Source organism: Biomphalaria glabrata, chromosome 18, assembly GCF_947242115.1.
Source record: "Biomphalaria glabrata chromosome 18, xgBioGlab47.1, whole genome shotgun sequence".
In the NCBI taxonomy this organism is placed as follows: Eukaryota; Metazoa; Mollusca; class Gastropoda; family Planorbidae; genus Biomphalaria; species Biomphalaria glabrata.
In genome coordinates this window covers 11,223,905-11,295,993 of record NC_074728.1, presented here as the reverse complement: position 1 = coordinate 11,295,993, position 72,089 = coordinate 11,223,905, and the positions used below count along the sequence as shown (strand labels likewise).

The window sequence follows — 72,089 nt, the reverse complement described above, 5'->3', positions numbered from 1 at the left end:
TAATGCATATGTGTGTCCGTCCGTCTGTCTCTCTGTAGTCTATCTATCTATCTATCTATCTATCTATCTATCTATCTATCTATCTATCTATCTATCTATCTATCTATTTGTCAGTGTGCCTGTCTGTCCGTCCGCCTGTCTGTCCGTCTGTGGATCCGTCTGTCTGTCTATTCTATTTGTATTATTACATTGCTAATATTCATATGTATATATTAAATGTGTATAAACATCTACGATCATATTTGAAAACCTGTGTGTCTGACATAGAATTGTTTTGTAAGGCAAACACTCTTTTTGTCAGTAACTTCGCTCTTGTAGTCTGTGTTCCATTAAATTGTGTCATTATGTATCCTACCCTTGTCACTATCATTGTAAGCTGGCATTTTCATTTATTGACTTTCAAATGGTTAGACGCTGTACAGAGCTACGAACAATTTTTTTTTTTTTAGATAAAGAGAAACAGATTTATCTACTAGGAAAGAGTCACATTAAAAAAACTACTTATCATTACAGTTATGTATAACAGAGGCAGTGAAAACCCCAGAGATGTGTTTCATCTTTATCTTGTCTTTGTTAAAATCATTCCGTCTTAGTAAGACTATGATGTAAAAGGTCATGGGAAAATTCCTTGGTATCTACGCGATTTTCCAGCATGACTAACGGCTACGAACTTAGAGTTTTGGTGTCTCTTTTATCTTTCTTACAAACAGATTGTTGGTTTCTCGAGTCTTCTTCGTTTGCTGTACTTGGGATTAGAAGGAAGAGAACGCTGTGCTTTTTATGATCTCTTAATTTAACTGACCCTGACATTGACATGCTGTGGTGTATGTGTGTGTACAGACTAAAGACTAATCTATTAGACTAGTCGACCCTCGGCGTAGCATATGCAACCTTACAGTGGGACCCGCACTTTCATAAGACCCGCGCTAATAGGTGTAGATTATTAAATTAAACCATTTTATAACTTATAACGGATTTTCCGCGACCTCCTGATTTACCAGGAGCTCCTGAAAATCTCCTGAAATTGTCAAAATATACGAAAAAGTCCTGGAAATCTCCGGATATTATTTAAATCTTTTGAAAACTCATACAAATCTCCTGAAATATATAGACAAAAATTGTCATTTTCAGGCTGTCATTCAATATGGAAAACACCAATCCTACGCGCGATAAAAAGGAATTATGCAATACCCGTAATTGTGTAATCTGGTGAAAGAAGATTCTCGCACCTCAAACTAATGAAGAATTACTTGAGGTCAACAATTCTCGAAGAGAGATTGAAAAATTTGGTAATTCTTGCTATTGAGCGTGATCTATGTACGAAACAGAATTTTTACGATATACTGTATGACTTCGCTACACGCAAGGCTCGGAAAGTAATTCTTTACGTAGTATAGAATGAATAAAATTACTAAGACAAATTTATTTTCAAATACCAACTCTTTATTTTCACTTATTATCCGTATCCCTACCCAAACTTGGCCCCGCGAAATCCGTTTCACATAGGGCCTCATAATGGTTAAGTCCGGCCCTGCTATCTAGTGACGGCTCCCCTCCTTCTTTTTTTTAGCCGCTAAAGTTACGTGGGGTAACTCTAGTCAACATTGCAGAAATAAAAGAGTGATATTTCCTTTACTTCTTCTTGTCCAATCCGTTGAGCCATGAAGAGAATTATATATATAGATATGTACGCAATACCACTGACATACTCATTGATCACGAGATCTCTTAAACTACCGTAAGTATCCGCATCAAATTTCGTATACCTAGCCAAGCTTGTAGATATAAGAATCTTGGACATCCTTAGTTGTTTTATTGGCACAATGCAGTATCTCTTAACAAACAAAATAAAATAAAAATTACCAAGATCTTTTTCTTCGAGCCAGCTATATCTCTTAGCAAAAAAAAAATAATTAAACAATATAAAAAGGGGCCAAGACTTTTAGGTTCGAACCAGCTTAGTGTCGCACACTTTGGCCTTAGAGTTTCAAGCTTTGCTTATGTCCTCTTTCATAGACTTAACCCAAGCTTCTACAGTACAGCAGGTGGTGGCGGAGCGTGGGGTTCGAACCGGAAACTATCGAGAAGATGAACATGAGCGCATACCAAAAAGACCAGGCAACAGTCTCTCTCTCTCTCTCTCTCTCTCTCTCTATCTCCCTCTCTCTCTCTCTCTCTCTCTCTCTCTCTCTCTCATACACACACACACAGAATGAAAATGCTCACTCTGCATATGATCTAGCCCATGTTTATCAATCTCACCCCCTCCTCTCTCCAAATATCTTGAAAGTCTTTAAAAATGTAAACGTCCAAAACTTCTATCATTTTTGCTTTCAACATCGAACAAAAAATGTGAGACCAGGGTAAAATGTAAACAAAACAAAAAATTGCCATTCTAAAATTAAATAAGTTATTCTACCAACCAATCAACCAACAAACATAGATTAGATTGTAATTTAAAATAAAACTACAACGGGATCCAAATATTGTATGGGACATATCCCATTGTTTGGGAAACACTGAGTAATACATTGGTAAATAATGGAAGATTCTGGTAGCGAATGCATTGACTTTCTTCCACTTGCGCTTACCAAAAAGCTCGCTCTCTTTCTTTCTCTCTCTAATACTCAAACATTCACACACTCACGCGCGCACACGACACATAGACTGGTAAATGTAGGCGCAGAAACATATCTCTCATTAGCCAGAAATTATGGGATCGATTGTGAAGCTCAGCATTTTGGTGAAGCTCTTGTCGTTGGGTTGAAGTCGTCCGCGTTCGATACGAAATTGTTCTGTTTGGCTTCGCAGTTTTAAATGTCACAAAGAACTCCAGGGGATGAGCGAGTATTTGAAGAAAGAGCCTACCAGGGGGGTGGGTGTCAAGGTGGAGATAATTGTTGTCGTTCTTTGTTTTCCGTTAAGTACAAAAAAAAAAAAAAAAAAGGAAAGAGATAAAATGAAGGGACGCTGTTAGATAGACCTGACAATAAGTACGACTCCTATGGTATCGATGCCAATGAAGGGAGAGGGACGCTGTTAGATAGACCTGACAATAAGTACGACTCCTATGGTATCGATGCCAATGAAGGGAGAGGGACGCTGTTAGATAGACCTGACAATAAGTACGACTCCTATGGTATCGATACCAATGAAGCCACGCCGTTGTCAGAGGTGACGCAGCTCACAGAATTGGGTGCCTCAGATACTTGTGTAGGTCTGTGCTGAGATCTTGTTGCAGACAGCCAATCCACACACACCTTGTAGGCAAAGGCATTAGCTACACACACAGATTTAAATCACCATCCCTTTCACCTTTCCCTTTGTGTGTCGCACCGTTGGGACAACACACACGATTCTTCGACCGTTTTTCTCCATTCCTGTCTTTTGCTTTGACTAGAACCTCCCTCTTTAATGACAGGCTCGTCCATTCTTGAATGTTGTCTTCCCATCGCTTTGTCCGAAGGTCATAGTGTGACAAGATTTTCAAGTAATCGCTGTGAGATTTCTATTGTGTATGTGCTTTCTTTCTCTCTCTCTCTCTCTCTCTCTTTTTCCCGTCCTCTCTCTCTTTTCTCTTTTCTGACTGCTCGATTATTCTATGTTTTAATGTCGAGTGTCTCCCGGTATCCTTTCTGTTCTCTTTAACCAGCTCGAGCTTGAAAACTTCACAGTAGAAGTACCTGAGATGAACTCCTATTGAAAAACAGAGCAGGAAGGACTAATCCTCCAGTAGTGCCAGTAGAACAGAGCAGGAAGGACTAATCCTCCAGTAGTGCCAGTAGAAGTACCTGAGATGAATTCCTATTGAAAAACAGAGCAGGAAGGACTAATCCTCCAGTAGTGCCAGTAGAAGTACCTGAGATGAATTCCTATTGAAAAACAGAGCAGGAAGGACTAATCCTCCAGTAGTGCCAGTAGAAGTACCTGAGATGAATTCCTATTGAAAAACAGAGCAGGAAGGACTAATCCTCCCTTAGTGCCAGTAGAACAGAGCAGGAAGGACTAATCCTCCCGTAGTGCCAGTAGAACAGAGCAGGAAGGACTAATCCTCCAGTAGTGCCAGTAGAAGTACCTGAGATGAACTCCTATTGAAAAACAGAGCAGGAAGGACTAATTCTCCCGTAGTGCCAGTAGAACAGAGCAGGAAGGACTAATTCTCCCGTAGTGCCAGTAGAACAGAGCAGGAAGGACTAATCCTCCCGTAGTGCTAGTAGAACTACCAGACCGTGTTAGTGCACTATGTCGACCTACAAATGGACCGTTCCTTTGTTCATTTAGTCTTTATTTGTTTTTCTTTTTACAAAGCTTCTATCAACTCACTTCATCTCTCTGTCTGTGTGTCTGGTTAAAAGTTTGTACACTCTATTTCTCCCACACTCAATCTCGGAGTTGCACAATTATTTCTTTTCCCTGACAACCCAAGAAGCAATAAACAAAATTAACCAATTAGTTGATTAACTATTGTAATTATTTTTTTTTGTTTGGTATCTTGAACAAGGTAAAGAAATCGTACTTGACAGAGGTGATGGTATAAGTTGAATTAGTCCCCTTGAGGACTCGAGCCCTGAGTGAACATTTTTTTATGCATTTTGAAAAACGATCATGTAAACATTCACCAATATCCCCCCTTCTTCATCCTCCTTCCACAACTGGTCCACACAAGTGACAGGATCATTGCACATTCAGAAAGCTAAATGTTAAGCAAAAATAATTGGTAAAATTTTTTAATCACACAGACTTATTACACCTAGGTCGATTATATATATGTAGTGGGGAGGACCTGATATAGGGGTCGGCTGAACTTGACCAAGCACCGGTCAGCACAGGGTCAAGTTGACCTCTGCCCCGGTAGCTGAGATTTGAATTCCTTTTCCTGCTGGCATCCTCCATTGAAACTTGCTGCTACACACCTACTCCAATACCACCTTGTCTGATCCTGCTGTGTTTGTCCTAAGTTCATTGTTTTGACCAAGGCTGCAGGTAAACACATTTTTACTGTTTCTTGTATATCATATATTCTTGTTTATTTTTTATATATATCATATTGCTACCCAGGTTTTGTCCTCATTGTCGGACTACCTTTGTTCTATTTAATTGTCATAGTTTTTGTAAGAAAAGGTAAGAGCGAAGCTCTTCAATGTATGTTAGTTTTCTATAGAACTATTTGATTTATTTTTTTATTAATTACTTTGTCATTTATTTTATTAATGTTTGGTGGTGTTCCATATCTCTCTTATGTTCATAAAAGAGATGATTGGTTCACACTTTAAGATTTTCTTTTTTGTTTTTGCTTGATCTAGTATTTATACCTGATGTTGTGTTTACATTTTTTTTTACAAATTGGTCTGTTCATTTAGACCATATCATTATGTTTATTTTATGCTCATTATCAATCATGTTGTATGTTTGCCTTTGGCAGGTTTTTTGTGTACATTAAACTTGAAATAAGCCTCCTGACTTGCTTCGTCATTTTGGTTGTTATAATTCTGTGTCGAACCCACCACATATATAATTACATAATCCAAACTAATTGATACAATAACACTTAATATAAGCTTTGTTTTTTTTTAAAGTATTTTTTATGTTATGCTTTTTTTTTTATCATCCACAAAGCTATATCCTATAATGTAGGCCTACAAATATTCCATCAGAAACCGTGAACGGCGATGAATGCCTCATATTTGGTTATTTTACACAATTTCGTCTTAGTCCAACATACGAATAATTTATTTTAACAAATTCTTATCATCTTATTCTTCTGAAATGTTACACATAAGCTCGTGTTTAATGCCAACACATTTTTTTTTTAATTTCAGAAAGATTTTAATGAATTACTTTTTAAAAATATTTGTATCGTTAAAGCCTGATGTGTCATCGATGGGACGCCAACGGGCACTAACCGTTTTATTATATTTTTCTAACTACTGTAAAGCCTTATATAACTTTTGCATATGACCGCAAACATATGAAAGTAAGACAATTTTTCTTTTATATCAGTGATGTCTAAAATACAGCCCGCGGACCACATTCTTGCCACGGCGTGATTCAATCCTGCCCACCGAAATGTCGGCATAAAGTGGAGAAATAAATTTAAAAAGTTTGAAAAAAAATCTTCCACTTTGTTATGGTAATTGGATCGGTACCGATAATAAGCCTATAAATTTGTTTTATAAAGAAAAGTACAAGTGTATATGAATCATTACATGCGTGCAAGAAACTATAAACATAAACAAATAAAGCGGCATTCTTGGTTTGAGATGCGATTGTTAGATTACACTTAGATTGAAGTATCAATGTGAATAGTTACCAAAAAGAGACAAGAAAATGACTCGGCTGTAAGTCTAGTTAGCGAGTTGCTTACATTGTATTGTAAGTAGAGACATGAATCCATTTTTCGACGTCGAAAACAAAAAAACTGCTTGTTAGTAATGATGGGAGAAATGGTGTCCTGAAAAAAAGAAAGCTGATAAAGCTATCAATCGTTCTCGTGACAATTACGAGGGACCACTATTGGCGAAGTCCATCAATGAATATCCTTCTCTTCCTACGGAGAAATTAGGGGGAGTGACTAGTGATGGTGTCACACCAAAAGTTATTAGAAACGTTTTCGCGTCAAATATAACCGAGCCTCTGTGGCTTCATAGAGTTATTCACCAACAAAACCTATGTGGCAAACTGTTCAGTCTGGACCACGTGAGGATGATCGTGTACAGATTGAACAATGTTCATAGTTTCTGCGGTCAATGTGTCAAGGGCCTAGACAGAGCTGAAACTGGAACTGACTGACTTACAAAGCCAGATATCCCTGCTGGACAAATTGCAAGTTGATGCAGGCAATTGGCTGCAGAAACTTTTCAAAATCTCCGAAAACAAGCGTTATGGATTATCACAATCATTACAAGCATTTCTGTGTGAGGACAAACCTTTTCAGTGATGAATTGTGTGAAACCCATATCACGTCATCGTCTAATGAAGACCTAGACCTCTGGGTTCAGTGGTCCGACTTGCTGTCTCATCTATGCAGCCGGATATTTCAAAGTTGGTTTTGGATAAACTTCTAATGGATTAATGTGAGGATTCTCGGGTTTCTAATAAAAATGGTCTATTGTCTATTTCCTTTTCTTTTTACCCTTTAGTTGATGTGGTCCGCGACACGAGAGCCGGAAATTAAAATGGTCCTCCGGCCGAATCAGGTTGAGCATCACTGCTTTATATTACTTGAACATAAAGTAGGCATTGATTAAATTCTTTGTATTTCTTGTTTCGGCTAAAAATGTGCTGCACTTATCTAGAACTGCTTAGAGGATTGATTCTAGGTATGATTCGTGACAAACTATTGCTATTATCTGATCGAAGTAGTCGAAAGTAATTTCTACTTAAAAGGTGGGAGGAGCCAAAGAGTCTCACTGACGCCAGTTGTTGTTTTTTTTTAACTAGCTGGGTGTTACTTGGCTACGTTTGGTGTGTCTTGTTGTTTGAGTTTACGTCTTGGCAATGTGAGAAATGAATCTATTTTTGTTTGACATTTAGGGCCAGAAAAATCTGGCTTTTATTTTTAAATAGATGATAATCGATAAATTTCAAGTTTCGTAACTGAAGAAGTAAATTGACTAAATAAAAGTTGTTTTGGAAATTTTCGGGTCAAGTTATATTTCTAAAAAGAAAGAGTGTGCGCATGAGTAATGTCGTACAGACTCGGTACACCTTCACCTAATCCTGCCATGATTGCGGGGGTAGGAGGTTTTCAAAATAAATAAACAACGTAATAAAAGAGAGAGACAACTGGAAGTTGAGAGAGAGAGAGAAGAGAATGAAAAGAGAAAGAATCTAAGGAGAGAAAGAGAAAGAGAGTGGACAGACAACACGGTATTGTTTAATATAACTAAAGACAGACACGGAATATAAAGACGAGCATGTATCATTTTAATATGCACAATCTGACTATATCAAATATATATATATATATATATATATATATATATATATATATAGTTCGTCCATCGTGGTTCGATGATGACCACTTTGTCATCCAGGGGGCTGAGGGCTTTGCACTGGGGTTTTATGCCTCCTCATGTGGCTGGTGAGACCTATGTGAGCCCGGAATGTTCGGCCGCACACTGGGCAGGTTTTTCCAGCTGGAGCTAGTGTCGTTTGTCAAATATAATCAATGTATCACTACTTTCTAACGAGAGACTGTGGATATGTCATTGTGTGACGTGTATTACTATTTCACACATGAGGGACTGGTCACTACTACTGTGTTGTGAATGCGTAGAATGCTGGGTTCGTGCATCCTGGAGTACTCTTGACACGTGACAAACATAGATACTACAGATTGACTTAAGTCCGTTTTAGCAGACAAAATATAAAGTTTATTTGATAACAATAATAATAATACTGCACTCCTTGCCAGTTGCACAAGTCTATAAGAAACAATCCTAACCCAAAACAGCGGTATCAAAAATATCCAATACGTTAAACTCTCCAGAGTAGATTACAAATAACGTCCGTATCTCAGCGGGTAACACTGTACAGAATAAAACAGAATAACTACTAGAAATACATGTCTCAAAAAGACCGCTGGCATCAACTGCCCAAAAGTTACTACCTAACTGAAATTACTACTCGACTTGCTAAGTCGCTACTGTCCGTCTGTAAAAAGAGGTTAAATGGTGTAATGTTGAAGAATGCGAATGTCGTGGAATGCTGGGTTCGTGCTTCCTGCAGTACTCTTGACACGTGACAAACATATATACCACAAATTGACTTAAGTCCGTTTCAGCAGACTAATACAAAGTTTATTTGACAACAATAATAAAAATACTGCACTCCTTGTTAGTGCTACAAGTCAAGAAAATCCTATCCGCATAACAGTGGTATCAAAAATATCCAATACGTTAAACTCTCTAGAGTATATTACAAATCACGTCCGCATGTCAGCGGGTAACACTGTACAGAATAATCCAGAATAATATAAGAATACATGTTTCAAAAAGACCACTGGCATCAACTGCCTAACAGATACTTCTTAACTGTAAATGCTGCTCTACTTTTCTAAGTTGCTACTGTCCGTCCCGGACCAAAATATACTACTTGACCACCCGGTCCAAAGGATACAACTTTTCTGACTTGACTGAACTCAGAGTCAACTTTATTCATTCTACTTCCTGTTTTCTACATCAGGAATTCCACGTGTCTATTAAACTCTTAACATGACGTGAACATTAGATCAGGCAATGTCAACTGAGACTGTGACACCGTCCCGGACCAAAAGATACTACTTGACTGCCCGGTCCAAAGGATACCACTGAACTAGACGTCAATTTTAATCATTCTATTTCCTGTTTCTATATCAGGAGTTCCACGTGTCTTTTAAACGTCTTAACCTGAGGTGAACATTAAATCAGGCAATGTCAACCGAGACTGTGACAGTCAACAGGGCCGTGAGGTTTACAAAACTCTAAATATTACTGATAGTGAAGAGGGAGATCCGAAATTGTTATTAAAGAAAATAGAAGACTACATAAGGCCAAGACTTCGTTTTGATTAGAATGCTATTGAGATTGTCTCAAATAGAGGCATAAACGGCTTTCTTTTTTGGTGAATCCAGTATACAGGATACAGAAGTATATTTTTTAAGACCATATAATAATTTTAGTTTCCACATCTCTAGCAGAAAAACTAAAGATATAAATTTGTAAATATACCTCAAACTATCGTGAATAACATTTAGTAGGAATAGGCCTATCACTAATAAAATCTAAATGACTTTTTCTCAGGTTTCACAGTCAATCTACCATATAGATCTATTTACCAAATACCACTCACGGATAGATCACGAGATCTCAACAACTGGTGTGCGTATCCGCATGAAATTTTGTACACAGGTTGCTGTTACCTCCTAGAGTAGGTACATAGACGCTAATTAAAACGGGTTTTGACAGAATCTCAACCTTGGGACCACATTTTGCGAAAATCCGCAATCTTTCTATCAAACCTATTGCATTTTATGCTCAGTATTTCCCAAAAAAAGCCGCAGTCTACAAATCAAGCATTAAAAAAAATATCAAGGAAATAGGGCTTCCGGCTTCCGGTATATTATTTCTTTTCCTCAAAGTGAACTTTTTAAACTTACATTACGTCATTTCCACTTCCACTAAATAAAAAAACAAAATCAATCCTATCAGTCTTTTTCTCTTTTTTTTTCGAGAGAAAGAGCAAGGAATAGATCTATTGTCATTTCGCCACATTCAAAAGAGGTGAGATAAACTTCTAAATAAATAAAAATACATCGATATTTCTTTGTACTTAAATGTAGAGTCGCGAAAACCAACAAGCTTGGAACCAATCCTTTGTATTCTATTCTCTGTATTTCCCAATGAAGAAATGGAAACAGGAATGTGTAGGAAGTACTAACTTTTTGTTGTAGGCGGTGGAGGGGGAGATCAATTAAAGGGCTATTCAAATTAACGGGCCCTAAATATGAGAGCGTGTATTTATAGGGGGCACATTATGAAGCGAGTCATTTCAAATCTAAGTATGTTAAAAAATTAAGATGGAAGGACAAAAAACTAAATGTGGGGTTCCATAGAGGAAAAGAGAGAAGGAAAGAGAGCAGGCCGTGAAATTTTATTGTAATAGATATACTAATTCACGGGCTAAAAATGTATTTAAAAAAAAAGGGGGTGCTATTCCATAATGAAAAATAGGCCTATAAAGCCTAGGAACGAATCAACGGGCGTAGCCTGTGTGTACTGCTAGTCTTGTATACGTCTTATACTATCTGATAAGGTTGATACTTAAGAAGAGCGCAAAAAAAATAGTTGCTAAAGATACCTCTAAAAACTTCTGGATTATCGTTTCTACAAAGCTTATACATCTTTAAAAATTGACTTCTAAGCGCTATTTTAGCCCTACGATGTTCTAATCCACGCAACTTTCAAGTTAAGAACAGAGGCAGTGCATTTCTCCCTTCATTGTAGTACAGCCAGCTCTCTCCTCCCATCTTGCAGGACGCCCATGGCAGTGAAGCCGACCAAATAATGACAATTAGAAGACTGCAGGTTTACAATCGTCAGGTATCGACTCAAGTCTTCAGTCTATTATGTAGTTATTTCCGTCTGGTAAAAAAAATGAAATAATTGATTGCAGAAAATATCATGGGAAGAGCAGAATGATTGTTCTCCGGCAGGGCGAATTAGTGGTAGATATTGATCTTGTCTTATATTACCTACATGAGGCGCACACGTCATACGACGTCCACCTCAACCACCCCCCTCCTTCATTCTAATGCTGTTTCTTAAAGATGGTGGCCTTTCACCTCACAAAGAATATTTAAACATGTTTGACGCTGATTCAGCAGCAGAGACTTCACTCAGAAGCCTCGTTTAAAACCTGTATTCAGTAAATTTTGGGTGCTTTCTATTATAGGGAAGGGAGGGTTGACAGATTCTATTTACAACGAACATATCCCGAATTTAAATTGTGGTAATCAAAATATATACATATACATATCCAGACATTATGTTTTGAAAGCTGAAAAATGGAAGTCGCGAAACATGCCCTTGTGGAATGTCACCAGAGAATGCCGACATCATCCTTTAAAACTACATTATCCATCGAGAGCCCCGAACAAGATGCTGGCCAGATATAGGCAAAAACCACTAAGCTACCTAACAAAGGGTCTCTAGTTCGAATCCCTAGGTAGACTAAGACTTGAACTGATTTGTGTTTGCTGAAAGCCCAAAAGCCGCATGGTCATCCTTCTCCCTGACCACCCTATAAGTCCACACAAAAAATTGGACCATAGCGATCTCAGCACACTTTAAAAGACATGCTAAACAACAGCAATACTACTTCTAGTACTAATCATGGGCGTAGCCAGAGGGGGTTGAGGTTTAAACCCCCCCCCCAATGAAATCCTCCCGCCCCGTGCTGGGGGAGCTCCGAGCGCTCCTCAGACCCTCTTGCTGGCAAGGGCGGGGAGTCTACAATTTTTCCACTAACTCCAGGAAGAACATATTCTAGGGCACAATAAACGTCTTCGGAAAGAATGAAGGATCTGAATGTAATAAAGATTTATTACGTACACACACACACACATACATATGGAACTTTATGGAACTAGGTTCTGTTGTCTCATTAAGCACTGCTGTTCTTGAGGGTGTTGATACTTTCTCAATGATTGGAGGGTCGGCTTGTATTTGTCTCAACTGTTTGTTGGCGGTCTCGAATGCTCTGCAAATGTCTCTGCACCTTTCCAATGTGAGACTACTATCTTGTAACAATTTCATTTTGAGGCATTCATGTCTAACACCAAGAACTACTGTATCTCCAACCAAGCTATCTTCCAGGCGTTCAAAACTACACGTTTTTGCTAATTTTCTCAGATTTGTTATGTACTTTTCAATGTCCTCGCCTTCTTGCTGTTCACGAGTATTGAAAACATAGCGCTCATTTTCCAATGCAAAAATTTTCAAATTTGTTCACTATTTCTTCCATCTTTCTTTCTTTTCCCTTCTCAATTTCAAGACCTTCATATATGTCCATTGCTTTTGTTCCTATAATTGTTAGAAAGGTGGCCACTCTGACCTCCTCTGATTCTTCCGACAATTTAGTGGCTAACTCATAGTTTCGCCAGCTCCGGTGAAACTTTTGCCAATTAGCGGCCATGTTACCTTCTACCTCGAGCGGCTCGGGTATAGGAAGTAAATTTCTAGCTGCCATTGCACGGCGTAGCCTTGAATTGTTGCCTATTTATTATTACAAACAATAAACCTTTATATACTGATTAATGATTACCTCTGATCATTAATACACCGCTGCCACCATGTTAATTAAGATCTAGGTTCACAGTCAGCAATAAACAAACAACAACCATTAGTGTCATAGCGGAGAATGATACTTTATTATATTGAACGCGTGCACCTTTGCGCACCATATCAACAACTAGGTTCTGTTGTCTCATTAAGCACTGCTGGCAGAGGTTTCAAGGGGCCGAATAGAAAAGCGCTATGGGCCTGATAAGACCTGCGGTCCGTAGTTTGTGCAACACTGATATATAGTAGATGTTGTATATGCCTGTGTCTGCATTGAGACAGTTGATTGCGCGATGCTGCTACATTGATTCCAGATTAATGTCTATTAACGTCATCTCTCTGTCCCTCGCTCAATCTCACTGACTCGTCTTTGCAAAACTACTTTTATTTTTGTGGCGAAAGATAAAAACTTGAAAGGAACATAAGCTAAGTTTGACATATATCTAAATCCAATCCACTTGATTAGTAATACACAAATAAGGCCACGGGTAATATCCGGCTAGTTTATATATATATATATATATATATATATACATATACTCAAATTCTACTCCGATATTTTCTTCTACTAGGATGTGTTACACATTTTTTAAATTAACATGATGCTGATTGACTCCATGATTTCTTTAATATTAACCCAAAAATTGTATAGTAACTGGGGGTTGGGAGAAATTAATTTACTTGCTTCATCATAGGGTGACTGTAATAGACAGAGAACAAAACAACAAGATATCGAGGGGTAAAACTCATACTTGAAAAGACTGATCGCTTATTTTAAATATTGTTGTAAACCTGGTGGTGACACAGATGGTCGTAGGCTGTGTGTGTTTTTAGCCTACGCAAATCGCCCCAGTCCAGCGCAGGACGAGCGGTCAACTGTGACCAGTGACAGTACACTTCAGTTCGACAACGACCTGTGTGTAAATATTACGCACGCAAGTCACGGCGATTGTGATCAATCTGAGTGGTCAAGAACGTTCCACCCGATTCTAGAAGGCCAGTAGAGACACTATATAAGAACGAGTGTGTCAGAAAGACGGGACTTCACGTTACCTCACTATGTGACCAAGACGAGGCGAGAACCAGGACAGTGTGTGAAGTCAGACGGAGCAAGGCTAGGTTTTTGGACAGTTAATGTGATATTGTTGCCAACTGTACAGTGTTTGTAATGTATTTGCAATTAAACTGACTGATACTTTGGAGCCCTGAGTTGTGAGGTTCTTTAAGTTCGTTGTGTCGTGTGGGCAGTTTGAAGAGAGCCTGGATAGTAGGAGAGATACGTAACAATATAGTATTTGTCCTTTGCAGTTGAGGAGAGTCATGCTAAGGACTGATGTCTTTGCTTTGAATGTCTGTGTTGTGGTCTTTTTTCAGAGCTTGACATTTCACCAGTCGGAGACTCCTAACTATTTTATAGATTACACACGTTACTTCAAAAAGATAATTACGCCATGCACATTTCGTGTGTTAGTCTAGTCATGCATCTTGATCATTGACTTAAACTCTGATAAACTCGGCTGATTCAGGCAACCCATTCCTTTCTCTAATGGCACTAGGGAAGAAGGAGCACTATGTCGAATAAATAAGCATATATAGTTTTTTGTTATGCACATAATGTTGTGTATCCAGTGTAAGGTGTACAGAATATGAGATGTGTTGGTAATCTGTGTTTTTTTTAAAGGTTTACTATATTTGTGTGTGTGAGTTTGAGCACTGCCAAATCCAATTCTAAGCTTTTTCTGTTCATCACATTGCGATATGTCTCAAGTCTATGAGTGGTTGAGGTAGAATTGACCCAAACATGTGGTCAATGTTTAATGATACCACACATATAGTCAATTTTAAATGATACCGCACATATAATCAATGTTTAATGATACTGCAATATGGGCAATGTTTAATGAAACTGCGCATGTGGTCAATGTCTAATGATACTGGTATGTGGTCAATGTTTAATGATAATGCATATGTGGTCAATGTCTAATGAAACTGCAATGTGGTCAATGTTTAATGATACTGGTTTGTGGTCAATGTTTAATGATACTGTGCATGTGGTCAATGTTTAATGATACTGCATATTGTTTAATGGGACTGCATGGATACCCATTTACGAAATGGAGCAAAATCTTTCTTTTCACTTCAAACAAGTACCCTAATAACAAACGTGAGAGGGAAAGTAGACTACATGATCTATCTACTACGTATCAATTCAACTCTGTCTAACTATCGGGCTTTCTATCTTTACATAAAATGTCTATAATAATAAAGATTGGTTAAATTATACATAAAACAAATTAGAAGAAAAAAAGATGAAACAGAGATTTTTAGCTCATTAATAATTGTTCCCGCTCCACCCGCTTTTGTTTCTCGTACTTTAACAAAAAAATTCGCAGAAATTTTACGGTAGAATGCATTTTACATTTTACTGAATAAATGTATCAGTTGTATTAAAAAAACAACAACTCTTCTTTGAAGTGGTTATCCCTTAGTTTGCTGTATTATTCTCTTTTTTGTATGTATTGCTTATGAATAGATTTTTTCATTCAGATTAAGATGGCTATCCTGTTCAGAGATCATGCCAACCAAAAAAAAGTTTCTTTTGCTTTGTTATCTTCTGTTTAAGTTTTTTTTTTAAATATGTTGTCATTGTATTGCTTTTTTTTTTAATGTCAGCTTTCAATCCTTTATCATAGCTAATCAATTGTGGGATCAACTCAAGGATCACTGCAGTTATGTTCAAATCGATTATTTTAGTATCAGAGTTTGAAGCCTGGAAAAGTTTTGCATGGTCTTCCAATGTCGGTGTTTTCGTGTGAAGCTGCAACCTCCTTGTGACGTTATAGCCACCCTTATACCTGTATTACTCAATCTCTTACATGAATAGTAGTGGAAAAAAAAGATTTTAAAAATGTTTTTATAAATATTATTGAAACTTATTTTCGTTCTCTAAAAAAATCGCAATAGCTCTAGCTAGGAGAAAATGAACAACTGTACTCATGTTTTTCCTGAAAGGTAAAAATAAATATTTTTAAGGGGTCCCCTCCTCCCGGTTGACGGTGCGAAATATGACATCTCATGAGCAATGTTTTAAGAATGTGCGTGTAAAGTTTTATAAAGATTTTTGTATAGTATCATTGCTATTATAACTTTCATGCATATGTGTTTTCATACAGTATGATATTTCCTATGCAATGTTTTAAGAATGCTCGAGTAAAGTGTTATAAAGACTATTGTAGTATCATTGCTATTAATAACTTTCATGCATATGTGTTTTCATACAATCCCCTACTTAAAAATGGCCAAAAAAAAAACACACACTAAAAAAAAAACAGCAATCCTCTTTAGTGAATAAAACAATTTTATTCTCCAAGTAGAAATCAAAACAAGATATAGCACACACTGTTAACACAAATAATAGATTCACGCAAGTATTTGTCATGAAGATTGGAACTTAAAGACTGAAGAATTTGATATAAGCTTGCCTTGTTTCCTTTCTAAGTAAGTCCTTTTCATAATCCAATCTTCTGTTTAAAAACTTGAATGTTCGTGAAACTAATGTGTAAGTAAACTTCCTGTGTACACATCTATTGAGACCTTGACGCCTACACCACGTGACACTATACAATCACATTTATTTTCATATATTATAGGCCGTTAATTGTGGACTGACGAAGCTTCGGGTGCTCTGGCCAAATGTGCATTAATGTTGTGAAAACCTAAATGCATTAAGTGCTATAAAGATGCTTTCACCTTTTGAAGAGCTGTTGATAGCTGTCTTAGATTGTTAAAAGACGATATAAGAAATAAATCTAGACTTATAAAGAACCAATACCGTTATTCACGATGTTATATTGTGTGTGACATTCACGTTTCAGCTTACGTGTTTGACAATGAAACTTATAGTGAATATTTTAAAATAAGAAAAATATAAATAAATAAAATAATAGATACCGGTATATAAACAAGAAAAATATAAAAATCCTTTTTTAAAAAAAAGGGGGTGGGGAATAAATCCACACTTACATTATCTCTCAATATTTAAACAAAATAATTAATTTCCAATAATTAATTAAGCTATCGGTTAATTTTTTGATTCATGTTTTGTACAATAAATAGTTGTTTAAAGTTTCAACTTGATCCGAGATTGGGTGTGGGGATATAACAAGTACACACTTTTGACAAGGCAGACAGACAGACAACGTGCGTTGATGTAAGCTTTGCAATATATGTAAATATAAAGTAATATACTTCTTAAATACTTCATAGAGTCTGCAACAGTGTAGGCCTACATATCTGAAGATCTCAAGAGTATATTTGTATTGTACTTGACACAGATGTCCCACCATATCTAGAAGTAGTTCCACAGCTCAGCCAACATATTGGGAATTTTGTGCACGCAATTGTGAAGACCAGAAAATGTAAATGCTGTTATTTGCAGCTTATTGGTTTGCTTTTTTTTTTGTGTCATTAGATGCGGTGCAGGTGTCACTAATTGTTTCCCTTGTCATAACTCTGGCTTTACCTTCAGTCAACTTTGCCTGCAGCAGGGAATGTTGCATCGAGGAACACAGCACAAGACGAGCTCTCATTGATTTCATCCTCACTTTGGCAGACGTCAGAGGTTATTGCGCAACGTTGCAATGGCAACTTGAACATTTATCACAGCCACGAGGGTCGAATCGTTAGAACTAGGTCTTATGTGATAGGCTGCCACTTTTAGAAGCTGACTTACTTCCGCAATATGAGTCACGTTGTCACCAAAAATCAAATATTTAGAAACTTCCACTAAAATGTAAAATTGTTTACATGTTTCGGATGTTCCTTCAGAGTTGAAGATAATCTACTTCCAAGTCCAAATCTCCCGCAGGACAACAGGGATGGCAGAGGTTAGGGTATGAACCCGGACCATAGAAACAACCGAACGATGTCCAGCACGCACATCGCACGACCAGGCAGCCATCCTAAGTTTAACACAGGTTTTAAAAGGTTTGAGGAGGGAGGAGATGGATGAACAAAGCTACTACTTCGAATAAGTAAACAAAAAAAAATCAGAGAATCAGTTAAGTGGTAATTAATAACCAATAATTAATTAACTACTTGAGTATTTTTGTTTATTGATTCATGTTTTGTTTGGTACAAAAAATAATCTCTTAAAGTATCAAATTGATCGGAGAATGCGCGAGAGAGAAATAGCGTTAACAATTATTTAAGGGGACTAAACCCAACAAATTTAGACATATTTGTGAATGATAAAGAAATTGTTTCCCTTGTTGCTATTAAACAAAATAATGAAATACCGAAATACCTGTAATTAATATTCTAATTGGTTACTTTTTTTTTATTGATTCATGTCTTGTCTATGTCAATGCATAATTGCTCGAAGTTTCAACTTGATCCGAGAATGGGTGTGGCAGAAATAACGTGTACACCCTTTTTACCAGACAGACAGACAGACAGAGTTTGTAACAAAAAAAATTCGTTCGCGCCCGTTTAGCCGAAATTATTCCTGGAGGAGCGCTGTATGCTATCACATTGGAGTGGAAACACATAGGCTAAGTATAAATTTAGAATCTAAATTTGCATAATAAATGTTCATTAAAGCTGATCCTTTAATTGTAGTGTTTCTTAGATAATTCTTCGGTGTTTTGTTGACTAGAAAAGCTCTTTCTAAAGATAGTCATAGGAGAAGCAAGGAGTCTGGTGAACGCTGTAAGCTCCTACACGCAGTCCTGCGTTCTGGGCTTTAGAGATTCTTTCATTTAAGAAAAAATAAATGGTAGATAAATAAATAAATTTGTATGAAAAACGGGAAAAAATTCCCCCCCCCCAAAAAAAAAAAAAAAAAACCTTCCCAAAAAAAATCCTGGCTACGCCCATAAGGCTTACATATGCTATTCTATCAGGGCTCTAGAAACATTGTTTAATTATAGCCACAAGACCTTACTATATTTTATTTATTCCTTTTCATAAGATTCTTGAATTAGCTCCCATTTTTCTATCCCATACTTCCTGTCTCCAAGCCCCACCCTATAATTTAAAAATATGCAAGCTCTTCTAAAAATAGCACACAGTGCCACACACACACACACACACATACACACACACTCCTAGGTCTACTTTCTATCATTTCCAAAAATAATATGTTATAAACACACCCCATTACAATAGGTTACTCTTCCTTGATCTGGAAATGCAAGCGAAAATCTGCGAACTTAAGTAAACTAAATAATTATTGGTCTTTGATGAAAAATTATTTGTTATCAATTCTCTAAACTTGTTGAAATTTCGTTTTTTTAATTGACTTCAAAGTATTTACATTCTATTGGTACTGTGTACTATCGCTAACTGCAACATTGACGAAAAACTATCAACGACAATGCCCTATTTCTAAAGCACAGATAACAGCTCAATAGGATGCAGCCAATCCAATGAAAGAAAACAAAAAATTCGATAGTTCTGTGCAGACGTCACGTTCTTGTCGACAAAGAAATTTGGAACATCCATTTTACCGATACTGATTTAGTCCAACAAGCTTACTTTCCGATCGATTTAGATCTAGATCTAGCTGCCATTTGGCAATGTTTTACAGTTGTTCATTGAGGCAGTGGCGTCGCCGGGTTGCGCAGCGAGAAAGGAAGTGGCCTGTTCATCAATGGCTTTAAAAAAGTAACACCCTAAAGAAACGATTTTGTAAGAAAATACTAAGTAAAGACAATTCAAATCATCAATACCATAGTATTCTGTACACCGGATGGATCAAAAAGCTTGCTATTTAGATAGATATTGGCCTTCATTTGTGAAAATACCGCACGTTGATATTTAAAGAAAATGTCTTAATATAGCGCTGCTAATAAACATAATGTAAGATAGAAAGCTTGCAGTTGTTCGCTTATTACATTGGTCAAGTTGCGAATCTGTCAAAACGGGTTCTAAATAAGTAAGCCTACCTATGATGTAAAAGGAACCTTGTGTGCGAATCCGTACAACAGTTGAAATCTCTTCATCAATCGGTCAGTCAGTGGTATTTTGTGCTTATAATATAGATAACATAGATCTTTTAAGTAGATCTTATTCGTGTCAAAGGTGTTTCATATCGAAAAAGATGTGTGTAGTTTTTTTCAGTAATAATTTCAAACGACATTGCCAAGAAAGAAAACATGACAATCAGTCTAAAGGTTTCCAAATAGTGAAAGACACCCATACTGTTTCACACTAGAAACATTATTGAGAGATTATTTATTTCTTTTTTACTTAAAAAAAATTATTACTCTTTTAAGCGGCACCCGAAAGGGGAATAGCCGCTATTAATTTTGAGTAGTTTGTCTGTTCGTCCGTCAGTCCCGTTAAGATCTCATAAACTAGAAAAGATATTGAAATTCCGATATTATGTTCTGATGCAACGTTTACTTTTTCTTTTCTGAAATTAAAAATTTTTTAAACAGATTATGCAAGCAGTTTTTTTTTCATAAAAATACACCATTATAGCAACTATTCTATTAATAGTAATAAAAATTTAAAAATAAAACACAGGAGACTATTAAATTAAGGGCGGTGACTATTTATCAATTTTTTAACACATTAATGCGAACGGTTTCAGATTTTTAGCGGCCCCCGAAAGGGAAAGAGACGCTATTAGTTTTGTGTGAAATGTCTGTCCGTCTGTCCCGTTTAGATCTCGTAAACTAGAAAAGATACTGATAATCTGACATTTAATATTTTAGTCCATTCAAAGTTTTTATACAACGGGTACTTTTTTTCTTTTCTAAAAGCAAAAATCTAATTTTTTAAATCATGTACGTAAGCATTTTTTTTCATAAAAATAAATCACTTTTACAACTATTCACTATTAATAGTAAAAAACACGGGAGGCTCTTTTGTGGGGGAGATAATTATTTACCATATTTATAATACATTTATGCAAATGGTTTTAGACTTTTTGTAAAAAAAATTAATATTTGTATTGCAATGTTATGTATCTTATGACCTACTAACTACCTCATTTACCCAAAAATAATGTTTACTTTTATAAAGAGAAAAAAATGTATTTAGTATGCATATAAGTTGGACATAATTTAAAACAACAATTAATAAGTAGTTTTTCAAATTATCGAGTGAACCACAGTCCTACCTAGAGGCAATAGAATACTGAACTAGAGGAATTTTTTTTCCTTTTGGGATTTGAATGAGATTGACCCTTTACAAAACAATTAGATCAATTAGATATACATTATAAGACATTAGTTAGGCCAGGTTTACATTTAACTTCACATTCATTTTCACCTATCTTTTGGTCTGCTGGACCGCTGGGGCACCACACAATATCTGTCAACCTTCTTTTTCCATTCTTCTCTGTCATTTGTCTTTTATAGAATTAAATTCAGATGTTCTTTCTGAAAATATTGATACCTGCCTTTTTACCTGCCTGGGTGGACCACTTCGGGGCCAGATTTTGAGTTTGTGTTTTTACACAAACTGTCTTTGTAGCCTTGTTTGTCAATAAAAATGTTGTTGTTTTTTTTTTAATTGTATTAATGAATTAAATATTTTGTAATACTAGTACTTACATTTAAATAACTCTGTTTTCTTTTTTTAAGAGAAAAATCTAATATGCATATAAGTCGAATGTAATTTAAAACAACAATTAAAAATAGTGTTTCGAATAATACACCTGGACACGCTGGCACCACGTGGGTAATTGGGAATTAAACGATTGGGAAAACTTTTTTTTTTGTGGAGACAATGAATGAGAGATGAGATTGGCCCCTCACAAAACAATCAAATCAATGAGATAATCATTCAATATCATCAGTTAGGCCAGGTTAACATTAAACTATATCTTCATAACTATCAGTTCATTGAATACATAGGAATATTAACAATGTAATAATAAAGATAATAACATTAATGTATCTCCGTATCCTGTTAGATAGTTGGTCGTTAGTCGAACTAACACTACAACAGTCTCGGCAACACTTTCGACACGTGCACATCTCTTCTTTTTGTATCGACAGAGATAGGGTTGTAGTTGTTGATAGTTTGTAGTTCATAGTTTCTGACGGAGATAGGGTTGTAGTTGTTGATAGTTTGTAGTTCATAGTTTCTGACGGAGATAGGGTTGTAGTTGTTGATAGTTTGTAGTTCATAGTTTCTGACGGAGATAGGGTTGTAGTTGTTGATAGTTTGTAGTTCATAGTTTCTGACGGAGATAGGGTTGTAGTTGTTGATAGTTTGTAGTTCATAGTTTCTGATATTCTTTCGGAAAATATTGAAACCGCCTATTTACCTGCTTGAGCGATCCACTTCGAGGGCCAATTTGGAGTTTCCATACCAACTGTCTTTGAAACCTTTTTTTTTTCTCTTTTTTTTAAATCTCACAAATCTCTAACTTTATTTATTAAGAATTACATAAACATATTCATCTTCTTTAGATTCCATCGTCTTGTTAATAAAATTTGAAGTTGATTTGTAAGTTAAAAAAAAAATACTTTTTAAGCTACACCTAGTCGACTAATTAAGTCTTATTTCAAATATTTTCCTTTTTTTTTTAACCTCACTATATTCCAAGGGGGTTTAACCTAAACTGTAAAGAGGGTGGGGGATCAACTGAAGTAATCAACCAGCAATATGAAATGTCGACAAATAAAAAGATTAAACACAGAAAGCTCAGTTATTACAAGACTTATATCAACTCACTGTCTGTCTGGTAAAAAGTATCTACACATTATTTCTCCTCCGCGCAATCTCGTATAAATTAAGTTAAAATTTTGCATAATTATTTCTTTTGCTTGACAACACAATAATCAATCAAAAATAAAAACAATTAGCTAATTAACTATTGGTAATTAATTATTTTGTTTGGTATCTTGAACAAAAGAAAGAAATCGTACTTGACAGAGGTGGTGGTATAAGTTGAATTAGTCCCCTTGAGGACTCGAGCCTTGAGTGAACATTTTTGTTTACATTAAAAAAGCGATCATGTAAATGTTCACCAAGATACCCCCTTCTTCCTCGCGCTTTCACAACTGGTCCAGACAAATTATTAAATCATATCGCATTGAGAAAACAAAAAAACTGAACGAAAATAATTGGTAAAAATATTTCTAATCTAATCTAATTATTATGCGTAGGTCAATCATGAATATTGCTTCATAACTGATCCAAACTAATTAATACAATGACACTTTTTTTGTTTTTTATAAGTATTTTAAAAAATGTTATTCTCCGTCCTTAACTCTTTCTCTCCTAACTGACGATACCAGCGTTGATTCCACCAGAATCTGGTAAATAATTACGGAGAGAACGAGTTAAAACTAAATCTGCAAATATTTTTTTTAATATTAAACAAAATAATTAATAACAATAATTAATTGACTAGTGAGTTTTTTTGTTTATTAATTTATGTTTTGTTAGGTACAATGAATGATTGTTGAAAGTATCAACTGGATCGGAGAATGCGTGAGGGAGAAATAGAATTAACAACTATTTAAGAGGACTAAAGCCAACAAATTTAGCCATATCTGTGAATACTGAAGTCTTAGGTTTCCTTGTTGCTATTAGCCTAAACAAAATTAGGAATTACCAGACAATAATTGTCCAACTGGTTACTTTTTAAAATTGATTCATGTCTTGTCTATGTCAATGAATAATTGTGCGAAGTTTCAGCTTGCTTCGAGAATGGGTGTGGGAGAAATAACGTGTACAAACTTTTTACCAGACAGACAGAATTGATATAATTAATATAAGCTTTGTAAAAAGAATAAACTACGTATAGGAAATGAAAAACAAAAACTAAACCTTGAACGTTAAAACACACTTAAACAAATCTATCTAATGAAAAGAACAAACAAATCTATATAATGAAAAGAAAAAAAGATCTATCTAATGAAAAGAAAAAAAAATCTATCTAATGAAAAGAACAAACAAATCTATATAATGAAAAGAAAAAAAGATCTATCTAATGAAAAGAAAAAAAATCTATCTAATGAAAAGAAAAAAAATCTATCTAATGAAAAGAAAAAACAAATCTATCTAATGAAAAGAAAAAAAAATCTATCTAATGAAAAGAAAAAACAAATCTATATAATGAAAAGAAAAACAAATCTATCTTATGAAAAGAAAAAACAAATCTATCTAACAAAAAGAAAAAAACAAATCTATCTAATGAAAATTTAAAAAAAAAATCAATTTTAAGAGAAGAAAAACAAAGCAAAACAAATATTTCTAATGAAAAGAAAAAAAAACAAATCTAGGTAATGCAAAGAAAAACAAATCTATTTAACGAAAAAAAAAAAAAACAAAGCAAAACGAACAAATCTGTGGGACCAATAAAGTCCACAAAGGGCTGTGGCATGAAGCTGTGCTCGTACTGAAACTTAAGTTATACAAAAGTGTAATAACATATGTACCATGCTTCTCATTTTTTTACAAAGTTTAGAGTAAGCTTCTATGGCTTGTATCAATTCACTGTCTGTCTGTCTGGTAAAAAGAACAGGGCAATACCGATTTTCAACCATTCGTGCAGCGCCATCTCCAGAGTTCGTGCTCAGTAACAGCTTACTGCTGTGGACTATCGTACGTTGCTAAGATCAATATAGCTTCGTGCATTTGTCTAGAGAGTAATAGAACCAAAAAAAAAAAAATTACTACATTCGATCAGAATTAAAATGACCCATCTTCAGTTAATAATAAATGAAACCTGGATCAATATTCCCTTTCTAGGTGTTTGTTGTCATATTCCGTGTCACGCTGAGCTAAGTCTCACTCCGTCCCCTGCCCGCGTGGCTCACTCTGGCGCTTGTGCACAATGGTATTTATTTAAAACGTCAATGCCTCATCACCCATCCTATTGATGAAATAATTGCGCGGCGCAGAGAGTTCCAGCATCACCGGGTACGATATTTATAAATTTTTTCTCTCGGGGTGCGCGATACCTGCTTGCGAATGTTGAAGTGGCTTTATACAAGGCCTGCGCCCGGGTGAATATTTTGACGATACCAGTTTGCGAATACGCAAGTGCCACCTCTTCTTCCCCTCTGGTATAAAAATATCGAGTTTTTAATGCAGTGATTCCTAATGCAGCAGAAATGTAGAGCTTTGAGTGTCTCGAGTCGTAGCATCGTTGATATCAAAATGTGACAGGAACAATGTAGCACACAGGCATGTCCATATGTATTGTTAAAAGGAGAGCAGGGTGATCAGTTATAGCCACGTGCTGGTAATAGCCTGGTATACTCATTGGAGTTGGCAATTGTCAATGTCTGAAAATTGTTTTTTTAAGGGTATTTCTCAAATGTCAGAAAGAGAGAGAGAGAGAGAGAGAGAAGAAGAGAAGAAAAGAGAAGAGAAGAAAGAGAAAGATAGCAAGAGAGAGAGGGGGGAGAGAGAAGAAAGAAAGAATGGGAGAAAGAGAAAGAAATAAAGAGAGAGAGATAGAGGGCAAAGAGAGAGAGAGAGAGAGAGAGAGAGAGAAAATGGAAGAAAGAGAAAGATAGTCAAAGAGAGAGAGAGAGAGAGTAGAGAAAAAAGGAGAGAGAGAGAGAGAGTAAAGAAAATAAGATGGGGTGGTGAAAGAAATAGAAAAATTTAAAAAAAGTGAAATAAAGAAAGGGATAAAAAAAAGAGAAAAAGAGAACGACAAAGAAGGATTAGGAAAGAGTTTTGAAGAGAAAGAAAGAAAGAGAAAGCGAGAACGTACATTTAACATTGAAGTGATCAAAGCAGATAAGTGCATTCATCTCTCTCTCTCTTTTTTTTTTCTCTTTTTCTCTCTCTCTCTTTCTTTTAAAATCTCATAATTTTTACAAAAAAGAAAGCAAAAAAAAAAAAAACAACATAAGAAATACTTTAAAAAAAAAAAGAATATTACTTCTTTTCTACATCGTAGAGAGCGATTAGTTTGCTCTTCATAACTAGGAATGTTACATTTACAAAAAAACGAAAACATTTTTAGAGCCTGTTCAAGAGAAATATTTTCTAGTTCTCTAGCCAAATTGTAACTATTTTATTATTGTTGCTAACGACATAGTCAATCTTTTCCCAATGATATTTAGCAACTGTCATAGGAAAATCATTAGAGCCGTTTTCGAGATCGAGTTGTCCACCCAGGTATTAGTTTCCACGAATATAAGTATTGTATTAACAAATTAATACAAAAACAATATATAAAATACTTTTCACAAAAAACTTAAGCGTAGTTGTATCAAATAGTTTGGCTCAGTAATGCAGGGGCGGCTTTAGACAATCGGAGGCCCTAGGCGAAGTCAATTGGGTGGCCCCAAAAGAAATATAAAATAAAAAAATTGAAGATTGAACAATATGAGTATATAGTCTAACAAGTAGATCTCAACGTTCGTGAATAAAAATTAAATCAGAGTAGAGACTTCAAGCTAAGCTAGTACACATAGAGCGATAGAGTTCTGCTGCATGACTTCAAGCTAAGCTAGTACACATAGAGCGATAGAGTTCTGCTGCATGACTTCAAGCTAAGCTAGTACACATAGAGCGATAGAGTTCTGCTGCATGACTTCAAGCTAAGCTAGTACACATAGAGCGATAGAGTTCTGCTGCATGACTTCAAGCTAAGCTAGTACACATAGAGCGATAGAGTTCTGCTGCATGACTTCAAGCTAAGCTAGTACACATAGAGCGATAGAGTTCTGCTGCATGACTTCAAGCTAAGCTAGTACACATAGAGCGATAGAGTTCTGCTGCATGACTTCAAGCTAAGCTAGTACACATAGAGCGATAGAGTTCTGCTGCATGACTTCAAGCTAAGCTAGTACACATAGAGCGATAGAGTTCTGCTGCATGACTTCAAGCTAAGCTAGTACACATAGAGCGATAGAGTTCTGCTGCATGACTTCAAGCTAAGCTAGTACACATAGAGCGATAGAGTTCTGCTGCATGACTTCAAGCTAAGCTAGTACACATAGAGCGATAGAGTTCTACTGCATGACTTCAAGCTAAGCTAGTACACATAGAGCGATAGAGTTCTGCTGCATGACTTCAAGCTAAGCTAGTACACATAGAGCGATAGAGTTCTGCTGCATGACTTCAAGCTAAGCTAGTACACATAGAGCGATAGAGTTCTGCTGCGTTTGAAATTGGATCCTTGTTTCGCAATTATTTTTTTTTTAAGTCAAATATTCTATGAGTCTTGGGCGAGACCCACACCAATCGGAGGCCATTTGTCAGGACCAGTTCGAAAGTGAAAGGGGATATTTGGGTGATCGCTTTTTAAATGCATTTATATTTTTTTAAAAAGGGGTGAACCACCTGTATTCGAACTCGAGTGTTAAAGCGTCCTCAACCGCCTCAAACCAACACACCATCCATTGTGCCAGGTAAGTGCTTCTGAAAATAGTAGGTTTTAATGCTATCTATTTTTAGTTTCAAACTTTTCACTCTACAAAGTACAATTTCTTTAGCTTGTTTAATATACCAAACAAAATAATTAATTACCAATAGTTAATTAATTAACTCTTGTTGTTTTTTAATTGATTCTTGTTTGCCAAGTAAAAGAAACTGCAAAATTTCAACTGGGTCCGAGATTGGGTGTATAACGTGTAAAAAAAACAACTTTTTACCCGACAGACAGACAGACAGACAGACAGAGTGAGTTGATATGAGCTTTGTAAAAAGCAGAAACTAAAACATACAAATCTAAAATACTGGGGACCTCTAAGAGAAAAATAAAACCACAAGGAAATTACAGTAGCTCTAGATGTATAAAGTAGGAGCTTGTTCGTCCTTGAAAGATCTAGAAAATAACATACTCAATGGCGTAGCAACCATTGCGCTAAGGGACTCATTGCGCCCAGACCTACGAGATTAAATTAATAAGGGAATTTAACTTCTCTGTATAAGTTTAAATGTACATGCAAACGGCTTTCTAAAATAATCTTATAAAATATTTGTATTTCTAAATTGTTTTCTGTTATACAAGATAATAACATTTTATGAAATTGTTTACTACTGTTTTAAAAGATAAATATTATATTAAGTATGTAAATAAGTAAAATATATTTTGAAACAAAATTTGATAATCAATGTTTTGTATTACGGGAGTGAAGTGCCCTCTATATACAAAAGAAAAAGCCTCTTCAGATACTTAACCAGACTTCTTGCTTGATGCCTTGAATGAGAGATTGGTCATTAACAAAACCATCAATTAGGTTATCATTCAATAGAATCAGTTAGGCCAGGCTCACACAAAACCATATCTTCTAACAATCAGTTCATTGAATACATATGAACATTAGCAATGTAATAATACAAATAGAATAGACAGACAGACGGACAGACAGGCGGACGGACAGACAGGCAGACTGACAAATAGCTAGATAGCTAGATAGCTAGATAGCTAGAAAGATAGATAGATAGATAGATAGATAGATAGATAGATAGATAGATAGATAGATAGATAGATAGATAGATATTCCTCCTGAGAAACATTTGCTAAATATACCACAAACCACATACTGACTATCTATGCTATTGTGGTGCCCATGACCGTGAGAGGGCCCACGTGAGAGGAACATTTGGCTTAACCCCCCCCCCCCCAAACCAAGCTACGCTACCGTTTGAGAACCTCCCTTGCGCGACCATCTCCTAACCTTGACAGAACAAGGACAAGCTTATGACGATGACAAATCTATAATGACACGCCTAGCTCCCCGCCAGCCTCTGCCAGCACGCACCTGGGATGATGAGGTGGAACCAGGCTCGCAGGGGAACCCAGCGCTTGTCACTTTCGTTTGAATTCGTTACAAATAACATTCGTCTTGTTTCGTGTTTTTAAGTGTGCTTTGGTTTTTGTTTTTTAATTGTTTTTTTTTCTTCGCAAGGACTATTTTGTTCTTCATTATCGCCTTCCTTTTTTTTTTTTAAAGTGTAATTACTTAAATGTTTCTTATTTTCAAGGTTTGTTTCATACATTAGAATAAAATTATTTTATTTTCTAATTTTTAGATTTGAATGTATTTATTAGCTAAAATACAAAGTCAAAGAAAAGCCGAACAACAAACAAAGATGCCAATTTCTTAAGAACTCAATATTTGAATGCTATAAATGTTAAAATTATCCTTTTAAAATATATGGCGCTTTAGTATTTACGGCGTAGATTTTAATCAGTCTCCACATTACTAAGTGTGTAATATTGTTATGGAAATGACTAATGAACTCCGCATGAAAAATAAACATAAAAATATTTATTTATTTCTTTATTCTTTGAAAGATTTTTTTCCCATTCTTGAAGTGTTATGAAATGAAAATGTTTATTACTATTATTAGGCTCTAGCGCTATTATTTAAAAATGTGGCAAAACTTTTTTGACAAACTAATTTTTTTTTTTACTTGATTATCAGTATCTGTACCTTTCCTAGTACAAATATAATGCATCAACGTTGTTATATAGGTATGTGCTTAGTCTGCTTAGATACTTGTATCATTTCCATCGTGAGTCGTGCAGACGAATACAAAGGGAGATAACTGGGTATATATTTTTTCTTGCGAGGGGTTATAAGAAACTAGAAGGGATAGAATATTTTAGATAATTTTTCTTTAATATATTCTCATTATTTTCCGTTCAAAATGAATAGAGTTATTTGTAAATAAGAGTTGTTTTATTTTTACAATTAGATTTTTAACTAGATGTTTAAAAATGCATAATTTAAAGATAAAAGGAGAATTACACAATATATCCCATCTGTAAGGGCATCCTATTGAATACTTTACCAAATACTTATATAACTTAAATGTATATAAGCAACGTAAAGATGTTAAAGCACTAGTCCGCTCGCCTCTACAATAATAATTCCGAAATAGTTATTACAACGTTCGCATTGATTTTAGTCAGTGATTGTAAGATTCAGATGCGAGGTCAGCATACTGTGCGGGTCATTTTTTTTATCCTTTGTGTGTGTTAAAATGTAACGCTAAAAATCAATCGCCCGGTCCCCTTTTAAGAACCGGCCCTTGGTGACTTTTGCTGAAATGGTTATGAACTGTGTGTGGGCCTAAGTTTCGAAAGGATTGGATAGCACGAGTAACGGGCCAGATATGACCCGCAAGAAGTAGTTTTAGCACCACTCGCAAAGACCATTGTTTTCCATTGAGCTCACAGAAGAAGGTGCAAAACAGAAAAAGGCAGAGTTTTAAAGACCAGTTTTAATTTAAGAAAATACTCTCATTACGTGTACTGAGCATAGATAAGCACCCGGTAGAGTGTACCTTTCCGAAGAGATAGCGTAAGGAACGCGACTCACTCTTGTGAGACTAAGAAAAACTGAAGACGATGAAAGGAACAGACAAGGGAAAGATCATTTCAACTGGACAACTATTTCAACTTGCATTTCGTCACCAATTAGTGCCTACAGTTCTGCAATCTGCTACCCATAGGGCGGAGTCTGTCATTGTGTTAATAGGAACTCCTTAGAGAGTGAAGTCAATGCATGGTAAGGTTAGAAATTCATAGACTACGAAATGTCGTCGACTTCAGTGGTTCTCAATGGGAACGTCCCTGTGCTCCAGTGTTACCCAGATTACCCTCAACGACACGGTTGTCACTAGTTTACTTCATGATTGTTTGAGGACAAGGAAAAGGAGTTTGAAACAAGCGCGACAACTTGTTTGGGATGTTCTGAATTTAACGATGACGCTGTCAATCGGAGGGCGGGGAGGGAGGGCGACGGGGCGGGAAGGCGACGGGGCGGACCACTGATCTCTCTTTTTAATATCGTGATTGACAGATAATCCTCTGGCGTGATACACGCCCATTTTAGCTTCTTGAGCCACGCCCAGTGGAGTGATATTTTTGTTTTGTTTTATTTATATTTTGCTCTCTTAGCCTCGATAAGCCTTGGCCTTGACACTGACACCAAAGTCTGTTAGAGTTTCCGTTGAAGATAATATATTCGTCAAAGAAAGGACACCTTGGGGATGGGGCGTTCAGGACATGTGAAGTGGTAGTAGGCCTAGTAGTGGTAAGGAGTTAGGACACAGGGGGCATGTGAAGAAGTAGTGGCAAGGACATTCCGGACATGAGTAGTAGTAGACTAGTAGTAGCAGAAGTAGATCTAGTAGCAACGACCCGAGTCGAACTAGTCATAAGGAGATCCAGGACATTCATCTGTATTTAGTACCAGTGCTAGAATTAGTGGTACCGCGGAGATGTACCTTTACAGTTTTCTTTTCGGGATACAAGACACTTTTGGGAAGTGGAAAATGGATACCAAAGCTCAAAACTCTAGTCAAAACTTCCCCTATTTACGAAACACATAACTAATTCCTAACCGTACCATAACAATTGACACATGAAATACTTAGAACGTATTCATCTCTTTTGAAGTAAGTAATTTATAAGATAAGATAAGATGTTACCACATGGAGGCAACTCTTAACCCTTATGTTTAATTAAACGTCTTTCCCAAGCAGCTCATATGGTATGAATTGATAAAATACTGCTTATAAAATATATAGTAGTCCAAGAGTGTTGCCGTATCCTGTTATAGTAAATTGCGGAATTTATAAAGGACTCTTAGAGTGTACATTTGTGTTTTTACTGATAGATAATGCTGGTGAATGGTGCTTTACAATAAAATGGATATATCTAGGCCGTAATTAATATCTAATTATAATTTTTTAATTTTTTTTTTTAATTTAGTAACGCGCAATATTTTTTAAACTTCGGAGAACTTTTATTTGCCATAACAAAGGTTGAAATGACCTAGATACTTGGAAGATTTGTTTTATATAAAACAAATTTAAAAAAAAAATAACGCTACACGTCGATTCATGTTTTCTTCGCATGGAGATCACTTCATACACTATAAATATAATCCATTAACGTAATATGGTAACTATCGCTCAAACCTCAGCAACGACGTCTTCTCGCTTGGCTTGTTGCACAACCAATGAACTAAGATAACCAATCAGGAGCCCCATAGCTCCACCAGCTCCAGCTCCACCAGCGCTAGCTCCAGCTCCACCAGCGCCAGCTCCACCAGCGCCAGTTCCACCAACAGATTCAGCCGACACCAAAAACAACGAACAAACAAACACAACTAAACTTTTGAATTCCCCTCACTTGTTCTTTCGGCTAAGTCTTTCCAAGGATTAGCAGATATTTCGTCCAGTTGTGTAGACCAACACCATGGCTTGCTGTTTGTCTGACGACTTGAAGGAGCAGAAGAGAATCAACCAGGAGATTGAGAAGCAGCTGAGGAAAGATAAAAGCAACGCAAGGAAAGAGCTGAAGCTGCTTTTGCTAGGTCAGTGTCAAACAATCTATGTGTATGTTCCTACATGTACCTGTTAGCTGAAGGTGTTGCTAGGTCAGTGTCAAACAATCTGTCTATGTGTATGTTCCTACATGTACCTGTTAGCTGAAGGTGTTGCTAGGTCAGTGTCAAACAATCTGTCTATGTGTATGTTCCTACATGTACCTGTTAGCTGAAGGTGTTGCTAGGTCAGTGTCAAACAATCTATGTGTATGTTCCTACATGTACCTGTTAGCTGAAGGTGTTGCTAGGTCAGTGTCAATCACTCTATGTGTATGTTCCTACATGTACCTGTTAGCTGAAGGTGTTGCTAGGTCAGTGTCAATCACTCTATGTGTATGTTCCTACATGTACCTGTTAGCTGAAGGTGTTGCTAGGTCAGTGTCAATCAATCTGTCTATGTGTATGTTCCTACATGTACCTGTTAGCTGAAGGTGTTGCTAGGTCAGTGTCAAACAATCTATGTGTATGTTCCTACATGTACCTGTTAGCTGAAGGTGTTGCTAGGTCAGTGTCTATCAATCTGTCTATGTGTTATTTATTTTATAAAGTGCTAGAGCTTAACTTAACGACACTTCCTTTAGTGTGCACACCGGATACACCAAAAAAAAAGCATGCTGTTTGTAATTTTTTTTCCGCCATGTATGCAAATCTTCAACAAGCCTAATATTTAAAGTGCACTATTAAAGCGGTGTAGGGTCAAAAATTTTTTAAATCAAGAGCAGATAACTGTCAGTATGAAAATCACCAATGAACAGGAAAGAATTTACACTTGACAAGTCCCTAAAATATTTGAGATATGGAGCTCCTTGTAAACAATATAAAGAAATTTATTCCTTTACATTTTCTTCAAAAAAAAAAAAAAAAAAATGTCAATGAATACTAGCATTACTAGCACACAGACGCTGTGCTACTTTGATATGTGTTCTAAAAAAAAATCGATTGATACAATAAATTTTATATCTGCAAAATGAAACATTTAGATCTATCTTTTAAATCAAATTATATTTGTTTTTAAAGCGTGCCTTTCAAGATTTAATTTTTATTAAAAGGCATAGCCATCTCAGTAATTGTATTAAAAAGGGAAGCTATCCAATAACTTTTCTTTTGCAGAATATACAAGGTTAGTGCCCTTGATACAATTATGTTCCTTGTAGGCCATCGTTTCTGACAAAGTAACCCCGAAGACAGCTTTTTTTCAAGTACAATAAAGAATATTTGATTTTGTAGATATAAAATCATTATATGATTATTTATATATGTAAGAATGCTTTTGAGGAAATGAAATTACAAATTTAAGTTTTATTAACTAAGCACGGCTATTTTGTCAGAGTTATTACTGTACCATGTTTTTTTTACGAGATCAAAACAGGCCAGCTGAAAACCGTCTCGCTGAGTACCAGGTGCAATCTTACAATAATCAAGCCCTTTAATATCGAAGAGGCTCTACCTACTGTTTCTAATGTCCATCAAACTTAAGTATCGCCCCCTTTTTTTTTTTTGTTTCTTTATTTTATTTGACCATTGTGAAAAAAAATGTTCTCCCTTCAGGCCAGGCGATCTCGACAGTCCGGGATTTGAACCTCACCAACAGCCATTCCCCACCGTCAACGGAAGGCTTGGGCTATGGTGTAATCATCTTTAATCAGAAAGGAACACGCGAAACATGTTAAACATGTTGAGATCTAGATGTAATGACTTCCTAAAGAACTGGAGAAATCTTACAACAATCAAGCCCATTAATATCGAAGAGGCTCTACCTACCGTCTTCAATTTTTATGAAACTTAAGTATCGCCATTCCCCCCCCCCCCTCCCCATTTTTTTTTGTTTCTTTACTTTATTTGACCATTGTGAAAGAAAATGTTCCCCCTGGCGATCCCGACAGTCCAGGGTTTGAACCTTACCAGCAGCCATTCCCCACCGTTAACGGAAGGCTTGGGCTATGGTGTAATCATCTTAAATCCCAAAGGAACACGCGAAACATGGTAACCATGTTAAGATCTAGATCAAAGGACCTAAAGAACTGGAGAAATCTTACTAAGACCACGTGATATAAATTTAAGACCCCCATATGAAAGACAAGAGTGTAAATGTAAAAAAAAAAAGGTTTATGTAAGATAAAGAGGTGTAAAATAGTTTACAGCCATGTATCTCAATAATGTAATATTTATTTCCTTTTTTCCTATATCAAACAAAATTAATTAATTACTCTAGTTAATTTATTTATTGGGTATTTCTTTAATTGATTCTTATTTTTTAGGGACAGTGAATAACTGCACATTTTCAACTTGACCCGAGAATGAGTGTAAAAAAACAGACCCCCCAGTATGCAACTGCTTTGTCTGTTTTAAGAGTGACAAAATATGTGGGACAGTGGTCTACACAGCCTCTTGAAATCTGCACTTTTACGTTATCTTCTGTTTAGAACAGACAACTGTTTAGAACAGTGTTTCTCACACTTTTACCTGTGGTCTGCGCCACAAACGAAAAATTAAATAAAAATTTTGCGCCACAAGAGCCGGCTTTAAGCATACGCAAACTAGGCAGCTGCCTATGACCTTCGATTGGTGTGTAAGAACGACTTCTGACACCATGTTATGTTACCACAGAGAAATAATAAACTACAGGTGCACAATATAGACTAGTAAACATAGTAATGAATTAATATAGAATTCATCCTAAGTCACTATGTAATAGTAAACATTAAAAGCACTCATTTTATTTTATCAAATCCGTTCAAGCACTTGTCAAAACAATAAATAATGACGTAATATAAACATATTAGTAGGCTACGGGGGACCTTGCACAGGACTCAATAAAAAAATATTTCTTAAAGGCAATAGAAGCCAAACTTGGATTATATCTAAAAAAAAAAGTAGAATTCTGCCTTTGCTTTTTTTTTTTTTTGTCTACTAGCTTAGCTCTAAGCCTGTAGGCCTACAAAGACTAGATGTTTATTCATGAATGTTTAGATCTATTTGTTAGACTTCCTTGGCATATTAAAAGATCCTAGATCTACTTGTTAGACTACCAAGGTTATGTTTTAAAACCCTAGATCTACTTGTTAGACTACCAAGGTTATGTTTTAAAACCCTAGATCTACTTGTTAGGTGACCTAGATGCTATGTTAAAAGACCTTTGTTGCTTCCTTATGGTGAAATGTCAAAACTTTATTTGGAGTCTGATGTATCAAAACATCCAGGAAAATCATAGAATGAGGCGTTTCTTTTAACATAAAGAGAGGCTTTATTAAATTTTATTACTATTCAGGCGCACTAGCGGATCCAGAACTTTGGAAGGTGGGGGGGCATTTTTTCCAAACCCTAACCCTATCGCCCAGTAAACCCTAACTCTAATCATAGACGCGCGTACAGCATATAGGCCTACCTTTCTCTTGGCAGCTAGTGGGTCTGGGGGAGCCCCCACCACCTCCCCGAATAGGCTAAGATACCAGAAGTGTAACGACATTATATACAAATTATATTGTAATTTAACTAATTTTGTTCACAAACTATGATTTCAAAGTAAAAGTAGGACCGACTCCCCCCCCCCCCCTCTCAAATGGTTTAGGTTGGAAGACCGACTCCCCCCCCCCACACACACACACACTCAAAGGGTTTAGGTGGGAAGGACAGTAGATGTATTCGCCCCACCCCCACCCCACCCAATAGGCTAACAGGGGAACGACATAATATAAAGATCGTTTATAATAATCAATAACAAGTTTTAATTATATAGATATTTAATTGATTCCGTTAACAAGCTGTGATGTCTACAAATAAATTGACCCCCCCCCCCGCCACATTCGAAAGTTTATGGTGGGGAGCGGGGTTGATGCCATCGCCATCTCCCCATACCACCAAAATCGGCCAATATATTAGAAAGGGGGGGGGGGCGAAATAATCTAAAAATAGGTTGAAATATAAATAATTAGTATATATTCTTAACATAACTAATAAATTCGTATACAAATTGTGTGATTTCTTTACTAAAATTCGTCCGCGGCCCCCTTCAGGGGGAAGGGTCGCCCGAGTGGAGGGGGCGATCGACCCTACCGCCCCCCTCCTGGATCTGCCAGTGTCTTCAGCCACCAATACGTTCGGCATCATATACTTCGGATACAAGATCTTCTTCTCATATATATAAATATAAAATCACCACCTTCACCTATCCCTTAGTCTGTTGGATCGTCAACCGTCTTCCTCAATTCTCCTCTGTCTTTTGCTTTTGATAGAACCTCTTTCAATGGCAGGCCCGTTAATTCTTTTAAGGTGTCTTCCCATCGCTTTCTCTGTTTGCCTCTTCTTTTTTCCACACAATCCTGATTCAGTCCCAGCTGCGATGGGCAGGTCACGTCTACAGAATGGAAGACCACCGCATCCCTAAACGACTCTTGTATGGCCAACTAAGCGAAGGAAAGCGCTCGCAAGGTGGTCAAAGAAAGCGCTTCAGGGACACCCTCAAAGCTTCTCTGAAGGAGTTTAGCATAGACCCAGGCACCTGGGAGACAGAGGCACATGACAGAGCATCATGGCGTCGCGCTGTGAAAACTGGCGCACAGGTTGCTGAGGAAAAATGAACAACGCTGGCAGAAGAAAAACGCCAGAGAAGAAAAGCAAGGCAAACGACACTAGCTCCAGCTGGAATAACCTGCCCAGTGAACGGCCGAACATTCCGGGCTCACGTAGGTCTCACCAGCCACATGAGGAGGTATAAAACCTCAGTTCAAAGCCCTCAGCCCCTTGGATGACAAAGTGGTCATCATCGAACCACGATGGACGAACTATATATATAAATGCTTCGTATAACAGAAAAAAAAAAAGTTAATTGACATAATATTGTGGAGAGAGCAAGTAAGTTTTCCCTCCATCCAGCAACGGCAATTAAGCCTCCCCCCCCCCCGGAAACGCGTTTTCTTGCTTTTTGAGCTTCAGTAATTCATCTTCCTGCTGTCTAGAACGCACAAGAGCGCATGTAAGAAATGTTGAATTAAAAAGGGGATGCGTCGGGTAAGTAAGTTTAATAAAAAAAAAAGGCAGCACTGGCCAATAGGCCTACTATTATTCTAGGGACCTTCACCTATCCCTTAGTCTGTTGGATCCTTGGTGCATCACACAAGATCTGTTGACCAGAGGCGTAGTGAGCAAAACGTGAAATATAGGCTTATACATATAAAGTATTTAATAATAATATAATACAAAAAGCATTAGAATCTATTACCTAACTAAAATATCTACAATACTTTTTGGCTCCTCTCTGCGTGTGGAGCCCCACTGAGGGTGGCGCCCGGGCATCGTGCCCCCTTGCCTCTTCCCCCACTACGCCTCTGCTGTTGAACAACCTTCTCCATTCCTGTCTTTTGCCTTGGACTATCTATCTATCTATCTATCTATCTATCTATCTATCTATCTATCTATCTATCTATCTATCTATCTATCTATCTATCTATCTATCTATCTATCTATCTATCTATCTATCTATCTATCTATCTATCATGAGCGTAGTCGGAGTGGGTGAGGTTGAACAGGAGTAGCAAGATAATGAACTATCAATACATCAGAATATTCATTTTTTTTTAAATTGTAAATAATGCTTGGCGCTGGGGCTCCGCTAATGGGGAGGGGTGAACTCACAACGCTCTCCCAGACCCCCTAGCTGGCAAGGGCGGGGTGTCTACTGCCTTTCATCAACTATAGGAAGAACCTATTCTAGGATACAAAGGATGAAGGGTCAGAATGTTATGAAGATTAATAGACCTCATCCACCAATCGTAAACAAACAACATTGAGCCACGTGCTTCTTTATCTCTTCTGTACAAATTACGATATAATTTTAATCAACAATGGTTATCATGTGACAGTTTTTTTTGTTTTTGTTTTATCAATATTTTCACGTGAACGTTCATTTTGGCGAATGAGGTCCATTACGTATAGATATACATATATATATATATATATATATATATATATATATATATATATATATATATATATCATGGGCGTAGCCAGAACCCCCCCCCCGAAATTCAAAGCCCCTTGTAGGGGGTTTTAAACTCAAAACCCCCTGGTAGAGGGATTTGTATCTCAAAACCCCCTGATAGGGATTTTCTAAATCTCAAAACCCCCTGGTAGGGGGTTTTAAACTAAAACAACCCTGGTAGAGGGTTTTTAACTCAACACCTCCTCGGCTGTGCTGTGGTAAGTGATGATTTAGTATTAAAATCTCACCTAAAATAAACAAAATGAAAGCAAAAATCAGTCACTTAATTACCTCTCCCCCCCCCCCCCGCGCATTTCAAGAAAACAACTAAAGAATATTTTAACTTTAAAACCGCCTCCAAAAATTACGATAAACCCCCTCTCTATATAAAAAAAAAGCAAATTACACACTATAAAATCTATGAGCGTAGCCAAAGGGGTTTTGAGTTTAACCCCCCTCCTCCAGTTGGGGCTTGAAGCTAAAAAGTACCTATTCAATATTTTTAAAAAATCAAATTACACACTATAAAATCTATGAGCGTAGCCAAAGGGGTTTTGAGTTTAAAACCCCCTGCCAGCGGGGTTTGAAGCTGAAAACTACCTCTTCAATATTAAAAAAAAAAAAGCAAATTACTAACTCAAAATGCTATGAGCGTAGCCAAAGGGGGTTTTGAGTTTAAATTCCCCCTCCTCCAGATGGATTTTTCTTTAAAGTTTAAAACCCTTCCAGATGGTTTTGAGTTTAAAATTCCCCTACAGAGCGTTTTGAGTTGGAAACCTCTCTCTTCAATATTATTTTAAAGCAAACTACAGTCACCAAATTCTATGATCGTAGCTAAATGGGGTTTTGAATTAAAAAAAAAAAAAAAAACTCCAGAGATTTTTTAGTTTAAAACCCCTCAACAGATGATTTTGACGATAAAACTTTCCTTTTTGAAATAAAATCTAAAGCGAAATACAGGCATATAATTCCAAGAGCGTAGTCAAGAGAGGTTACAAATTTCTACCAGTGACTTGGGCTCCATTAATAAAGTGTGAATAGTCTTCAGCCGAAATTGAAAAACACTAAATGTGGCTCAACAAAGATGGCTAAGACAGATTTTAGGAGTCAGTTATAGAGATCGGGTCTAAATCAAATAAATCATATGCCAAACTGGGAGTCAAACCCTTAGTAAGGTTGTGACAGAGCGTCGCATGAGGTTTTGCGGGACATGTTCTCCGACAAAATGAATTACGTATAATAAGAGCTGCGGAGACAGCTTGCCGGAAAATGCGCCGAACGGCGCGAGAGGGTCTAAGCCAGTAAGAATAGCACATTAGGTTTTTGAAATAAAACTTTTTAATAGCAAGATAATGCACTGTAGATACCTCAGAATATGCATTTTGTTGACTTTCAATACCAGAAAAAGTGTTCGGCGGCGGGGCTTCGCCCCGCGCTGGGGGAGCGCTGCGAGCTCCCCCAGACCCCCTTGCAGGGACTGCTTTGATGTCTTCGAGGTTGTGTTTGGCCTAATCATTTTGCTGGTCGGCATGGACCTTTGATGGCACTCCCATTTTTTTTTGCTCCTTTTCTCCCCCCTCTTTTAATGGTTCCAATGAAATTTAACCAAAAAGAGGGATGAGAGAGGTTAAGTTAGAAAACATTGATTTAACGCAGAAAAAAAAAGAAAAACAAAAAGATAGGCGCGACAATTAGCTTTTTAACAAAACTTAATAGAAATTAACTTTAACACATACACACAGCCGCGAAATTGCAAACCACCCAACTTATTCACAGCTCAATATGTGTATAAAGCTCTACTTTCTGCGATTTGAAAAGAAAAAGCAAGTTTCTTTTTGTTTATTTTTAATAACACAGATCTAAAAATATTACACTTAAAAAAAAACAGTAGGCCTATGTAATTAAAAAATAAATCTAGATCTAAATCAATTTTTATACTATTATAATAAATGGCAAACTTATGCTTAGTATGAAGTCATTAATGACGAAAATAATTACAATAATTTATATAGCGCTGTTACATCCGATATTTAATGAAAGAAGATTTATATTTTAAATAATGGTTCATGGTATATTCATATACAAATCGCGTTTTTGAGAATTTACTAGGAGGAAGCAAGATCTTTTCACATTAAGTAAGTGCCTCTCTAATCGTTCTGCTTTCTCTTATCTTTTTATGGAATGGGTTGCCTGAGTCAGCCAGGAAAACCAATGATTTAGCATATTTTAAGTCACAGATCAATATACATGACTAGATTGACACATGAAATGCGTAAGACGTAACAATCTTACTTTTTGAAGAAACGTCTGTTATCTATAAGTGATACCAAAAAGCTTCAAACTCATTAGGCTTCTATTGTATTGTTTATAGTTTTCAAACTACCGGTACATACATGTAAAAATAGAATACATTATGTAATCGTACGAATGCTTACATCCAGTTTTCGATGCGTTATCAAACTTTATATATTATGCAAAGAATTAGGCTTACACCTATAATATAACACATGGGCGTAGCCGGGAGGGAAGGGTCTTCAAACCCATCACTTGCCTCAGACCTCATTGTCTGAAAGGGAAAACTTTACTTACTGCCCCAGTGCAGCCAACCTAAGCAAACTACAGTTTTCAAACTTCATGAGCGTAGCCAAAAGGGGTTTTGTGGTTTCCCTTCCCCCTCCAATACAAAAACTAAAGCATTTTACCATTTTCTACCAGTCGCTGGACTCCATTGAATAGCAGATTTGGTTTTTGAATGTTTTTAAGCGGAAGAGTAGCAGGCTAATTGCACTGTAGATACCTCAGAATATGCATTTTTAAAGCTTAAAATAACTGGGGGGAGCTCACAGCGCTCCCCAGCTGCCCTTTGGCGGAGTGTACAGTCTTTCCACTAATTATAGGAAGAGAGTATTCTAGGGTGGAAAAAATGTTTGAAAGAATGAAAGATCACACACACTAATATATATATATATATTATTATATATAAATTGCGGAGTGGGGTAAAAATCCCCCCACCGAAAATATATGACATGCCATTTGTGGGCCGGTTTATATGGTAATGCCCGGGCCGATTTTGATACCCAGTCCGCCCCTGCCCCAAACCCCCTATCTCCGAAAAAAAAATCATGATTTATATAAACAGCCCGTGTAAGTGTGTTGGGGAATTATGTGGCCGGAGGACTGAACAAAAATTGGGTATTACAAAAATCAAAAAGAAATTTGACGTTCTAATGTAAGAAAGTCGAGAAGAATCGTGATTAAAAAAGAAAAAAAAAAGTCCATTTTGCTGCAGCCAGCTTTCGCGAAAACGCTAGAAATCTATACATTTTTAAAGGTTGTTTTGTATAGCACAGGTGACTAAAATTGCGGCTCTAATGGATATATATATATAGATCTATATATATAGAGAGAGCCTCTCTCTGTATATACATCTAAATCACTATAGCTTTTTTTGTTAAATCTGAGTAGGTCAATATTTCTTTACTTATAGACATATTTTTTTTTTCATCTTCGTTGTACACATTAGTACAGATATGCTTGATAATTTTTAAACTATAAGACACTTGTGTTTTTTCACAATGGAAGGTAAAGTAGGCTAGTTCACCGGCTCATTAGGTATGCATTTGGTCAGCCTCACATTAGAACACATCCCATAATTTCAGCACAGATGGCTGTTGTATCTATTGATCGTGCCCTATAACTTTTTGAATATTCATAGTATTTTGAAAATTTTAAACATTAGTGATAATTTTAATAGAATTTTTTCCGTTTTAGGTGTTAAATTTCATTCTTGTTTTATTTTTAACGTGACGCATCTTTAATTTGGCCGTTACCGACTGATAATAGCGGTTAAAAAAAACTCCCCCTGCACCACACCCAACAAGCCAATTCCGAGTGCCTCCATATCAGACAACCTAATGGTTGGTAAATTTTGAGCAGCTATCGGCGAGGTGCCGCTCTTGATTTTCTTGTGAATCTGTTTATATTGTTCAATATTTTCACACTGGAGATACTGAGAAACACGTCACATTGGTTGGATAACGGTTTCTCTGCCCTAGCTGGCAAATATTTCACCGGAGACGGCGCTTTACCTCGAGTCGTCTTCGCGAGACTATCGGTGTCTCAGATATGGCCTGTTGTATCCCCGATGAGCTGAAGGAACAAAAGAGGATTAATCAGGAAATTGAGCGTCAGCTAAAGCGCGATAAAAGAGATGCCAGACGGGAACTAAAACTTTTATTATTAGGTAAGTATATCGCCGTCACCTGCCCTAGTTTATGTGACCACTTAAAGATCAAATCCGTGCATTGCTTGGAGTGACCCCACTGCCACTCTCGTGCCTCTCTACCAAAACAAGACCTCATTTGCCCTCATTCAGATCCGAATGTGCCCTGAGGCAAGGTCACGTAACTAAAACTTTGCAAAATAAAGCAGCATATTCTTCTTCTGATTAATATTAAACCATGCATTTTGTTGCTGCAGCTTTATGTTTACTTAATTTCATTTATTTTTTGGGTCATTGTATAAAGCTTTACAGCCATCTTATTTATGGCCGCCATTTTGTTGCTTCATTATTAGAGTCAAGTGTTAGAAAGCCAGTGTTTGCCAGAATTTGCTCCATGGCTAGACTAGAATCTAGATCTAGATATCTATTATCTAGATATATTCTAGATCTAGATTTAATCTCTAGAGATACTATTTAGATCTAGAGTCTAGGTCTAGATCTATCATTTTATTGAATTTTATAGATCTAGAAAGCTAGCCATCTACTGATAGAATCTTATCTAGCCTTACAAGTTACAATACCAACTAAAGTTTACTAAACATACAATTTACAATTCAATAATTCAAACAATTACTTTAACTTTAGTTTAGTTTTCTACTATTCTAGACAGAGTGTAGATCTAGAGAAAGTGTAGCTATCTAGATTCTCTCTAGATCTAGACTCTAGAATTTGTAATCTTAGGTCTTAGGTTGACTAGTCACTAGAGTCTCTAGATTTAGAATAACGTACAATTACCACCCGCACCCACAGTGCTTAGGCTTAGACTTAGAAGCTAATTTGGGGCAATTTTGTATGTTTCAATTTACATAGCTCCATAATGACCTATACTATAGATTCTAGATCTTGTATAGGCTATGAAAAGCTGAGAGTATCAATTAATTTGTCATCCTTTTGTCTTTAAAAATAGCTATGTTGTAATGTATCATTACCCACGGTTACAATTATATTTGAGGTGAAAGAGGGGTAGGGTAGGTATGGTCACATGTTACTTACACATGTAAAAGTTTGCACAAGATTTTTCTTCTTGTAAAAGTGGATGGCTTGCTAGAAAATTTAACTGCCACATTAAAGGAAATATATCTAAATCATGTTTTATTTTCATTTTTTCTCCTTAAAATCAATCTCTTTTTACACCAGCACAAGGGCAAAGCCATTTTCACCGATAGGAGGTGTCTGTACAGATGAAGGCATTTTTTTTCCCGTAACACAACTCTACTAGCACAGTGCATGCATCCTATAAATATATGCCACACCTTAGCTTTTTTGGTCTAGTACCTGGACGATCGACAATTGCTTGTCTCCTCCTCTCTCTCTCATCAGCTTTTTTTTTTTTTTTAAAGCATCTCCTCTCTTCTAGTATGCTTGAAGATGATGGAAGTTTCACACTCTTGTGATTTTGTCAATTTTTTTGACCCAAGTCACTACAGTTTTACCTGTAGCTGGTTGACTGAGCAGTAAAGCGCTTGGCTTCCGAACTGGGGTCCCAGGTTCAAATTCTTAATTTCAGAATCTTTGGGTGCCTCTGAGTCCACTCAGCTCTAATGGGTACCTGACATTAGTTGGGGAAAAGTAAAGGCGGTTAGTTGTTGTGCTGGCCACATGACACCCTTGTTAACCGTGGGCCACAGAAACAGATGACCTTTACATCATCTGTCCCATAGACCGCAAGGGGAACTTTACTTTTGTTTTTTACTTGTTGACCAATCAATGTTAGTCTTTCCTCTGACCCACCTTGTAACTGACAGTAGCTGACTGACCAATTGTTGTTTATTATTCTGACCCTCTACATTTTCACAACTATGGTAGTTGTAAGCTGGATGATTAATAACTGTTGGTTACATCCACCCAAGTTCCCTTATTTCTGATGGCCTTTTTTTTAAACATGCAGACCTGCCTACCGTTACGCAAAATGCGTTTTCATTACGCAAAATCTCCCAAAAATGACTGTCAGTACGCAAATACGCATTTAACCCGCCGCGTTACGCATTTTGTATCCTTTCCCCCCCCCCCTCTCTTGACTAGCTTACGAGCGGTCACGGAGGTCATGCTAAGCCGTCTTGTTGGGGGGGGGCAGAAAAGGTGGGGGAACACATTGTGTCCAGGTTTATACGTTGATTGGTTCTTAAAAGCAATTAGATTTAGTCTAGAAATGAAGAACGCAAGAGTGAGGGAGTGGCGGGTTGGTACCAGGTTGGTACCGCCAGTTAGCTGATACACCAACGTGACTTTTTTTTTTTGTAAGTTCATTTAATTAGTAGAAATATGTAGATATGTTGAATCCCTGATTCCCGTATTCATTTGTATAGAAAAAAATATCGAAGTGCTATCGATTCAAAACACATTGAGTGACATTGTAGATATCTACTCTAGATTTGGATTCTAGATCTAGAATCTAGATAACTTGTTATACAGGAATAGATCTAGCTAGTCATTACGTTATGTCAAGATTCTCTACATTACTAGATCCAATTTAGTTGTAGTATGATTTAGATTGTCTAGATCTAGATCGATAACATCTACTACCATCTAGTCTAGATCTAGACTAGATTCTTAGTCTTAGTATAGAATAGATCAAGGATGAAGGTAGGCCTACGAAAGTTTGGAGTAGACCTACGTTTGTAGCGGATCCACGGCATCGGTAACACTCTCGAACCCAGATCTAGAGTAGATAAGATTATATTCATTATATAGACATAGATTGATAGATCCAGATCTAGTCTAGATATCATCTCTACTGTCGTATTGATCTAGATTTAGATTGTAGATCTAGATGTCTAATCATGACATCCAGATCTAATATTATAATTTATATATATATATATATATATATATATATATATATATATATATATATATGACAAAATAGTGGATTTCGTAAGTGTTACGCATTCTGGTGCCAAAATACGCATTTTGACCATCAGCGTTACGCATTTGGACTTTTTTTGGTAGGCAGGTCTGAACATGACTAGATGTTTGCCCCTCCCCTGACTATGAACATTTTTGAAACCATATGTAGACAGAAAATAATTAATAACCGTTTAAAGCAATTTTTAAAAATTACTTTAAAACACTGAACCATAATATTCAAATACAAAAACAAAACTTTAAAAAAAGAAGAAATTAACAATTTTTTATTAGTTGTAACCGGTATACCTGTAAACAACCTTTAAAAAATGAAATAGGTAAAAATTAACAGCCACCGCCAGCTTGAAAATCTTAGGCTTCTTCTTCTTCTAGTCAGCTTTTTGCTGCTGAACTGTCAGCTCTTTTGCAGACAGTGCTAAGGAAAAATAGTGTGCTGTTCTTTTCAGTTGTTCAGCACTGCCATGTTGGGCTGAAATGGTAGATTAGGGAGGGGCATTCTAAGAGGATGTGGTCTCATAATGGTGGTTGCAGTGTCTACGAAGGGGTAGGTGTGTCGGATTTATTTTGTTAAGATGGTAATATAACATAGGTGTTATTAGTTGGAAGATTGTAGATTGCTCTTTGCAGGGGAGGAAGTTAATACTGTCCAGTTTGTTTGGCATGGTCATTTCTTTGTACATAGCTATGCCTGTGTTTCTTGATGCCCATTGGTTAAGCCACTGCTCTTTGTGATTGTTGACTAATATAGACATTAGGGTGAGGTAGTAAACAGGTCTATCTGGTTGTTCCATAGATGATCCCGCCTTCGATAGTTTATCAGCCTTATTATTTCCCATGATGCCAATATGTGCAGGGATCCACTATAAAGTGATGTTGATATTTAATTTTGACATCATCTGGTGGATTATTACAGTATTGTCAACTCTCTTGGGCTGTTTGAGGTGCTGCTGTTAAGTGCTTGCTGAGTGGATTGGGTGTCTGTAAAGACAAAAATCTGATGGCTAAAATGATAACCAAATTAACAAGTGTGTTTCCTCATGTATTTTAAAAATCAAATATACGAAAATACTTAAGCTACTATTAGATCCATCAAAGTTAAAAATAGCACTAAACACGACCTACTTTTGTTTCCAGGGGAAAAAACAACCTAATTATAGCATGTTGAGTTAGTCTTTAGATTGCACTCTGCTGACAGACGAAAACGGAAGAAACGTGTCGGAAGTATAAAAACAAAAATGGTGCATGCGTAATACCCATAAGGAAGTTGGGTAGTAAACATTGAAATAAAGAGGATATTTAAGATACGGTGAGGAGGCCGATCAAGATCTATATATTCTAGTCTAAATCTAGGATTCTATTCTTAGATTATATTGTACAGTAAAGTTGCCTTATCATAGGCTTATCGGGCACCACAAGGCCTAAATTGTGCTGATGTGCCAAATATCCAGAAAAACAAAATATATCAAAGGCTTATCAAACATCCCCCTTTTGATTCCTATATCAAACACCTTATTTTTATCAATACTTCTCTATTTATTATTTTGATGGTTATCTTATGTATACAGACGTTACTTTAAAGAAGATGATTATGTCCCATGCATGTCTGAAGGTCAGTCTAGTCATGCATGTTAATCAGTAACTGAGTAGTTTGGTGTGACTGTGGTAGTATGGTGCGTGATCCATTTTTCTAGTTTCTAAAATAAATACACGTTTATTAACATTATTTTGACAGTTGTTTTTTTTTTTTTAAATAACTACTTTCTTTCCCCTTCTAGATCTAAGAGCAGCTAGATCTAGAACATTCTCTGAGCATAACATATAATATATAATCAAATTTGGAAAACTAGATTTCGCCAGTGAATGGCCTCAAATTATCTTCATAATTCCTCAGCTTGTCTTCCTTCACATCAGTCAATGAGTTTATCTTCATGGAATGTGACAAGAAGTCATTTGTAGCCAGCTGATGGCCAGAAGTGGTTCCTTTAAACCTTTAAAATTTATAGTGTGAAAAAAATGAGAAATTCTAGGCCTTGCAGAATCTTCAAATATTTCATATTAAGGTTTTTCTTAAGGAAGTAAGATCATTTTTTTTTTTTCATTTTCATTTCCTAAATTGCCTCGAAGACATATCCTACACTATTAAATCATCACCAGCTTACTTTCATGTAGGAAAGCACATTTATAAGAGTATTTATAGTTCATGAAACTAAGGAATTCTTTAAATAAAAAATTATTTGTTAGTGCAAGGGAACCAAATGTATTTACAAGCATTACTGTTACATTGAGGACTGCTTTATATCTAAGAGATTTACAATGAATGTCTTGCTTTATGGTGCAGTGGCGGAAAACAACACTGTTATCATAGTAGTTACATTTTTTATTGAAAATCCCAAATAATTTACACTTTTACATTGTTAACTTATTCTCCATTTAAGAACCTTTATATTTTACTTCGAGCAATGTTGTACGCTACATATAAATTATGTTGCAGCTTTATGTGTAACTATCATCTTTTTGCAAAAGATTTTGCTGGCCTTTATCTAATATAATTCTTTTCAGATTTTTTTTCTTCTGTCATTGGTCAAGGATGCATAAATGAGAAACATTTGCTAGCCTTAACTATTTATGAGAAAGTACTTCTACGTGCACTCTTCTTTAAAAAACAAACTACATTCTGAATCAACTCAACATTTTATAATAGACATTTTAGAGTTGCACAGTGAATAGACTCCAAATCAAAAGTCACTTATTTGAGAAACCTTTAAAGCTCACCTAAATTTTGTTAATCTAAACTAAAACTTAAATCTAGATTATTCTATATCTAAGATTATAAAGATGGCTTCCTGGTCATGTGGTATGCGCTCTCACACCAGTTTTGAGCCCATTGTCTTGCATGAGGTTTGGACTAGGATGTAATTATGTTCAGAATCTGAAGGCACATACCAATCATGTAAACCAACCCTTTTTTTAACAAATGCAACCCAGATATTCTAGATCTGTGTAATATTTTTAAATACTCTAGTGATATTTATAAATCTACAATAAATTAGATCTATGTTTCAAAGTGATGATTTAACAATTTATTTAAATATAACTTTTACATTAGAAATGAAAATCTAAAGTAATCTGATCTGGCAGTTAACATGTACCTCTGTTTATGACCACTCCATCTCTATTCTTTTTACTATGATAAATCTAATTGTTTTGATGAATTAAGTTTTATAAGATATTTTAAGAATAATGCTTTTGGGGTGATCATGGCCAGGTACAGGTAAACTAATTGTTCAAAGACTTATGTAACAATATAAATGGGAAAAAATGATTTGAATGCTGGGACATTTCCCTAAAAGCCTTTTGAGTCTGGAATCACATAAAGTATCCAGACCAGTGGAAACTACCAAGGCATGAATAAGCTATATCTATTATAACATGTTGCAGGATGGGTCACTGTCCAGTTTGTTCATATTTTGCACTCATGGAGCTTGCAGCTGTGGGGTGGATGAGGAAACTGTCGACTGCCCCAAACTTGCTAAAATCTGTCTCAACAGGTCTTGGAAACCTCATGTTCTTGACCTGTTTGGCGACATTACATGTATTATTCACAACAGCAGTTTTCAGGGCTTTAACGAGAAAGTCTATATGTATATTTATATAGTTCGTCCATCGTGGTTCGATGATGACCACTTTGTCATCTAGGGGGCTGAGGGCTTTGCACTGGGGTTCTATTCTCATTGTTAAACAGGCTTTTTAATTATTCAGGTTTGAAAGCAAAAACAGTAACAATAAATAGTGGTACATATTTAGACCATATTCTTTTGGTTGACTTTATTTATATTTACTATCAACATTTCAAATATTTATTAATTTATAACAAATAATGTAAACACATTATTTATTGAAAACTAAATTACTGGATAGTGATGATTTACTTTTGACATACAATATAGAATCTCTACATTATATCTCCCATTTTCATGTGTTGTACATTTCAGCCATATGTAAAAATTACAAAAAAATGTGAATGTTTAAGATTCCACTGGATAAGAAAAATACACTAACCCACGTAGGGTTGAAAATGGACAAATTCATATACATATGCTAACTTTGACTTTAAGCTGAAACTTATCAGAAAAGAGACAAATAAAACCCTGTTTGGCAGAAACTTAAATGGAGCATGCTTAAAACCAAGATATTAGTTTGACAAATAATAATAAAAAGGTTGAGATAATTGTTTGTGAGCTGTTTCATAGAGTTTACTTAGCAGGTGTACTGTATTGTGTGCTTTACTGGATTTTAGACCAGAGCCCCGAAGATGTCCTTCGGTCTGCTAAAATTACTTAACAAGTCCGATCTAATGACATTTTTTAGGTATTTCTTCAGCATTGTGTGATTGTTATGTTTGAAACTCGCTCTTGTGTGATTGTTATGTTTGAAACTCGCTCCTTGCTTAATTTGTGTTTTTATTTCATTGCGGGGAATGTGAAAGCATTGCTAACTGCTAACAGAATAAGATCCAATAGCAATAGATTATCAGGTCTAGTGCTTTTACATGGAGATACACTAAATAATGCTAGAGAACTACAGCTAATAAAACTATCCTTTGGATTTTTCTTTTCCTTTATTGATATATTATATGTGGAATTGAAGTAGATACCTAACAACCCCATTTTAGAGATCTATTCTAGAATACTCAAATCTGATATAAGCCTAAATCATCAAATTAATAACCTTTGCTCCTTCTCTCTGGCTATTATTCCCATTAAATCTAGTTCTAAATTGAAAAGGGTTGGTAATAGATTGTAACCATTTAGCAGTAATATAGTTTAGGACTACAAAGCAAACTAATTAATAGAATGCTGATGAACATTTTACTTATGTTGACAAATTTTTATCATTGCTGTAATTGGTAACTATGTAGTGTTTGTTCATGCTGTGAGGCATCAAAGGGTAGTAACCCTGAACTGAAATAGAAATGAAGATACTAAACTATATGTTGCTTAGTATGTTCAGGTTTGTTTGTTTTTCTTTTAGGATACTTTCAAGACATGTTGGAGTGAGGTATCTTTTAGGATGCTGTCTAGGTGTTATATATTTAATGACAGGCATCTCTCAAATATTTAGGGATTTACATTTTATTTAATCTAAATTAAAAGATGAAAATAACAAGAATAGCCTCATTAAAAACAGATGTCAGAGGGTTTTTTTTTATTGATAATGGAACTAAAGCAAACATTTTGAATAAATAATTAGCTTTATCATTCTCAACTCCAGGAGATAAAACTAAGTGAAAAAACATCTACATATATATGGGAAAAAAAAGGACTTCACAAACTATTGGCTGACATGAAACCAAATAAAACTTCTGATCAGATTTCAGCTAAATTACTCAACTAAGCAACGAACTAGCACCAGTATTCAAAATACGAGGGACTAAAGTAGAAAGAAGCTAATGTCCTCCTCTTTAAAAAAGGAGATAAATCTGATCCAGGAAACTACAGACCAGTATCACTCACTAGCATCACTTGTAAAATACTAGAACGCATAATATGTAGCAGCATTGTAAACTGCTTAGATAAACATACTGTCCATTCTCAATAGCATGTCCCTTGGAAATTTATGTCACATGAAACTCAACTAATGGGGTTGATGGATGAGTTTTCAAAGGGCTTTTATAGATAATAATATACAAAAGGATACCATTTTATTAAACTTCTCTAAAGCTTTTGATAAAGTTCATCACAATAGCTTGCTTAAAAAATTAAAATATTTTGGCATTAGTGATTCATTACACTAATGGATTCATGATTTGCCTGATAGAGAACAAACTAATAAAAAAAATAATGGCTACAAATCAAAAGTAAACTCACATGTACCTCAAGGAATAAACATAAATGGCCTACCAAACAGTATTATTAATTGTAAGGAAAAAAAAAAATTAATAATAGAAATGGGAATAATTGGAGCATGTCTTTCCATTCAGAAAAATGTTAAGAGTAGCAAAAAATTACACTGATTAAAAACGCCAAAATATGTAGGTGTTAAAATAAATTTAAAGTTATCATGGAATCCCTCATATTTATGAAATTATTACAAAATTAAACATTTAAAAGAAATTTTTACAAATCAAATAAGAATGTAAAACTAAAATGCAATTTATTGAACCCGGGTAAGGCCAATATTAATTGTCTGTTAAGAATCCCTCAACTCAAAACAGACAAATAGAGACGTGAGATTTATAACAAAGGAATATTCACATTAGAGTAGAAGAAGACTTTAAGTAAATCACTCAATTTAAAACTCTTCAGGGCAGAAGACTGAAAATTAAAGTAGCAATAACATAAAACTCTTAACCATAATTTACAAAAACAAAACCTAATATCCTTCTTCTTCCTCATTTCCATTGTTAAATTGGAGTGTTCAGATGACTAGACCAATATACGAGATAAACTGCACATTGGTTTTCAAATCAGGGAGCCCTCCATATAATTTTCTTTCTATAGGGGTGTTTTTGGGTCAGTGTCAGTCTGAAAAGAACTGTAGATATTACAGTATTGATTATTAGAAATTTGGCTTCATTCCGTTCTTGTTGAAAAAGCAATTGCCTAAATTTCTTATATGCAACAAAGTTTTAAGTCACAATGAAAACACCTAAGCTGAAACATCAAGACAATACAAATCATGATAAAATAAATTAAGAATTAAAAAAAAAAGTGTTTAGACTCTTAGATAACATTCAGTATGGACCCAGAGAAAACAAAAAGTTTGCATTGAACATCACAAAGTGAGGAGGTTTGATAGCATCTTGCAATATCTCTTAGCATAGACTTGTATCAAACTCCACAAAATTGCAGACTATAGGTGAAAATTTGACTTTAAGAGCTATTGAAAAGCTTGTACAACCTGATTGATACCAATCCTGTACCTGATGTTCAGTTCAAAGGTGTAATGGTAAAATTAGGGTACTGGAAGGTTCTTGTATAATTATTTGTAAATGACAAAATTCTAAAAAAAAAAAAAAAAAGATGGACTATATTTTCCTTGCCTGATAATGATGCATTATTTTATATTTTCATTTATTACAAATCAAGAAATCCATAACGAATCGCTCTTTGCCTGAAACTGATCAATTGCTCCTTTAGTCTGAAGTACAATAGTTGTCAAAAGCCTTATGATTAACAATTTTTTAAAAATCTTTTGTGTTCCTGAATGCTAAATATCCATTTTGAAACAAAAATATTAATTAATAGTAAATTAGATATGTAGAGTTTAGGTAACAGGCTTGTTTCATAAATTAAATGAGGTTAACTTGCAGCAACAAGGTGAGAAAACGAAATCATAATCTCAGACTTTCTTGTGAGAAATAAATATAAATGAAGCCTACATTGGACTGGAGGAATTTTCCAAATTTAGAACAGTCAAACATCATCTAATCAAGAAGTTAAATATTAAACCTAAATAAATTAAAGCCCAATATTGAAATTTTATTCACAGAGCTGCCTACCAATAGGTGTTTATTTTGTTTAGTCAATTTATATTTGTACATATTAAATTTTATTTTGATATATTTTAATGGAATTTCATCAATGAAATCATTGACAAAACACATTTGAAGTACCGGTAGATGAATTTTTCAAGACTAACAATAATAAATCTATACAATTTACCCATTGGCAATTGTTTTCGTTAAGTGTAATTTCATGCTTTCAACATGCTCAATGCGCTATGGTCCAATCACTTATGTGGACATTTTCGGCAATGGGGTAATTGGGAGGAGTATGGCAGTTTTAAAAAGAATTGTTTGTAGTGAAAACTCATGCCGATACACTAGTCACTGAGCCAGCCAAGTGCTTATGAAAATAGGTTTTACAGTTATTGATTTTTAGTTTCAAATTTTAAGAAGATGACCTAAATCTCTACTCAAGGCTTACCTTTCCTTAGCTATTATAGTTATTATGTTGTGCTGATATGAATAGATATGGGATAGAAATTTGAAAATCAGCCCAAGTCAAAACACAGTAGTCAGGTGTTGGGGTTGTGTGAACATTGACTTTCGTTGGCTTGTTGGATACATTTATTATGAGAAAAAAGAATATGTAGATAAATAGATGAAAGTTGGCTGTTGTAGTTTTATAACTAGATCAATTCTGGTTTTATACTTGCATTAGTAGATGGTGGTTGGCATTTTTCTAGCTTTGCCATTGTTGACAAATTTACATTGAAAGTAGGAGTTAGGTTTAATTTTGTTGAATTGAAATAAAAGAACTCCTTTTATCAGAAATAAATAATTTCCCTTACCAGTTATTGCTGTGGCTAAAAGTTAAATTGCTTAGCAGGTCAAATTCAGTATGTTTACTTTGTTTCATAGTTGACTAGTTCTTATAGTTACATGTGTTCTGGCTCCCTAAACTCCCCATTATTTACCATTAGTTAATTGCACAAAACCTACCCTGAAGATTCCCTAGATCTTGAAGACATTATTGAAACACTTTTGAAATTTATATTAGTTTGCCTTCATTGCATTTAGGATAAACTTAAATCTTGCTTTTGGATTCAATAAATGGTAATCTTGTTTTCTTTTTTAAATTTCTAATAGACAGTTTACTTATGTGTAAAAGCAAGTTTTAACTTTGTCTGCAAACCTGCACATTGTTTCAGACTACTTAAATAAAATAACAATAGTAAATAATTGCTTGTAAACACTTATGTTACACTAAGTGTTGTCTGGTTTACTATGCACCCTTTTTCTTAAAGACTTGATAACATGTGATTAATTAATGTAAAATTAATATACTTCTTGAAAAGAAGTTCTTTTTCTTCCCACTTAGCATTTAATAAAAAGCATCATATAATCAGTTTTTTTGCAGGCTTACTGTCATATATATACATTTGAAAAGAATTCTGTTGCTTAAACATTGTTGCACATATGTTGCTCACAGTTAATCTTTAAAAAGTTCAAGTACAACAGTAACAACACAATGTAAAGTTGTATTAATTAGATCAAACTGTCTACTAGCATGTTGAGCACTACAATAACAGTAAATGTACATTCTTGTTCTTCCTCAGGGACTGGTGAGTCTGGTAAGAGTACCTTCATCAAACAGATGAGAATTATTCATGGTGCAGGCTATTCAGATGAAGATAAACGTAGCCATATCAAGATTGTATATCAAAATATATTCATGGCTATGCATGCTATGATACGCGCTATGGATACTCTCAATATTCAATATATTAATCCAGCAAATCGGGTAAGTAAAAATACACCATTTTATAAATACATTTAACAACAGCTCATGGAAATGTAATATTTGCTTTATTAAAAGCTTGCACCAGAGGTGTCATTTAATCAAATAGCTCCCATTCGGAGTTATCCCATTAAACCTATTTCTGGATTTAAAAGGTCTTGTATAACTCTTTTAAAAGCAGAGAGTTTCTTTTAAAAAAAAAATATAATTAAAAAAAGCATTAAAAATACATCTCTGTGTGTTAATCCTAAACCAAGATAGAGAACTCTTTTTAAATAATCATTTTAATAATCATAAAAAATATGTCTAGTTGAAAAAATGTATTCTTAAAACTCCTACAGTGTTGTACCCCATTATAAGCTAATCGTAAACATCACATTCTGTCACAAAAGCTGTTGTGACAATGTAAACTTTGTTTGAAAATTAGTTAGTATATATTAGTTTATTTAGAGACGCACCATAATTGATGGATTTTGAACGTGACTAGTGACGCTATGACTTAGTGGGTTAGAGGCTACCTAGAGACAGAAAATCAGTGGGTGATAGGATTTCATACGGGTAAGACATATTTATTGACAGAGACATCTACTGTGGCCTTTTGTTGGATTAAACCTTCATCTGAATTGTCTACGGTTTTGGACTTAGTTTCTATACTTGTTTTAATCGTGTGTGTCATCTGTCCTGTTGATTAGTCACATTGAAATACACCCGCACAAGAAACCCAGCAGAGTAATTCTGTCGAAGTCAGACAGGCATCAAATAACTACAAGACAGATAGGCAACATCACAACTTGTATGTAAAAGTGACTCTTTAACTACTATAATCCTTCAAATTTACTTGATAATAAGTTCTGCATTTAGCTGAATATCAGATACCTGTGATTTGACATTTCTTTCTTATAGATGAATTATTCCACTGAAATGTGTGAGGGTACCTTTACAGATATCTCCTTTAATGAGATTCTAGGTAGTTTATTCATGAAAGATTTACCAAATATTTAAACTAAGCTCCTAAGTGTTGCCTGTTTTGAGGGTGGTCTTTTTAATCAGGGCTTTGTTTGACAAGTTTTGGACATTCCTTCAGATTATTATTTCCTAGCTCTTCATGCAGGACAGCAGGGGATATTGACAGGCAGGTTCAACTCAAAAACCATTATGACCTGGCAGACCACATGAGCAAAAGTGCCACTATTTGAAAAGATTTTAGAAAAACAAAACGTCCCATTTGAATATAGGGAAAGTATTTTATCCAATAATTTAAGTGGCTAAAGTAATAACAAAGAAAATTTAATGAAACAACCATTATCTCTGCTATTGAATTAATTCATTCAGAAAGATCAAAATAACTGGGGATTATTGCAGTTATATAACATAATGAATCAGTGACTAGTGAGCGGGAACAAGGGTATTGCTTAGTTTATATATATATATATATATATATGTATAGTAAACATATTTTGGGCTTAGAGACATGTTAATGGTAAATGCTACATTGTGGGTATGTGTGTGTTTTATGGCTAGTTTTTCATTATCATAGTGAACATTTTTTGTTTTGTTATCAATGTTTATAATTTCAATGTTTATAATTATCTAATTAATTTTGCTTTGTAGGAAAATGGAAACATGATCCGCCAAATTGATTACGAAACAGTGACAACATTTGACAAGCCTTGTGTAGATGCCATTATTGCACTATGGGCTGATGAAGGCATACAAGAATGTTATGACCGTAGGCGTGAATATCAGCTAACAGATTCAGCAAAATAGTATGTCTTTGTTTTTTTTTTCTATTTTTGTTTGGAGGGTGGTAATTTTAAGTACTGGATAGTTGTTGTCAATGATTACCTTAGAAAAAAAAGCTTGAATTTTTTCAACTTTGTTTAAAACGTTCATATTTGTTACATTTTTTTAGCGGCCCCCATAAGGGAAAAAGCTGCTATTAGGTTTGTGCAAAATGTCCGCCTGTCACACTCAGATCTCGAAAACTAGAAGAGATATCATAAATATTATTTCACCATGCGATGCGGCTTGAAAAGTTTAGGTGCAATGGCTACTTTTGGTTTTCTAAAAGCAAACCGTTTAATTTATAAAATTAATTATGCAGGCGATTTTTTCATAAAAATACACCAATTCAAAAACAATTACGTAAATGTAAGGGAGTCAATGTTACAATGTGTAACAAAGAAAGACAATCTTTTTGTATTTACAGTATCACTAACTCAAATATATTTATAAAATACACAAGAAAATATAAATATTAGTTAAAGGTGTTTTTTCTATTCAACTAGCTGCTAAAATTAAAAGAAAACATTTATGTTTGTTTATAAAGGTTAAGAATGCATTTTGTATGTAAATATCACACATTTTTTAAAATGGATTTTATATATGCAATGACCTTTTTTTTTGTTACTAGCCCATTGTGATGTAATGGAATTTTTTTTCCTTTGACATCAAATGAATGAATTCTTTAAATGTAATGCTAAAAAAAACTCGGTGCACCAATGTCTATAAACCCTCGATAATATTGATGGAGACATTTTTTAGTCTAGGCTGTGTGACAGTGGATTTTTTTACTTTGATGTCATATGGAATGAATTCTTCAAATAAAATGCTAAAACAACTCGGCATAGTAATGTTTATTAAACCACGTAATGTGACTCGTATTTTTAAAAGGCATGATAGCTAGATTTAGATCTAATCTAATTTTTTAAAATTAGATCTAATTTTTTTTTTTTACAGTATATCTAAATTTTTTAAAACTAGATCTGGATTTATATTCTAATTAAAATCGTTGTAGAGTCTAGATCTAGAATTTCTAGTTCTACTTTAGATTGATATAGACTAGATCAAGATATAGAATTTCAATTTCTAGACTTTAAAAAAAGTGTAGATTTTGATTTCCAAAATGTCTAGATCAATATTGCAATGCTATAATATACTGAAACTAATCTACTATTTTTAAATTTAATGTTGCATTCAGTCTATTGATAGATTATCAAGAATTTTTTTTTCATATATCTAATCTAAATTACATCTAAATTATTCCAAATTTATATTATAGATCTAGATCTAGTAGATATAGATCTTAAGATGCTAAATCAGAAGTTTAATAATATTAGTTTATGTAGCTCTACATCCTTATTCTAGTTCCGTTTAAATGAAAATGCCAATAGCTCTGTTGATAGCCGTGCTGAGACATCGAAGTACAAGCACAATATATCAATGCTGAAAGATTATCTAAAATATCTCGCCTGACATATTGTACATATCCGGTAGAGATGACATGCGGTAATGTGAAATATATCTCTTTATCAATAATAGGCTATTAGTTTGTAACCAGTTTATTATTAAGTTAAGAGCAATGCCGTCGAGCGGTATTTGTTTGTTTTAATGTTTTGGATGTTCCTTCAGAGTTGAAGATAGTTTACTTCCTAGTCCAAACCTCCCTGTATACAGGGACCATTGATAAATCCGAACGACAGTCCAGTGCGCAAACTGCACGACCAGGCAATGTTATACCCTGCTCGTGGCCATCCTCCGTCGTCCAGCGAGAAGTTAATTATTTTTAAATCCAAACATCCGAAACATGTAAAACGGAAAAAAAACAATTTTTTTTTTACTTAGGCAAATGAATCTTTGAAACATTATTACTTTTGACAATCAAAATTAAATATCGTCTTAAATATTCCTTGACAATCAAAATTAAATATCGTCTTAAATATTCCTTGCGAATAGGCGGATCCGACAGGGATCCGACTCCGACTGGGGCCGCCTTTGTAATCTTGCTTTTTTACAATATATATATAGTGTAGGTGTATATATATATATGTATATTGTGGAAGTTTTATACGTTTTGGCTACTTAGCAATATTTTTTTTTAATAACATCAGTAAAAAAAAAATAGAAGTAAACAAATTACTGCTATATATTTATTTCAGTTCATACAATTTCATATAATATGGAATTGTTTTGGAGTCTATTAATATAGTTTAAAATATTAATGTAGCTTTCAATATTTTAAAATGAGAAAACACACAAAAATTAAAGGATTTGCAAAAAAATTTGTTACAGCTACACTTTTTTTTTTTAGCCTTTATTAACTTTTGGGTTTTTTAGCATCATAAAAAAATTTCTTGCAATTTATACATTCTTATATTAATTAGTATTCTTCTAAATTTTGCTTTTAGTTACTTAGACAGTGTTGAAAGAATCTCACAGCCTGATTACTTACCTACATTGCAAGATATTTTGAGAGTAAGAGTTCCCACTACAGGTATCATAGAATACCCCTTTGATCTGGATAGTATAATATTCAGGTAGGTCTTTTGTATAGCCTTTATTGTAGACATAGGGCTGATATTTAGACTCAAAATTAAATCCTTGTCTCTTTTATAACTGTGGAAAGGTCTAAATGCATTAAATGTCATTTATTTATTTATTTTTGTAATAGCTGTGGGATAGTAAGGAAAGCTTTTTTTTTTTTTTTTTTTTTTTTTTTTTTTTTTTTTTAATGAGAGGTGGTATTAATTTTAACTTAAATCCGTCTATAATTATTTTAAAGAAATTATTTGAATTTTAAGGATCTTACTAAATGAATAAAGTAGTAAATATTTGAACCCTTTGTTGGGTACAGCTGATCTATTTGTATCATCCGATAATTTACAATGCTCATTTATGTGTGCCTAGATCTCAAAAGAATTCATGTTAAGCTTTTCTTTTTATTTAATTTGAAGGGTCCCTTTTTAGAACATTTTTAAAAAGTTAATGAAGATGAAAGCATGTTTCTATTGTGAACAATGTAAATGCATTTCAACTGCAAACACATCTAGTTTTGATACTTTTTTTTTAATGGACCTCATTCACCAATCGTTAACAAACAACATTTAGCCACGTGGTGCTCTGTCTTTTCTTTATAATTTACGATCTCTTGTTTAATTCATGTTGGTTGTCACGTGACAGTTTTTTTCGTTCTTTTATCAATAAGACCACGTGACTAAATATTGTTTGTTTACGATTGGTGAATGAGGTCCATTGTTTTGACTTAATATAGAATTAGTAAATTAGTTATCATATGCATACATAAGTTATTAAATAAAAAAAAAAGGAAAAAAAATTGTCAAAACTGTTGGGTGCGATTGGCTTTTAAAAATGTACAGCTCTTCTGTGGTTGACACACTTATACTAATTTTGCTATTTGCTTGTTTCACTTTGTTTTTGGTATTGATACTTTAGCGTCATATTGTGACCAGTAGTACAACTAACATTATATCTATGATATTCTTTTTTTTTTCAAAATTAGCATCGAGGTAATACATTATCCCACATTTTTGTTCATGTTTGTTAAATTAACAAGCAAACATTTGCTTAACAGTTATGTTCAAGTTTTTGTTGTCATTAACTTACATATATTAACAATTTTCTAGTTTTGAAATTGAAAAGTTTCACTTAATTTTCTAGTTTTGAAATTGAAAAGTTTCACCTTATTTTTGTACAAATTACTTGTTACAAAACTTAAAATCATCTGATGTCCACTTGAAATGAACTTGTAGCTATTTTCAAAAAGTAACACTATATTTGTCATTGGTCATAAATATATTGATCACTTATTGTTATCCCAGAATGCTGTTAAATAATGCAGTTAAATTTCTCAAGCATTTAGTTTCCAAGTGCTGTAAGAGAATAAGTTGTTGTTTTTTTCATCACAGCTCTTTGGTAGATATAAACTGATATCTTTTAGATAAGCAATGATGAATTTTCTTTTAGTTTCATTTGTAGAAACATCTTTGGTATTTGGTTACTATCTCCAAGTTACTAGTTACTGCAACATTTCAATGTTTTAATTATATAAAAAGCAAAGATAAAATCATTATTGGCTATGTCATTGTAAATTTTAGATATTAACACTATAAAAAATTATGTAAGGAATGTTTATTAATTTTTTTATATATGTATATATATTTATCTTCAGGTAAGATTATTTTAAATGATTTATATTTGAATTAGTTAGCTATTTTTAAAGTTTATGATAACAATGGTTAGGGTTAGGGTAAAATGTCAGTAAAAAATAATTCTGATTCTTTGTGTCAAATCTCTTCAGTATGTAATTGGGTTGTACAATTGTAAACCACAATTAATCTTCTAAATCGAACTAATTAAAACACTTTTTTTTTTTGTTTTACACTAAACTATATTACATTCAATTTGAAGAGCCACAGAAGTCACATGAGACTTTGATAAGGACAGTTCTAGTTAAACATGCTAAAGTGCTAAGTGTTTAAAATCTAATAATTGGTGTTCTAATTGTGAGTTACTTAATCCTTATGGTTTTAGTTTGTGTCTCTGTTATATTACATGGGAAGACAAAATGAAGTTGAACTTTTTTTTGTTTATCGTTAAGGCTAAATAATTCCCAAACAATTTTATTTAGGAAAAGATCTGAACAGAGTACTAAAAAAAAAGAAAACAAAAGTACCTATTCTTCTTTTTATTGATTTTAACTTCTTTTTATGTCTTTTTAGTAATAACATTTGTTAACCAGACTTTAACACATCTTCCATTGATACATTTGTATGTTGGTTTCTGTCAGCATATTGTCAGATGTTACTTTAATACTCATGGTGTATGGTGCTTTGATTCCAAGAACAACCACTGTACTATTAAAAAGTAGATAACAAAATATACTTTTAAATATTTTCAGAATGGTGGACGTAGGAGGTCAGAGGTCAGAACGCAGGAAATGGATCCACTGTTTTGAAAATGTAACGTCCATTATGTTTTTAGTCGCCTTAAGTGAATATGATCAGGTCTTGGTTGAATCGGATAATGAGGTAACCCTTATGGTTTTTAAGTTTGTTTTCTTTTTTTTTCTTTAACAAGAAGTTTTTTACATTGTATTTTTTTTTCCCTCACTTAAATATTTTTAAAACAGTAGCTAAAATTTACATTTTTTTTACTCCAGAACCGTATGGAAGAATCCAAAGCCTTGTTTAGAACAATTATCACATACCCGTGGTTCCAGAATTCATCTGTCATTCTTTTTCTTAACAAGAAAGACCTCTTGGAGGAGAAGATTATGCACTCCCATCTTGTAGACTATTTTCCTGAATTTGATGGTAAAGTGACTCTATTGTCTTGTATAGTAAAAGAATATTAAATTTATTGTTGTTATTTATTTTATTTTAACTCTTAATAAATATTTTTCAGGTCCAAAGAAGGAAGCAAGCACTGCTAGAGAATTTATTCTTAAAATGTTTGTAGAACTAAACCCTGATCCTGACAAGATCATCTACTCTCATTTCACTTGTGCCACAGGTACTATCATACCTTCAAATTTAGTTTTAGCACTAGAAAATAATAGTTTAGAACAATGATAACTGTAATCTAAAGTAAAAACCAAATTTTATGTGTAAACTATTCACGGAATAGAGCAGTGTTTTTCAAACGTTTTCTAGCGGCCTCCCCCTAAATGAGGATTATTTCTTTTACGGCCCATCTAGTTTGGGGAGCACTGTAGTCTTTCCCCACACGAATCTTGCTCATGTTTACAATATGTTAAATCACTAAATTTGCGTATGTTTGTTCAGAAATAGTGTTTTGTAGATAATTTTAAAGCGTTTTTTTTTCCTGGAGACAGTATTGGAGAGGCATTAGATCCCCTTTCAATCCAGGGGGTGCTGTTCATTATTCATTCCAGTATACTAAGTAAAAAAAAAACCTCAGTTTAAATATATATATAGTGCATACATCTGTATTGGGCGTGATGGTCGTCTTCATGTTAAGTAAGATGCTTTGCTGTGGATCTTTTCATTTGTTTTTTATACAAAAGTTGTCAACATAACCATGCACAATATCAGTAAATTCTCTACCATTCTAACATAAGAAAGTCGAGAAGAATCATGAAAATGGAGACGTTTTAAAATGTCTTCAAAAAGTTATGAGTTAATATTGTTTCAGACGTCTCTCTCGAAAATGGTACACATTTTAAAATGTACTTATTTTAAGATGAAACAACCTTTAAAATATTTTAAACATTGGTAATAATGCCATTTTACGTTGTTAATAATCAAAAATGGATTTATAACTACAATGAAAATGCTTTGGGGGCATGCCCCACAGTTTTAGAAATGCTGGACTAGAGCAAGTACTTAGGATAAGAAATGTTTCAAATAGGAGGTTACACTGTTGAACTGTCAAGCAATGATCTTCCTAAAGTCCTGGTATTTTTGTTTTGTGGTTGGTTGAGTTCTTGTGGAGTTTTATTTTTCATTCTAATTTCTAGAAATTCAAACTAGAAACCCTAAAAATAGTGTTCATTTTGAAGAAGCTGGGTTTAAATTGCTCTAACTACTACCTTAAGTGTACTTTTAATCTACAAATATAAACTAAAAGATAATATTCTTAATTAAGAAACATTTTTTTTCTTAACCTTTGGCAGATTCTGCTCATCATTAGAGAGCATTCAAGAAGTTCATAATAATTTTGAGCACTATTAGTTATAGCCTAATTTTTTTTATATTTTTTTTAAGTTATGTAGTATTTATTAAATTAAAATAGAGGTAAAGGAAAATCGGTCATAGGAAATGTTTATAGATGGCAATAATATTTCTATGAAGCATGTTAAGTCAAGACTCAGCCTTTCATTAGGTATAAAAAAAGAAAAGTTCCCCTTTCAGACCTTGTGGTCTATAAGGCAGATGAGATGTGAAGGTCATCTCATTCTGTGGCCTACGGTTAATGAGGGTGTCATGTGGCCAGCACAACGACCAACCGCATTTACTTTCCCCAACTAATGTCAGGTACCCATTAGAGCTGGGTGGACTCAGAGGCGCCTGAAGACCCCGAAATTAAAAATCACAGTCTTCACCAGGATTTGAACCCAGGACCCTGGTTCGGTAGCCAGGCGCTTTACCGTTCAGCCACCACGCCTCCTTCATTAGGTATAACCTTACCAGTACTGCATCATCATTTCTAGATATTCTTTTTTGTTTCTACAAGTTGAAAGGCTTCTTTGGAAATGAAGATTTATGTCCTAGCCCAAAATGTCCTGCAAGACAGCAGGGTTCCAACTCAGAATCAAAGTGATGACAATCCAAAGCGCAAACCACACCACCAGGCAGTCATTTGATATAATGAAGTTTTTAAGTGTCTTGTTTGTTTTTGTATGTTAGACAGATGTTAATATAGCTTGATTTGAAAAAAATTTCATTTTCAATGTAATTTTGACTAGATTTTCATTTATTAAACTTTATTTTCCCCTCTCTTTTGAAAACAGATACTGAAAATATAAGGTTCGTGTTTGCAGCAGTGAAGGATACTATTCTGCAACTGAACTTGAAAGAATATAACTTGGTTTGAGCACGGGGGGTGAGGCCCCCTCCTACTTGGTGTTACCATCATCCCATCACCCACTGGCCTATCTCTATGACCCCTTCACATTGCACCTCATTCAAATGAAGCCTGCCATGCCATCTGAAAAAGAATAAAATAAATGAAATGGTTCAAAACTAAACCCAAGAGTCAAAAACATGCTCAACATCAAAGAAGGTCAAGGCTGAGTGTTTGTTCTGTGTCATTTTTTTTGTTATGTTTTGGTGTGTTCTTCTCTTTCTTGCACATGTTTCACAGTGCTTTCTGGACATTTGGAACAGAATTTGCTGTTATACAACAGAAACAAAAAAATAAATCTACAAGTGGCAAACTTTTGTGTTAGGAAGAGAATATGTGTTTCTAGATGTTGGATGCTTTATTTTCTGGAATTCTATCAAATTTTGAAAGTTTACAAGATTTTCTACATTTTGTTTTGGATTCTACTGTTATTCAGAAAGCAAATGTTAAAGCCCAAGGCACTTCTTAAATGCTTAGCTTTTGCTTTTTGTCCGTTTGCTTAGGGTTTAATGAAATTTATTGTAGCTGAACTAAGTGCAGTTTTCTTAGTAACTTGTTTGTATGTGGTGTAGAGAAAGTAACACTTAATTTTTGTCAAAATGGAATTGTGATTATATTACACATGGATTGCAAGGAGATTACCAAATGGGATTTTTGAGAGTACATGTTTGTTCCCAAGCCATGAGGAAAACTAATTTGACTGAAGTGCTGGCAAGGATAGCTCTTGCACTATGGGACATTTTTTGTTTCTATCATCAGATGGCGTTTTAATGTGTTCGAGTAAACTAAGAAATGAAAGGAGGGTTCAGAATTTGTCTTTATAATTCTACTATTGTCATTATCAACATTTTTGGTATGATGAACTGTGTACACCTGTTAAGTTATATGCATCTTATTTAGATATGTTTGTACTGCCATGCCTGGAATGTTACACATATACAATTAACTGAAGGCTTTAAAAATTGAGCAAACAGAAATAATAAATCTTTTTAGATTTTATTACAAAATTGTATATGTTGTTGTTTTAAGGGTGGACCTTTCTGTTATTTTGTAATGTTTCTATGGTAGTTTCTATGCTATGTTTCTATGACTGACTGAATGGTCCACCTGTTTTATTGTGAACAGCTTCACCGGGAAGCGTGTGTGTTTGGTGCGGGATGCATTCTCTTGGGTGTTGTAGTTCAAAGATATATGTGTACATCGTACATTCACCCCAAAAATTATTTGTCTGTGAGGAGTGTTGTAAACATCACTCAATTGTCACTGATGTGAACATTTATTTTGCATATGATTGTTGTATGTGGGTGACTGGATTGCTGTGTTTGGATGGAGGGCAACTGGAACTTGTGTGTGTGTGTGTTCTACGGATGGGCAAGGCTGTGTATGTTTGTTTGTTGAAACCATGTATACAAGTAAAACTAGTAGTTGTTAATATCAGTGTAGGTTGGAAGGGGCGGGTATGGCTATCAAGTGGCTCTTATTTACACAGCAAACCCAATCCTACTACATAGTATGACGTTGGATGAGATGACCTAGTAAGACTTGTCACCACATGGATTCCTACCGCTGCCTGTCAACTTGTTTGAATTGTACATTAGTTTTTGTTTTTTTGTTTTGTATTTGACACAAAGAAATGAGATAATCAAAGTATTGTTTGTTTGAAACATTTTATTCTTCACATTTCTGAAGGAAAACTTTGCCAGTGTTCCCCCCTGTGTATGGCTCTGTGTCAACAATTTAACTGGCTACTTTTTTGTGGCTGACATTTTTTTTTTATTAGAAAACATGGATTGGAAACATTAAGTTGTATTTTTTTTTCTGTTTTAGAGAATTCCTACCCATCATCTTTTTTTTTTTTTTTTTCTCTCGTTTTTATTTTATCTTTTTTATTAGAATAACTTAATTTAGTAGTCACCTGGAAAACAAAATTATCTAGTTAAAAATAAATTTGGAAGTGCTAAATTGTAATGTTAGATTTAGCGACAGCCAACAGTAAGGAAGGACAAACTGATTTTAATAAAGATTTTGTTCACACATTTGTGTAAATATGAATTTCTTCATTGGATTTATGGCTAGGTGAAAGTTTAAACAAGTGTTTACCAATGGCTGCATACTCATGTAAGCTAGTCAGACTTGCCTTTGTCCTGCCCTAAGCTCCTTACTAAATGTCCTCTCTGGGGACTATCAAGTAGTAGCTCAATGGAAGGGAGATGATATTTGGAGCTCATATTGGACAGAAATGTATTTTTTGTTTTGTTTTATGACCCCACCTCTTCTTACACACACACACACACTGTCTCTTGTTTCTCCTGTTCTGTATTTGTTGCTTGGGTGTGTATCCTTCCCCTTTACCAAATTCTCAGTATACAGCTCAATGTATGTAGCCAGAAAGAAGCTATAGTCACACGCACAGTCTAATGATTTGAAATCAGTTTTTTTTTTTTGTATTGGATTGTTTTCTCTTTGGCCATCCCACATATAAATATGTCTACATTGATTTACTCTTCTGACATGTCTGAAATGATCCTTAACTTTGCACACAAAATTTTATTATTGACTACTATTGAAACTAAAGGATTTGGGAAAGTATTTGCTAAGAAAAATCAAATAAGTTCTCCATCTAGACCTACTTTTATTCACTTGACCTGTATAATGTTGTTTTTTTTGGCCAAATTTCTCATGTACCATATTTTGTCACCTGATTGTTGCAATGAAACTGTTTGGTTAGGTAGCCATCTGGTGTGTGTGTCCGAGGACAGGTTATTTATTTGGTTCATTCACACTATTTGTTTGTTTCACTTATTCTCAATGACAACTTTTATTTATTGCCTTTGTTTTTAGGTTTGATTTTTTGTTGTTGTTGTTGTTGTTATTTTTATTTTATTATTATTATTTTATTATTATTTTTATTATTATTATTTTTTTTTTTTGCTTTTTCAGAACTGAATGTCAAACTTATAAATAAAAACAATGATGTGCAATTCCCATTCTTTATACTGAAGTATGTTTTAGTTTTTTCATTGCTATTTTCTATTTTATACTTTACTTAATCATCCCATCATGACTATGATCATAAATGATTATTATGATTAATATTATACAATTATTCACAAGTGTAAAAAAAAAAAATACAAAAAGAAAAACCAATTTGTTGTTGGGGAAAATTTTTTTTTTGTTTGACTATTTTCCCCCCTTACAAAAACCATTGTATCTTACCCTAGGTTTCTGTTTGTGTTTTGTCCTCCAGCAGACAGGCCCTGAGTTTCTTCTCCTCCTCTTCTTCTCAACAATGCTATTTGGTTTGATTGTTTCTCTGAGCAAAACTAATGTATCTCTCTGAGACCAAGTGTTGTGTACTGGGGCTCCTGGTGTGATTGGTAGTTCTTGCAGCATGACCATGTTTTCATCTTATGACATAATACACTGTACTGTGAGTGAGTGGTCCCAGTGTCCGTTTAGCAGCGAGAGAAAGTCCCATCTTTTGTATTAATTGTCTATCTCTGTATCTCTTGCTCTCATTCTTAATCTTTTACTCTCTTTCTCTCTCTCTCTCTCTCTCTCTCTCTTATTTACCCCTTTCTCCTTTTTATAATACTTTTTCATGTGCAATTTTAATCAATTAAAAATACAAAATTGGATTTCTATTGTCTAGGGTTTTGTTTTGCAATTAGAAAATGGAATATACATATCTATATGCCGGTACATCTTAAGAACCAAGAGTCCTGCCTGATGTTTTGTTTGGAATAGTCCAATGAACTAGAGATTCACAGCAAAAGGGAGAGAGAGTTAACCTGTGTGAGTTCATGTTGAAACTGGAGCACCCACCAGTAGAAGAGATCTAGTGTAAATACAAATGGCAAATGTATTATAGTGGAATCTCGGCTAACGATACCGGTAATTTCTTCATTACAAATAAACATTTCATTGGTTCCAAGCCCTGTTGACTCGCTATGACACGTAGTGGGGGAAACTAACCGAAATTCATCTGAAATAAAGACGTTGTACCTGTTACTCAAAGTTTATCACAATATCATTTTTGTTTAAACTTAAAAAAATGACAACTTTTCTAAGCAAACTGTAAAAAAAAAACACATTTTATTTCTGAAACACGTTACAAAAGAAAGAAACTTGTTTGAATGATTTGCACATGCAGCACAAAGTAAACGCATGATTGTTGTATTGAAGTGCACTTTACAAGTCATTGGAGCAATCCCTTCTAGAAGCTTACTGCAGATTTCATTGTTAAGAGGTAGCCATTTAAAAGCTTTAATTCAGCTTGTTATTTTGGATTGTTGCCAATGTATGCTTGTAGGCTGAATGAGTGTTGAGCCAGACATCTCACGAACAGCATCGTTATGCTTTGGACTTGGAGAACTTGTGCTTTGGACCTATTTCTATCCAACATTCATGCGTAGGGTTTGACTTCTTTTGTCCAGGCAGTACCAATGTCAAGGAGTTGATTGCCGCACTGCTTAGGCGGTGGCTAAAACAAGAACTGTGACTCTTCAGTGTCGTCAACCTTAGTAAACTTAAGAATAGAGAGTACATGCCCTTTAGATTTTAAAACTCATCACCGTCGTCATTGGCTTGGGCTCTGGTTATATCTGAGGCATCATGTTGAAATGGTGCTATAAACTGAAGGTAGTCACAAAGTTAGGACCGTTCTCTGTCAATCATTCTGTACTTAAGAAAGGATGTTCAATTCCCCGCCATTTTATTTTCGTTATGTTTGACTTTCGCAGGCTGAGATTGTGCCACCATCTTGAGCGTGACTAGATCGATAGAGTGCAGTTAACACCTATTAATGCCCTTTTATAGGCACTCTAAATATCAGCAGTTGCTGAAACCCAGCGGACTGCTGCCAGCAATGTTATTAGCTGGTTTTTCTCTTCAGCATAGAATTCAGGATGGTGCAGAGAAGCTTTACAATGGCTTTCGGGATAAGAAAAAAAAGGAAGCAAAATGTCCAAATGCACCTACCGGCCGATGGCAGACATTGGCTCCAGAACTTATGCCAGTATCTTTACCAGTCCCACTTCAAATGATGATAAAATAGTTGTTGGTTGCATCATTTTGTTTTAATCATTGAAGTCGTTGATATATGATCAGAAACCAGGGAGGATTCAACAGCTACTACTGCCACATGTTCAAAAGTGTACACGTTTTGAATTGAACTTTTTAAAAGTTTGGAACAGAATTTTTTTATAAAACTTCGATTATTTTTTTCTAATTATTATTATTTTGCACTTACACTAAAAGTGCTTTTTAGTTAACTTTTGCCCATCTCTAATAATATGAAAGTTGATGGCAATATAGACATGTTTTATTTTTGTAATGAAAACAATTACAATGCCAGACCACTCGAATTAAACAGAAAGAGATTAAAGAAAACATTGAATAGTAATACAACTTTTCGCCTACAATGTGATGAGTCTGTGGGGTGAGGAAGGGCTGGAATTGCTTGAAAAAAGGGGGGGGGGGTTGAGCCTCCATGAGAGAAAAAAACGCGGTTCGTGGCTGTTCGGTATCCAGTACAAATTTTAAGGAATTTTTTTGTTACTACCGGTATTTGAAATGTTGGCTATTGAAGCCGATGTTCCATTGTATTTTCATTGAACCTCATTCACATTGTTTAGCAGTCTAGACTGAATGTGAGACACTTGACCTCTATTCAATGACTCTTGTGCTGTTTCCTGGTCCTACTAGGGTCAAGTTGTCATGTTCTGATTTAGTACCAGGAATAAAATTTTTATTAACTTTTTTTTTTCAAAACAATTTTGTATTTGTTTTTGTTTTTTACAGCCATAAAATAAGTCCATAGATTTCGGAGGAATGAGATAAAAACTAATATAGGAGGAATGAGATCAAAACTAATATTAAAAATCCCAAAGCCATGGCCTAAATTGTGCCGATGTGCCAAAAACTCAAAACTAAAAATCCCATCTATGAGCCACAATAACCAATTTCCATTTTGTTAGTGTGCCTGCTAGTGTGACCAAAATTTTGCAAGTGGGATATAAGGCAAAGGGTTCCCCCGTCAGACTTGGCGAGTCAAAGCTTGAAGAGCTGGACAAGCTCACTTACCTTGGCTGCATCATAATAAATGATGGAGAGGCTTACCATGATGTAGCGTGCCGAATAGGAAAGGCAGAGAGCATTTTCCAAAGGCTGCAGCCTATTTGGACTAGCCAAGCCATTGGACTCGAGACAAAAATACACCTTCTCAACACAATCGTCATTCCAACTGCTACATATGCATGTGAGACGTGGAAGTCATCTGTCAAAATTGAGAAAAGACTAAATGTGGCTCAACAGAGATGGCTGAGACGGATTTTGGGAGTCAGTTACACAGATCGGGTATCAAACAAGGAAATCCTTTGCCGAACTGGGAGTCGAACACTTAGTGAGGTTGTGACAGAGCGTCGCATGAGGTTTGCGGGACATGTTCTACGACAAAATGAACTACGTATACCAAGAGTTGCGATGACATGGAGGCCAATACGAGGAAAGCGCAAACAGGGACGTCCTCGTATTACTTGGCGACACACCTTCATGGAGGACCTCAGAACAGTGGACACCAGGTGGGAGGAGGCTTCAGACATTGCCAACGACAGATCTTTATGGAGACAGCTTGCTGCCCAGTGCGCCGAACATCGCGGGAGGACTTAAGTGTAAGTCTAAGTGTGCCTGCAAGACACACGTTTGATATTTAATTGATCACAGTTGGAATACAGTGTTAAAAATGTAGGTGTCGTGTATTTTAAGAATATTAGAGCTTCAGCTTCATAGCCCTGTGTCCTGAAAGTCTATCTATGTCAACCTAGCTTGGGTTTTAAACCAAGCAAGTAGGTCTATCACACAGTGTGAAGTGAAACCTTCATCCAAGTGTGAAATGACACCATCTAATAATGTATCTCATACAACTTCATCGTTTCAATGCGGGCAAGGGAGGCTCTATTCATTCTCAAGGATTTGGGATGTTTGCTTGATGTATTGTATAGACATTTAGTCACACAGTGACTTCATCGTTTCAATGCGGGCAAGGGAGGCTCTATTCATTCTCAAGGATTTGGGATGTTTGCTTGATGTATTGTATAGACATTTAGTCACACAGCGACTTCATCGTTTCAATGCGGGCAAGGGAGGCTCTATTCATTCTCAAGGATTTGGGATGTTTGCTTGATGTATTGTATAGACATTTAGTCACACAGTGACTTCATCGTTTCAATGCGGGCAAGGGAGGCTCTATTCATTCTCAAGGATTTGGGATGTTTGCTTGATGTATTGTATAGACATTTAGTCACACAGTGACGTCATCGTTTCAATGCGGGCAAGGGAGGCTCTATTCATTCTCAAGGATTTGGGATGTTTGCTTGATGTATTGTATAGACATTTAGTCACACAGTGACTTCATCGTTTCAATGCGGGCAAGGGAGGCTCTATTCATTCTCAAGGATTTGGGATGTTTGCTTGATGTATTGTATAGACATTTAGTCACACAGTGACTTCATCGTTTCAATGCGGGCAAGGGAGGCTCTATTCATTCACAAGGATTTGGGATGTTTGCTTGATGTATTGTATAGACATTTAGTCTCACAGTCTACTCCTGCAGTTCATACATTCAGTAGACTAGACCCTCTTTTAGAATGACATTTCGGACAACCAATAGTGTCCATTCTTTGTACACCACTACCTGGTTGTGCGGTATGCACGCTGGACAGTCGTTCTAGCGTCTCGATGGCACTGGTGAATCGGTAGGCGTGTGAAGGAAGAGTGAATTTTTATTGATAAATTGCACAATTCAAGTATATAATTATTTAGTTACCTTAATAATATGTACGAATTATTTATATTTTATCCAATCTTATATAATTTGTCTCCACCCCCTTTTTTTCTGGTATGTAGTGGGGGGGGCGACATAAGAATTATTTTAAAGAAATCACATAATTTGAATTTACTCATCTTAATAATAAAAAGAAGAAGAGTCAGACAAAGAAAACGATGGGAAGACAACAATGGACAGGCCTGCCATTGAAAGAAATTCTATCAAAGGCAAAAGACAGAGAGGAATGGAGAAAGACAGTCAACAGATCTTGTCTGGTACCCCAAGGGTCTAAGAGACTAATGACTAAGAGATAGGGGGATGGTAAAGTGTGGTAGTTTGTTCTTTAGGTTGTGTCTTCCCTCCCTGATGGCTTTGTGCGTTGATGAACGAACAATCTCTTTAAACATAGC

The 72,089-nt window shown here is 35.2% G+C and overlaps 1 protein-coding gene across 2 annotated transcripts; it reads left to right on the top strand.

Annotated features, from left to right (window-relative positions):
- The first annotated feature begins 28,595 nt into the window (after nucleotides 1–28,595).
- On the top strand, nucleotides 28,596–66,848 carry LOC106053352 (guanine nucleotide-binding protein G(q) subunit alpha). 2 transcript variants are annotated; one of them, XM_056016916.1, is made up of 9 exons: nucleotides 28,596–28,742; nucleotides 31,483–32,089; nucleotides 54,289–54,473; nucleotides 56,082–56,236; nucleotides 58,658–58,786; nucleotides 61,168–61,297; nucleotides 61,429–61,582; nucleotides 61,674–61,781; nucleotides 63,742–66,848. In XM_056016916.1, exons 2-9 carry the CDS (start codon nucleotides 31,972–31,974, stop codon nucleotides 63,822–63,824), a joined length of 1,062 nt encoding a protein of 353 aa, XP_055872891.1. In that variant the 5' UTR covers nucleotides 28,596–28,742; nucleotides 31,483–31,971; the 3' UTR covers nucleotides 63,825–66,848. The 2 variants fall into 2 exon arrangements, with proteins under 2 accessions (XP_055872891.1, XP_013064349.1); XM_013208895.2 differs by lacking the exons at nucleotides 28,596–28,742; nucleotides 31,483–32,089 and adding an exon at nucleotides 41,950–42,321.
- Nucleotides 66,849–72,089: the final 5,241 nt, after the last annotated feature.

What these genes read in the sequence shown, in the direction of transcription:
- LOC106053352 (XM_056016916.1), top strand. Translation starts at nt 31,972, where the DNA reads ATGGCTTGCTGTTTGTCTGACGACTTGAAGGAGCAGAAGAGAATCAAC. An exon ending in GCTGAAGCTGCTTTTGCTAG is followed by an intron (nt 32,090 to 54,288) that starts GTCAGTGTCAAA and finishes GTTCTTCCTCAG; the next exon opens with GGACTGGTGAGTCTGGTAAG. An exon ending in ATATTAATCCAGCAAATCGG is followed by an intron (nt 54,474 to 56,081) that starts GTAAGTAAAAAT and finishes TTTGCTTTGTAG; the next exon opens with GAAAATGGAAACATGATCCG.